Below are 72,089 nucleotides of genomic sequence, written 5' to 3'. Positions count from 1 at the left end.
CGTCTGAGCCACTCAGCCCGGCTAAAAATAAATGGAGGTGCAAAATTCCTTAATTTATTCACTCTAATGAGAACTATGAGACAGAACGTGTTGGCCTGTGATGGATAAATTCTAATGTTCAGCAACCAATGAAAAGAAAGTATACATGAAATGATAATTATAACCTAATTAACGGCCCTGGTGATGCTAAGCTTTCCTTTATCAAAACTCTTAAAATGTATGTATGTTGATATGTGGCGTAACAGCACCTCACACAATGATGGTAAACTTAGTAATGAAACATTTTGGTACTAAGGATATAATAGGTCTTTAATTTACCCTTTGAGGTACAAGAATGCAAAATCTCTATTGACTCTAACCATCAAAATACCTTCAACCTACAAGTGAGAGCTTCTATTTGATGTAGCCTGCTCGATAGCCGTTAAAACCACAACTTGAATCGGAAGATATATTTTTTAAACATTTTTTTCCCGTCGCGCCGACACGGGTAGGTCTTGCGGCGACGATGGGAGAGGAAAGAGTTAGGATCGGGAAGGCTGCGACCGTAGCCTTAATTAAGGTACAGCCCCAGAATTTGCCTTGTGCGAAAATGGGAAACCACGCAAAACCATCTACAGGGCTGCCGACAGTGGGGTTTGAACCCACTCTCCCGAAAGCAAGTTGACAGCTACGTACCGCAAACCACACAGGCACTCGCTCGGTGAATCGGAAGATAAAAAATATGTATGCACACGCCTTCAAAATAATGATGTACATTCCTAATCCTTCTTCTTCTTCCTCTTTATCTGTTTACCCTCCAGCGTCGGTTTTTCCCTTGGACTCAGCGAGGGATCCCACCTTTACCACCTCAAGGGCAGTGTCCTGGAGCTTCACACTCTGGATCGGGGAGTACAACTGGGGACTATGACCAGTACCTCGCCCAGTCAGCCTCACCTGCTATGCTGAACAGGGGCCTTGTTGGGGGATGGGAAGATTGGAAGGGATAGACAAGGTAGAGGGAAGGAAGCGGCCGTGGCCTTAAGTTAGGTACCTTCCCGGCATTCACCTGGAGAAGAAGTGGGAAACCACGGAAAACCACTTCCAGGAAAGCTGAGGTGGGAATCGAATCCACCTCTACTCAGTTGATCTCCCGAGTCTGAGTGGACCCCGCTCCAGCCCTCGTATCACTTTTCAAATTTCGTGGCAGGGCAGGAAATCGAACCCGGGCCTCCGGGGGTGGCAGCTAATCACACCAACCACTACACTAAAAGGCGGACACATTCCTAATTCACTTCTCTCTTAATGATTCATTTCTTAGGAAACATAGAAATAGTTGTATGAGAGGCATTGCCTGAGCTCGACTTAAATCCGCTTCATAACACGATCAATACAAACACATACTCAGATTATTGCATATAATTACAGATCCTAAGTGCTGACTGACTCAGATAAATATACTCGCACATTTATAATCTACAAAGAAACTAATATTTATCATCAACAAACATGAAATTACACAGAATGTATATGCAAATAAGGTGACCTGTGTAAGACATTTGGGTAGGGTGGGTCATGGGAGACCACTGGCAAAAATGAGTGCATTTGGACTAGACAAAATATTGACTGGATGGGTTGCTATACTTCTAGAAAATGGATTTCAGAAAATTAGAGTAGGCGAAGCTTTATCTGCCCCTGTAACACTTAAGAGGGGAATTCCTCAAGGCAGTATTATTGGACCTTTATGTTTCCTTATAGGCTACCGGCATAGATGATATGAGTAAAGAAGTGGAATCAGAGATAAGGCTTTTTGCGGATGACGTTATTCTTTATAGAGTAATAAATAAGTTCCAAGATTGTGAGCAACTGAAAAATGACCTCGATAATGTTGCAAAGTTTGGGCTGGGAGACTTGGGAGAAAGAAGACGAGCTGCTCGGCTAAGTGGTATGTTCCGAGCTGTCAGTGGAGAGATGACGTGGAATGTTATTAGTAGACGAATAAGTTAGAGTGGTGTCTTTAAAAGTAGGAAAAGATCACAATCGGAAGATAAAATTGGAATTCAAGAGGACAAATTGGGACAAATATTCCTTTATAGGGAGGGAGTTAGGGATTGGAATAACTTACCAAGCGAGATGTTCAATAAATTTCCAATTTCTCTGAAATCATTCAAGAAAAGGCTAAATGCAGATTACTAGTGCTCGATTGATTGATTGATTGATTGATTGATTGATTGATTGATTGATTGATTGATTGATTGATTGATTGATTGATTGATTGATTGATTGATTGATTGATTGATTGATTGATTGATTGATTGATTGATTGATTGATTGATTGATTGATTGATTGATTGATTGATTGATTGATTGATTGATTGATTGATTGATTGATTGATTGATTGATTGATTGATTGATTGATTGATTGATTGATTGATTGATTGATTGATTGATTGATTGATTGATTGATTGATTGATTGATTGATTGATTGATTGATTGATTGATTGATTGATTGATTGATTGATTGATTGATTGATTGATTGATTGATTGATTGATTGATTGATTGATTGATTGATTGATTGATTGATTGATTGATTGATTGATTGATTGATTGATTGATTGATTGATTGATTGATTGATTGATTGATTGATTGATTGATTGATTGATTGATTGATTGATTGATTGATTGATTGATTGATTGATTGATTGATTGATTGATTGATTGATTGATTGATTGATTGATTGATTGATTGATTGATTGATTGATTGATTGATTGATTGATTGATTGATTGATTGATTGATTGATTGATTGATTGATTGATTGATTGATTGATTGATTGATTGATACCGAGCTCGATAGCTGCAGTCGCTTAAGTGCGGCCAGTATCCAGTATTCGAGAGATAGTGGGTTCAAACCCCACTGTCGGCAACCCTGAAGAAGGTTTTCCGTGGTTCCCCACCAGGCAAATGCTGGGGCTGCACCCTAATTAAGGCCACGGTCGCTTCCTTCACACTCCTAGCCCTTTTCTGCTCCATCGTCGTCATAACACATATCTGTGTCAATGCGACGTAAAGCAACTTGTAAAATTGATCGATTGATTGATTGATTGATTGATTGATTGATTGATTGATTGATTGATTGATTGATTGATTGATTGATTGATTGATTGATTGATTGATTGATTGATTGATTGATTGATTGATTGATTGATTGATTGATTGAACTCATGGTTCCAACGTGCCCGGCTACGCGATTCGCCATCTTGGTATAATTGAGAGAAATATTAAGGTCTGATTGCATTGTCGGTTTCGTGGATGAAATATAAATTTGACGGTATGCTATTTAAACAAAGGAAGGCAATAGAAGACTTGGTCGAAAGGAGAACCCGGACAAAGGAATGGGACCTAAAGGAAGAGGACATGTCCAGGAGAGAGGGGATGTCTGGCAGCTCTCATTTCACAGGAACTCCACCGTCATAGTTTTGAAGACTGTGTTACTTGTAAAATCTAAATTCGAACCCATAGTCCAAGAGTGCGAGCAACAGTGGCGTATGCTGGGATCAAGCCATGGACTACCACTAGACTTAGGTTACACCTTTTCGATAGTTGGTTTTTGTTTTCTTCTATATCTATAAATGATCAATCATCAATCAATACTGATCTGCATTTAGGGCAGTCGCCCAGGTGGCAGATTCCCTATTTGTTGTTTTCCTAGCCTTTTCCTAAATGATTTCAAAGAAATTGGAAATTTATTGAACATCTCTCTTGGTAAGTTATTCCAATCCCTGACTCCCCTTCCTATAAATGAATATTTGCCCCAGTTTGTCCTCTTGAATTCCAACTTTATCTTCATATTGTGATCTTTCCTACTTTTATAAACGCCATTCGAACTTATTCGTCTACTAATGTCATTCCACGCCATCTCTCCGCTGACAGCCCGGAACATACCACTTAGTCGAGCAGCTCTTCTTCTTTCTCTCAATTCTTCCCAACCCAAACATTGCAACATTTTTGTAACGCTACTCTTTTGTCGGAAATCGCCCAGAACAAATCGAGCTGCTTTTCTTTGGATTTTTTCCAGTTCTTGAATCAGGTAATCCTGGTGAGGGTCCCATACACTGGAACCATACTCTAGTTGGGGTCTTACCAGAGACTTATATGCCCTCTCCTTTACATCCTTACTACAACCCCTGAACACCCTCATAACCATGTGCAGAGATCTGTACCCTTTATTTACAATCCCATTTATGTGATTACCCCAATGAAGATCTTTCCTTATATTAACACCTAGATACTTACAATGATCCCCAAAAGGAACTTTCACCCCATCAATGCAGTAATTAAAACTGAGAGGACTTTTCCTACTTGTAAAACTCACAACCTGACTTTTAACCCCGTTTATCAACATACCATTGCCTGCTGTCCATCTCACAACATTTTCGAGGTCACATTGCAGTTGCTCACAATCTTGCAACTTATTTATCACTCTATAGAGAATAACATCATCCGCAAAAAGCCTTACCTCCGATTCCACTCCTTTACTCATATCATTTATATATATAAGAAAACATAAAGGTCCGATAATACTGCCTTGAGGAATTCCCCTCTTAATTATTACAGGGTCAGATAAAGCTTCACCTACTCTAATTCTCTGAGATCTATTTTCTAGAAATATAGCAACCCATTCAGTCACTCTTTTGTCTAGTCCAATTGCACTCATTTTTGCCAGTAGTCTCCCATGATCCACCCTATCAAATGCTTTAGACAGGTCAATCGCGATACAGTCCATTTGACCTCCTGAATCCAAGATATCTGCTATATCTTGCTGGAATCCTACAAGTTGAGCTTCAGTGGAATAACCTTTCCTAAAACCGAATTGCCTTCTATCGAACCAGTTATTAATTTCACAAACATGTCTAATATAATCAGAAAGAATGCCTTCCCAAAGCTTACATACAATGCATGTCAAACTTACTGGCCTGTAATTTTCAGCTTTATGTCTATCACCCTTTCCTTTATACACAGGGGCAACTATAGCAACTCTCCATTCATCTGGTATAGCTCCTCTGACCAAACAATAATCAAATAAGTACTTCAGATATGGTACTATATCCCAACCCATTGTCTTTAGTATATCCCCAGAAATCTGATCAATTCCAGTCGCTTAAAGGAGTGGAATCGGAGGTAAGGCTTTTTGCGGATGATGTTATTCTCTATAGAGTGATAAATAAGTTACAAGATTGTGAGCAACTGCAACGTGACCTCGAAAATGTTGTGAGATGGGCAGCAGGCAATGGTATGTTGATAAACGGGGTAAAAAGTCAGGTTGTGAGTTTCACAAATAGGAAAAGTCCTGTCAGTTTTAATTACTGCGTTGATGGGGTGAAAGTTCCTTTTGGGGATCATTGTAAGTATCTAGGTGTTAATATATACGGAAAGATCTTCATTGGGGTAATCACATAAATGGGATTGTAAATAAAGGGTACAGATCTCTGCACATGGTTATGAGGGTGTTTAGGGGTTGTAGTAAGGATGTAAAGGAGAGGGCTTATAAGTCTCTGGTAAGATCCCAACTAGAGTATGGTTCCAGTGTATGGGACCCTCACCAGGATTACCTGATTCAAGAACTGGAAAAAATCCAAAGAAAAGCAGCTCGATTTGTTCTGGGTGATTTCCGACAAAAGAGTAGCGTTACAAAAATGTTGCAAAGTTTGGGTTGGGAAGAATTGAGAGAAAGAAGAAGAGCTGCTCGACTAAGATGTATGTTCCGAGCTGTCAGCGGAGAAATTGCGTGGAATGACATTAGTAGACGAATAAGTTTGAGTGGCGTTTATAAAAGTAGGAAAGATCACAATATGAAGATAAAGTTGGAATTCAAGAGGATAAACTGGGGCAAATATTCGTTTATAGGAAGGGGAGTCAGGGATTGGAATAACTTACCAAGGGAGACGTTCAATAAATTTCCATTTTCTTTGAAATCATTTAGGAAAAGGCTAGGAAAGCAACAGATAGGGAATCTGCCACCTGGGCGACTGCCCTAAATACAGATCAATATTTATTTATTTATTTATTTATTTATTTATTTATTGATTGATTGATTGGTAAACATCAAGCCTTAAGCGTGTTGAGCTGCAGCCAATAGCCACAAGAGCAGCCTGGTGTGACTGGTGTGTTGTCAAGGCTGTTTCACAAGCTGTTGCCCTAGCCACTGTTACCGACAATAATCTTTTTTTGCTATTTGCTTTACGTCGCACCGACACAGATAGGTCTTATGGCGACCATGGGAGAGGAAAGGCCTAGGAATGGGAAGGAAGAGGCTGTGGCCTTAATTAAGGTACAGTCCCACATTTGCCTGGTGTGAAAAAGGGAAACCACAGAAAACCATTTTCAGGGCTGTCGACAGTGGGATTCGAACCCGCTATCTCCTGGATACGAGCTCATGCTGCGCGCTCCTAACCGCACGGCCAACTCGCCCGGTACCGACAATAATCAAGACCTGATGATTGGAGATGGTAGCCTAAGGTTTATCAAATTAAAGTCCGACTTTGTGGCGAAATGGATAGAATGCTTGCCTTTGGTCCGATGGCCCCGGTTCAATTCTCAGAATTTTTTCTATTTGTTTTACGTCGCACCGACACAGGTAGGTCTTATGACGACGATGGGACAGGAAAGGCCTAGGAATGGGAAGGAAGTGGCCGTGGCCTTAATTAAGGTACAGCTCCAGCATTTGCCTGGTGTGAAAATGGGAAACCACAGAAAACCATTTTCAGGGCTGTCGACAGTGGGATTCGAACCCACTGTCTCCCGGATGAGAGCTCTGCTGCGCGCTCCTAACCGCACGGCCAACTCGCCCGGTACCGACAATAATCAACACCTGATGACTGGAGATGGTAGCTTAAGGTTTACCAAAAAGTCCGGCTTTGTGGCGAAATGGATAGAATGCTTGCCTTTGGTCCGACGGCCCCGGTTCAATTCTCAGAATCAATCCCCTCGTACTATTAATTCCCCTGGCTTGAGGACTGGTTGTTTATGGCTTCTTCGTCATTCATTCCATCCTTATTAGGTCACCACCAAGCCTATACAGATGTCATGCAGTATCATTATTAATAATTTTGTTAATTTTTTGTTTTACAGAATTACCAGCGATCATGCCCACCGTTGACTGCTTTATTAGCTTCCTCGGTAGATTAGTGGTGGTGTCCAACCCATGATCACGGGTTCGATTCCAACCATCCAAATAGAACATTAGACGTGAAAGATAGCATTTCATTTTAGCAGATCTACTTGTTAAAAGGAAAATTATATTACTCATACAACAGCAGCCCTGCAGTGTCTTCCTACAAGGACGTAGAAGCAAAGGGAAGTGAAATATATTACCGGGATCTGTATAATTAAATCAGAAGTAGGAAGTAAGGAAATATATACAATGAGGAACGCATGTGTGAATTCGGTAACTTCCGAAGAACTTCGAGTCTTTTAGCTATCTCTCCTTCGTTAGCAGTATCAACCTGACGGAGCGAAGCCTATAGTACACCTATGCCCCCCGGTCCCCGCTCCCATCAGGCACTCAACAGCAAGCCAGGCATGCGAGACGTGGGGAGAGGGACGCATCATCTGGCTGCAAGTTCCTTGCACTCAGAAATACGAGCGACGTTTTATATCATTGCGTTTGTAAATGGAACTATGTGTCAGATGCTTACATTATAATGTGCTTTAGATTTCCATAGTACCTACTTTTCTAAAGTTTGGGCTTCACCGATAGTCTTGGTAGCCCTCAGTATACGCCAATGGTGAGCAACTTAGGAAATAAAATTGATACTGAATAGAGTAACTGAAGTAAATATCAAAACGACCAATGCGATAGCGTACCACGTGATAAATTCTCGTGTTGTGTACAGTACCATCAATTCATTGCAAGGCAGTAAGTCATGATAAAGAACTTTTAGTTAAACATAGTGTAAACTTTATAATTCAACATGTATTTCCTGTAAGATGATTTAGTAAGGGAAGTTATTACTCACTGTACCACGTCCAGGTGCTTCAAGTGAGGCTCGAAGGACGAGACGTCCAATACGGCCGAATCCATTGATACCGATTACCGCCATTCGTTCACTAACTTATCACTAAAACAGAGAATACTAGCTGCTTAAGTAATTTCAAAGGTTTCTGATATACTCAAACATAACCTACGAAGTAACATGCGCTTCAGGTTATGTACTTACAGCCAAACTGCGATCGTTAGTTTCGTCCGTACGAACGAGCTTTGGATACTACAGCAAGAGTTGCTTGCTCGTAATAAAGATTTGTTAAGGTCACTTTTGCACTATCAAATTTGTACAAGAATTAGTAGACTGTAAGCACCACTAGACCGGTACCAAGGAACCGACAATATGAAAACTTCTTGTTCTTTGATAAAGGAATGTTATTGTCGAATCTATGGGAACCAGAAACCAAAGACTTTTAAACGGACGCAGAGAAACGTTCATTGAATCAAAGCCTCCTAGATTCTCTTGTATAATGGCAGCGTTTGTATGTTGGTGATGGTAGTGGTGGTTATTGTTTTAAGAGTGGTGGTGGTGGTGGTGGTGGTGGTGGTGGTGGTGGTGATTTTAAGAGGAAGTACAACTGGGTAACCATCTTCTATATAACACTAATCAGAGAGAAATAGAAGGGATTCGGCACTTCGAAAAATGAAGGTATCGGCCAAAGAAAGACAAGGGGTACGAAGAGCGTGAAAATGAAAGACTCCCTAGGCCTGAAGTGCTGTAATGCCGTCGAGGTCGGAAAATAACAAGATTTGACCAATGGAGGTCGGATAGGATAGATGAAAGTGAGGTGCCTGCACAAGCCTGGAAGCAATACCAGGACTTAGTTGAGGGCCCTGAGGTCACCAACCCACGCTCCTAACATAACAACCCCTGAGGCACCTTTTATTCACCACTTACGACAGGCAGGGGATACCGTGTGTGTTATTCTACGACCTTCATCCACAGGGGGAGTATTGTTTTAAGAGGGTTTTACGAGGAACTACAACTAGGAAATCCTCCTCTATTGGGCAAAAAATGGTATTGGTATCAGCCAAAGAAAGACAAGACCCACCAAGGGCTTGAAAATGAAAAGACTCCCTAGTCCTCGAATGCTCTAATAGCGTTGGGGTCGGGAAAGAACAAGAGTTGATCAAGGGAAGTCGGATAGGATAGATTAAAATAAGGAGCCTGCCAACAATGCCAGGACTCAGCTAAGGGCTCTGTGGTCCCCACTCCACGTTCCCAAGTTGAGAGTCCTTGGGACCCCTCTTAGTCATCTCTTATGACAGGCAGGGGATACTCTGGGTGGTATTCTACCGCCCCCACCCACACGGGGAAGTAGTTTCTGCCCATCAGACCCATCTTCAGTTTTATACTAGAGCACTCATGTTGTAGAGAACGATCAAACAATTAAAATGATGGAGAATGGCTTCAGAGGTGGTGGGCAGCCATCCTCTGTTAGCACTAATCAGCAGGAAAATTGCAAGGGGTCCGACAATTCGAAAAATGAAGGTATCGGCCAAAGAAAGGCAAGGGACAGGAAGGGCATGAAAATTAAAGACTCTCTACGATTCGAAAACCGAATACCCTCAGGGTCGGAAAACAACGAGAGTTGATCAAGTAAGTGGAAACAATGCCAGGACTCAGCTCAGGACCCCGTGGAAGAGAGTTCAGGGATTTCAGAATAGACCGTCGAAGTTAAAGTATTTGCAACACTCAGTAATAGTTACTCTTCGTAACTGGTATGATTCAAACGGTTAAAATTATGATGGTGATTATTGTTTTAAGAGAAAATACAACTCGGCAACCATCCTCTATATAACGCTAAAGAGAGAAGAAATGGAAGGTATCCCACACCTCGAAAAATGAAGGTATCGGCTAAAGAAAGACAAGGGTCACGAAGAGCATGAAATTGAAAGATTTCCTAGGCCTCGAGTGCTCTAATATCGTCGGAGTCGGAAAAGAACCAGAGTTGATCAAGGGAGGTTGGATAGGATCTATGAAAGTGAGGAGCCTGGCATAAATAACAATATCAGGACTCAGGTGAGGACCCCGTGTTCGCCAACCCACGCTCCCAGGTTAAGAGCACCTGGGTGAAGACTGGACGTCCCTCCCCTGACTTTAATACCCCACTACCATGGCAACCCAGGACTAAGTATCTGGGTATGATCCTGGACAGGAAGTTGCTGTGGCATGATTACATTGCGCAGGCAATCGCCAGACTGAAGGTCCGTATGTGCGCTTTGCATCCTCTATTGAGAGATAGGCATTTGCCTGTTCGATTAAGCATAAAAATAAGAACAAGGTTTTACTTAGCCTGCATTAGGCCTGTCCTGATGTACGGCTGCGAAGCCTGGGGATATATCCCTAAAACCTATTCGAGAGCGCTACAAGTGGTTCAGAACAGTCATATCCGTAATGGCAAACTCCCCGCGATTCACGAATTTACGAAAACTACACACAACTCTACAGATACCGACGATACGCCGCTACATTAATAAGATAGCTCTAGGTGTGCTAGTTCGTATCCTTTTTCAAATTTCAAAATTGCCCACCAGGCGAAAAACTAGAGGACCGTGGTTACTTTATAAAATACAATCTGATATGTGTTTCTGTAGGTTTTTCCATTCCGATTATGTATATAATATATACACGGATACGAAATTTTCCCCGATGGGTAGAGACTTACCTTAGGTCAGTCCCTCTTTCCTTAAAAAGTCCCTAGCTTTGATACATCTAAAGGGACCAGGTTTAGGTCCTGTGTGCATGTGTTACGCTTCTGCAAGGCTCTGCTCTGACCAAAGAGAAGAAGTGAAAGCCAGTACTTGGGCGGCTCTGAGGGCTGTATAGATTCCCTTGCCTTAAACGAATATTTCTGGTCTAGTTTCTGTATGATCAACCCGTATTCCGTTTCTCTGTTGGATCGGGTATGAAGTGAGTTGAATCTTCGTCGCGAGTTTTACGACCGGATGCCCTTCCTGACGTCACCCTCATTAGAGGAGTTAATTAGATGAAACGATATAGTGATATATGGTAGTAGAAAGGGAGAGGGTGAAAATCGGTGCCGGCACATGGCCTACTCCTGTCAATAGCACCAAGGAGTCTGTTTAAGGCTTTACGTCCCCATCCCCATCAACTGCGTCATATGCCCCCACTTCATATGAGCACTGCGGAGAGGTTCGGAAATTGAATCCGGGCTTTAGGCACGCATTCTAGTGATGATAAATTGTATACCACCAGCTCTCCTACGCTGCAGACCAACATTGTGATGGTGATATTTTTTCGACCAACGGGACTCGAACCGGCTAAGCACGGCGTCAAGACCATAAAAGGTTTCACACCTGAACGATCATGGCCACCAAGTGAACAAACATTTGACTCCGACGTGATTAGGTCACTATAGTTACTAATGATCGTAAATGTATAGTACAGAGCACTAGAACCGGAACGGTCGTAACAGCTTTCGTAACAGTTCCGGAAATAGAACGACTGTTCCTTGATCTAGTTTACTCCTAAGTGAACTCCGTGAAACTGCTCTCACCGGGCGAGTTGGCCGTGCGCGTAGAGGCGCGCGGCTGTGAGCTTGCATCCGGGAGATAGTAGGTTCGAATCCCACTATCGGCAGCCCTGAAAATGGTTTTCCGTGGTTTCCCATTTTCACACCAGGCAAATGCTGGGGCTGTACCTTAATTAAGGCCACGGCCGCTTCCTTCCAACTCCTAGGCCTTACCTATCCCATCGTCGCCATAAGACCTATCTGTGTCGGTGCGACGTAAAGCCCCTAGCAAAAAAAAAAAAAAAAAAAAAAAACTGCTCTCCGCCTCTTTCAGTTCTCACTCAGTACTTCTCTCTCATATTTGTGTACGATTGGTTGGTCTCTTGTTCAAGGTCATTGACCATAAGACGACAAAAACATTTGTATTATCCCTCACACATCAAAATAAGTCGTATCCACTAGATACAATTCCCCTAGCGTATGTCTGTGATATCAATGGGCCGTGAGCTCAAGATTTAGTTACGAATTAGTTTCTTTGGACTGGTCATGATGTCAGTACAAAACATGTGTTTTTTCTTTACAGTGTCACTGTCATTCTGATAATCTTTCAGTGAAATGAACTTTCAGTGAAAATATGAATACAAAAAGACGTATAATGTCACCATCATTTAGAGATATTTAATTTGGAGCTCTGTTTCATGAGAATGTGGGAAGCGTGTATTCAGTTCAATGTACTATACTATAAACATCGTATATAGAAAAGTGGAGACATGAGTAAGGAACCTAAACAAATACCGAAATCAGCCAGATTTTTACTGGGTGGCAGTGCAGGGTAAGTTTATATGAACTGAAATATAACGAGCCTTATTTCGGTTAATATTCTCGAGCAAATTTGTTAATATAGTTTAAATGAAAGGAATTTTGCTTTCATATACAGGTTATGTTATATATTTTGACGCAGAGTAGATAGTTTGCTAGCTTACTTTATTTACTTATTTATAATCTTAAGAAATTGTTCATGGCCACAGTTTTCATTTCTAGATTAGAACAAAAGAACAGTGTCTAATGCGGTGTTCTTTACTGGATAACTTCAGCTGATGCTACTTATAAATTGCAGGTGTAGAAATAATGTAGATAACAGTGTTTGCACAGAACGCAGTTCACTAGTATGAGGAGACGAGCTTTTCAGTCCTATCTTAAGCAAATAAATGAGAACTGGTTGTAAATTAATCAGAAAAATACAGTAATTAACAACAACCAAGAAGTAAGTCAGATGTTGAATTACGCAGAACTGAGCAATTGGGACCAACTGAGGGAGATCAAGACTGCCAGTGAACTCACTCATTTCACACGAAGGCGGTATCATGTGTAGCTGGCTGAAAACTGTGATTGTACAACAGCTCAAAGACAACATAGCTGAAATGGAACTTCCAGAAGACAAGGGAAAACTGGGAATGAACCTTCACACAAAATCAACTGACCCAGATCGAAGAGAGCTTTACAAAAATAACTCCAGAGATATTTTATAACACTTTCAAACAGAATCGCAGTAAATGCACTCCATCAAACCTTCACTTCAGAGACTCACAGGGCAAGCTGGCTTACACCAAGGACAACTGCAACATCTCCTAGCTGAGTACTTGTAGAACCTGCTCAATTGTGATCCACCCAGTGAAGACTGACCATCAGCAATCGACAGCTACCAGGGAATGTCTCTCCTCCCAGCAATATAGAAAGCCCTGTCCAAGATCTAGCTAACATGGGCAGGAAACCAACTAGACAGTCAACTGGGAAAATACGAGGGGAATTTCAGGAAGAGCCGATCTTGTGATTAGTAAGTCCTCAACCTCAGAGGCCGACGACTCTGTCGACAGACAACCCCTGAGTAAAATTTTCGAGAAACTAAGACTGTACACAAAACCGAAGGACTTGTTCTACAATGACTGACACACACAGGCACACTTACTTCAGAGACGAGGTCTCAGAAACCTTCGAGATAAAAACAGTAGTCAGAGAAGATGATGGACTTCTCCCATTCTTCTTCAACCGCGCCTTTGAAAATATTGTGAAAGAATTGTGCAAGGCGCTGGTCACATTGTGTGTGCAGAATGAGACCTATCCTGATCACAAGAGGAAAGGTCTGACTGTACGTAGATTGTCCGTCCTTTGGAGGTGACGGGGCACTGATCGCCGAATCTCCAAAAATAACAGCGGAAGCGGAACTCCCAAGTATCATTGGAGAAAACCGAGTATCTTACCAACATCACAGAGGCTAATAGAGAGATGTCACGAGAACAGAGAAAACCAAGCGAGTGGAGGAATTTCTCGATGACAGGGATGAACCCAACTTGTCAGAGAAAGCAGCCCTCTCCACGAATATTAATTAGCTGGAACTGGTCTATCGACTGACTCAAAACACCTGCTATACAACTGGTGCCTGTTATGCAATCCGAAGCTGAAACACTGCACTACAGTCATCCGCCGGAATTCCTGTATGCCATGTAGTGTCTATCACTAAAATAAGAAGGTTTCATTGTAAAACATGAAATCAGACAGCGTAGGAAGACCCTAGGCCGGGTACTGGAAGATGGGGAATACCGAAAACGTCATAATTCCACCTCTCCTCCCAGATAGGGAGAGGGAGGCTCTCTGACAGTACCAGGAAAATGAGGGCAACTTTCTATGGTCATTTGGCAATATTGTCTCGCAACAGCCTGACCAATGCCTGTTCACATTCTGGCGAGATAGTGGGTTCGAACCCCACTGTCGGCAGCCCTGAAGAAGGTTTACCATGGTTTCCCATTTGCACACGAGGCAAAAGCTGGGGATGTACCTTAAAAGGCTACGGTCGCTTTCTTTGCACTCCTAGCCCTTTGCTATTCCATCATTGCCATAAGACCTACCTGCGTCGGTGTAATGTAAAGCAAATAGTAAAACTACAAAATTAAAAAGCACCCGGTTTTTCTAGCCACTAGCCCAGAGAGTTCACCAACGATGATATAAGCTAATAACTGCCATTCAAAATACGGTATGGGGATAGTAGTGGATAGGGTTTGTGCAGCAACCATTTTGCTTTTAACCTCTCGATTTACTGTGTTGCCCAGTCTCTCAAGCTGTCCGCTCGCATCTGGCTCTGAGCGTACATTGCTGCCACCCAGAGTGTGCAATCGGATTGGTCGCATCTGCACGGCTTGCTGCGAAGACTCGTTTAACTCATTGCACGGAAAACAGTATTACTCTTATGGACCTACAAAGACTGAACCCACCCCCTCTGAGACACCCATAATTCCTCGTGATTAAGGGATATTATACTGTACTTTGTAATTTATTATGAAAGATAGATAAAAAAGGATGAGGCATTTTTGTCTGTAAGTTATTAAAATAACTATATAACATTTTCTTTTCCATAACTACATTTGTAGGGAGGAAGCACAATGGGGCGAACAGTCATCGCTTTGTTGCCTTCCTTCATTTTCCTTCTTCTGTTTTTCTCTGGTATAAGTCTCATGTGTCCGCCTCTGTGGTGTAGTGGTTAGCGTGATTAGCTGCCACCCCCGGAGGCCCGGGTTCGATTCCCGGCTCTGCCACGAAATCTGAAAAGTGGTATGAGGGCTGGAACGGGGTCCACTCAGCCTCGGGAGGTCAGCTGAGTAGAGGTGGGTTCGATTCCCTCCTCAGCCATCCTGGAAGTGGTTTTCCGTGGTTTCCCACTTCTCCTCCAGGTGAATGCCGGGATGGTACCTAACATAACGTCACGGCCGCTTCCTTCCCTCTTCCTTGCCTATCCCTTCCAATCTCCCCATCCCTCCACAAGGCCCCTGTTCAGCATAGCAGGTGCGGCCGTCTGGGCGAGGTACTGGTCGTTCTCCCCAGTTGTATCCTCGACCAAGAGTCTGAAGCTCCAGGACACTGCCCTTGAGGCGGTAGAGGTGGGATCCCTCGCTGTGTCCGAGGGAAAAGCCGACCCTGGAGGGTAAACAGATGATGATGATGATGATGATGATGATGATGATGATAATGATGATGATGATGATGATAATAATGATGATGATGATGATGATGATAAGTCTCATGTAGTCCCTTACTCTGTGAACCGCCGGCAGCTCACTTCTGTAGTAAGTCATCTACAGTATTTATTTGTTGCATGTGTGTTTTTAGGCTTTAAATCAGTGCGTAATTGTCTTGTGGTGAGTGAGAGTTATGCGATAAGCCTAGGAGTGTAATTTCTTTCTTTCAGATTATTAGGCCTACTGTGATCTTTTGTAGTCATCTACAGTATTTATTTGTTGCGTCGGTTTTTCTAGCCTTTATTACCTGGAGAAATTTTTCAAATGAAATTAAGTGCATTCCTCACGCCGCGAGCCCACAAAAATTATTTGTCTATTTTCTCCCCCGATTTGCCTTACACTTTAATGCTGAGGAATTTTATGTGCCGTAGTTTACCTCTGATTCTGTACAAACCAAAAATATCCCCTGTAAACCATCCGTCCCCTTTAGTTCATAAACATAATTTATAGCTTAGTTTTTTCCGCTTTTTGTCTTGAACTTATTTCAGTTTCACAAATTTATGTGCCGCCGTTTTCCCGTGATGGTGTTGAGCAGCGTCGTTCGATATGGCAACCCTGTTGTCATAAGTGCAATACTGTTTTCTTAACATGGAATGAGCTATAACGTACTGTATTACGCCATGATTAATATCCCTCGTCTACCAAGTGCAATTTTGCAATATCAGAAATCTGTACAAAATTGTTAGTGGTGAGGGTACCAATCGACTAAGTACCCTCCACCCTACCAAATAACATTACATTCTAGTAGCATACATTTATAAGATTGATGGTTTGGTGAATTTAGGATTGATTCCTTTGCTTAGAGTATGAACGGCGAGTGAAAGAAGTATGGTACAGTCACCCTCCTCGTGGTGATGACTTTCTTCGACAGTAAAAGTAAAAGAAACAGGATTAACAAACCAGCCAGGTTGAACTGAATAATGGTTTAACTTATTGTATATTTCCTCTTAGAGCTCTGAAACCATTCGTTATAAACAGCTGGAATACACTATACTTCTTATTTATTATTATTATTATTATTATTATTATTATTATTACTATTACTATTACTATTAATATTACTATTACTATTACTATTACTCACAAACAGTCGTATCAGCGCACTATTTTAATCCATAACCGGTTTTCGGAATCTAAGATCCATCATCAGCGTTAACATTATTTACAACATTTAAGTCCACATGAGAGTGTCTTCAAAATGAATTACAGTAAGTTAAAATGGAGCCCTGTTAAGATCAACATTGGAAGGGCTGGCTTGTCCTCGTCTTAAGGCTGTGTAAAGAATGACAGATTAATGAGCACTGACCTCCCGCAGTGCCATCTCCAGTAGTCTGCACGAAGGTAAAGAACCACTTGTGAACCAGTGAATGCCCATACATGTCAGACGGTACAAGTCTAGCTCGAAAATACGTATCATAAATGTCGTTGGTGAAGCTGGTGATTAATTGTTAAAAAAAAAGAAGTACAGTGAAATGCCAAAAGTCATGGGAAAGGGGCCTAGTACTGTGTAGGCGAAATGCAGCAACTCGTCTGGATAGCTTCCCACAACTCCCCGTTATTTGTAGGTGCAGGACCATGGGTGCGATTGGACCTTCTCACCGAGTCCCATAAGTGCCCAACAGGGTTCATATTGAGCGAACTAGGTGCCCACAGCAGTCGTTGAAACTGGCCAGAATGCTGCTCGAGCCAATTCTGGACAACTTGGGCCCGACGATACGGTGCATAATCCTGCTGTAATATTCCATTATTATGGGGATGCATGAAGTCCATGAAGGGCTGCAAGTGGTTATCAGACAGTAAACAACTTCTTCAGACGGGCCATGCCACGTAAACATACCCCACAGCATTATGGAACCGTTGTACGGTGCCTTGTTGACAACCGGGAGTCCGTCACTTCATGGGGTCATCACCATACCCGAAGCCTACTATCAGTTCGAAACCACTGGAACCGTGACATGTCACTTGTAATCCAGATCTAATAATTAACTACGTCACGCACCCAGGTGCGACGCTATGCACCGTGGCGTGGTGTTTGCAAAGGCATTCTGTTGGTTCTTCACCTCCCATATCGCATGGACGCTAAACAACGCTGCACTGACCTACAGGATATGCGTCTGATACATCCTGCATTGAATGAGGATGTGATTTGAGCCAATGTGGAGTTTTACCGAAATGCACTTCCTGGTTGCTTTACTACTGGGTGAGGTGCGGGGGGGGGGGGAGAGTTCGACGTTTTCCTTTCAATAATTCGAGACAGAAAGAGCTCCGAAACAAACTACTTCACGGATGTTATTTCCACTTCAATGCACGCATTATTACTACGGATAAGTTTCATAAAAATCAGAAGCGGTAATGCTAACAGGGTTCCCTTGTTAGTTAGCTAAGTAATGACCTCTGAAAACAATTTAAGAGTCAACTGAAGAAGCTGTTGTTAGGCTGACGAACTTGAAAATCCAGTTTTGACACTCTGTTTTTAAATCTACAGTCCACATCCGTAGTGTAATGCTTAGTACTTTAGGTTGCTGTCCGCAGCGGTGTGGGTAAATTCCTGGTATTGCCAGAGATTTAGGCCCGGTTTCATCAACACATGTTAGTACTTAACAAGGTGTTAAATCATTTTAACATACGATTTAAGAAAATTTGCGTTTCATGAACAAATGTTAACATTAACAAATGTTAAACTGCGTATTAAAGTTAACATCAGCAATTTCCAATGTTAAATGGCTAACATTAGGATTTAGCAACCTGTTCCAAAATGGCTGCTGTGAATCTCGCTTTCGAGGCGGAATTGCTCTATTTAGATCTTTTACAAAACAGTCCTGATCGAAGAAAAGTTCAGCGACGTAATGACTTAGAAAATTTGACGGATCCGAAATTTCTTCATAGATACAGGTTATCGAAAACAGTCGTTGCTAAGGTTGTTGACGAAATTCAAGTGAGGTTAGAATATCCTACGAAGAGAAACTTACCTCTTTCTCCAATGTTGCAGGTACTGATAATATTACGAGTGTTTGCTACTGGTTATTTTCACATAATGGCCGGAGACAATGCTGGAATTTCTAAAGCCACTGTTAATAGAGTTGCTTGTCGTGTGTCTGCAGCCATAGCATCCATGAGAAGGAGGTATATAACATTCCCTTCAGTAGAAGAGCGTCAGTAAATTATCCGCGACTTCTATGAAATAAGCCGTTTTCCTGGTGTTTGTTCTACGTGCAATAGATTGCACACATGTAAGAGTCCAATCACCTGGAGGCAATTGGGCCGAAATATATCGTAATCGAAAGGGATATTTCTCTGTTAATGTTAATGTTCAGGTGATTAGTGAGCCTAACCTCCAAATCAGGGATATATTTGCTAGGTAGTCTGGTTCTGCACACGACAATACAATATTTAATAACTCCCATATCGGAGCACAGTTTGAAGTGGGACAATTAACGAAGTGATTTTGTTAGGTGACAGCGGATACCCGCTAAAAAAAGTATCTGTTTACCCCATTGAAAACCTCGCGGACTTTTCCCCCGCCTCGTCCTTTTCTTTTATCGTCAAGCCATCTGTGCGCTTGCACTCAATAACTTATATATATATATTTACTAACTAATTCAATTAACAACTCTTCTTCGAAGGAGGAAAAATTAGAACTACGATTCCGTTTCACTTCACGCGCCATATTTTACAGCTGTGCTCAAACAAAAGCGCATCGGAGCGCGCTGTAAAACAGCATGTTCGTACCACTGCCTCCTTGATTCGCACCAGTTCGCAATATTGGGAGAGTTAACAGTCGATTAGTTAACATTTCACAAGAAAAGTTTGATGAAACGCAAGAAACCTAACAAGATGTTAAATTTCTAACTCCGTATTAACTAACTACTTGTTAGTATATATTTAACATGTGTTGATGAAACCGGGCCTTAAGATTTGCAAGAGGGCTGGTGTGTGGGTAAAATGATTCAGGCAAGCTCACTTTCACTGGAGACGTGTCTGTAAAGGGCTGCACCACTTCGAGGAATACGAGGACGCAGGGGCAACAGCAACAAGTGACAGTGCGGAAGATATTGAATCTAGAGCTTAACCACGGAGAAAATGAGATCGGAAGCGCATGCCTTTGGATGATAGCTGGAACCATTCACTATAACATCAAGGCGTACACTCAGACTAGAAATGCGAAATTAACTGGATTTCTGGATCACCTCAGGAAAGAACGCTGGAAGTTGACGCGACACAAGTGTCTTCAAGAAGCATTTGGAAAGCAACTGTTTAAATTTTGAAGTGACTTCCTATTATGTGTTTTGTGTGTCATTTATAAATTAACCACTCAAGAGTCAACTGAAGAAGCTGTTGCTAGGCTGATGAACTTCGGCATCCAGCTTTGACATTCTGTTTTCATATTCTACAGTCCATATTTGTAGTGTAATGGTTAGTGCTGTAAGTTGCAGTCCGCAGAGACCAGAGATTTCAGATGTCAGGAGGACTGATGGGTGGTTAGGTTAGGTTCGTGCAAGCTCACCTCCACTGGAGGTATGTCTGTAAAGAGCTGCACCACTTCGAGGAATACGAGGACCAGGAGCAACAACAACAACAACCGAGGGAGATATTGAATCTGGAGTTAAACCATGGAGCGAATAAGGCCGGGAACGAACGACTGTGGATAATAGTTGGAGCTATTCACTACAAAATCAAGATGTACACTCAGTCTACAAATACGACATTAACTGATGGATCACCTCAAGTAAGAACGCTGGAAGATGTTGAGACAGAAGTGTCCTCAAGAAGCATTTGGAAAGCAATTGTTTAAATTTCGAAGTGACTTCCTATTATGTGTTTTGTGTGCCATTTATCAATTTTTATATTAATGTGTCGAGATTTTAGTACCTAGTAAAATTGTGAAGAAATACTGCATTTAGTGATGAATGCAAATGTTGCTGCAGTTCGAGCTATTCCCGTTCGGTCGTTAGTGAGTTTCTCTCATCGGTCGGCCGGCAGCAGCGCCCAGCTTATCTACCTCCCCTTGACTCATCATTCCCCGCTCCGCGGAATAGCAACAATGACAGCACTTCGCTCACTTTGTCTGTACATGACATGAGATAACAATTAAAATTAAGAAAATAAGAAGAATTAAGAAGAGTTAAGAAATTTTAGCAATTAAGAATTAAGAAAATAAGCTCGTACCTTATGACTGGAGATGTTGGAAATGTTCTCATCCTGCATTCATACAATTCTGGCATCGTCTTACGAAACTCCGATTCACACGCCTAAGTTCGTTTCCCGTAAATGAGACCATTTCTTTCCGGATATGTTCTTTCATTTCGTCCAACGTGTGAGGGCTTCTTGTATACACTTTATTTTTTAAGCTCCTCCATAAATAAAAGTTACAAATATATAAATCTGGGGACCGTGACGGTCATAAGTCCGTACTAATAACATGGTCTTCAAATATTTCCTCAATTAATTTTAATGTGTATGCTTGTTGGCCGTGTCTTGCTGAAAATACCTATTTCGACAGTCAGTGTCAGTTAGTTCGTCAAAAAATGGTTTGTGAATATTATCCCTCTATCTTTGTGCATTATGCGCCCTGAAGAAAGATAGATCCTATAGTTCTGAATCCATTCACTGCACACCATACTCCGGATCCGTTCGTCATGTAGAGGAACTTCGTATATGCTATGGAGTTTTTCTGTACTCCAATATCTGTTATTCTGAGTCGAAACATACCCGTGTAAATGGAACCATGCTTCGACAGAGAAAAATATTAAGCGTGTATCAATTATTTCATCATAAATTTCTTTTTACAAGTTGCTTTACGTCGCACTGACACAGTTAGGTCTTATGGCGACGATGGGACAGGAAAGGGCTATCTCCCGAATACTCATAAAAATTTCGCAACATCGAATTAGAGAAACGTACCCACTTATCACGATCACGTTGATGCAGTTCGTGTACTACAGTTACGTTGTGTGGTTTCAGTTTTAATATTTTCGTAGCCCGTCATGCTGAGCTCTTCAAAAGCTCGGCTTCTTGTCCAAGTCGTCTTAGGGATTTTGCAGGCGTCTGTTCTAATCTTTCTGCGATTTCGTTTACCTTTTTCTCGTTAAGTACACGTTTTTTAACACTTTGCCTCTTACCGAGTAAAGAACCAGTTCCTCTCAATTTCCTTACGAGTTTCCGCACGGTCTCTATATACTGAGGGCGTTTACCTGAAAAATGTGTTAGAAATCACCTAACGAATTCTCTGCAAGAATCTGTTTTCACATAAATACCCTTTACCGTGTACACATGTGGAGGCATTATGAGAGTTATACCCCGAAGTAACACTTCACAACTCGAGAACAGTTAGAGCGAGAGATCAACACTAAGCATGGACATGAACAGCGAAGTGCGGGCATTCCCGCACTGTCGCTGCGCTATGTAACGGGAAGTGATGAGTCAACGGGAAGCAGATAAGCTGGGTGCGTCTGCCGGCCAATCGATGAGAGAAACTCACTGTAATAATAATAATAATAATAATAATAATAATAATTGCTGCTAAATATTCACAACAGTGTTTTAGACTCCAACTTATGTTTTAGTATTTCAGCTACCATTATCACCCAGCCACTGGATATGCTTAAGAACCGCATGCAGATGAGTGGGTTGGGGAAAAAAGAGAAACAATACAAAACATCGATACATGCGTTAACAGATATTGTGCAGAAGGAAGGATTCCTGGAGCTCTACAACGGACTTTCGGCTGGAGTTCTTCGTCAAGCTACGTACACCACTTCAAGGATGGGAATCTACTCCTATCTTCTGGAGTCTCTCAAGTGAGTATCTCTGATGTTCATCACCACAACAAACATTTACTCGGTTAAACTCTCGCACAGGAGAGTTCTAAAGTGTCGCCATTTTCATATTCCTTCATAGAACATTTTATTCTTCTGTTTCTCCTGGACGTTGACAAACAGTTCTCGGTCCTCTCGAACACGGTACAGTTATTTATATCAGTCCAGTTTTTTACTCCATTAGGCCGAGAAGTTCTTCTTCTCCTACGTCCTTTTTGCCCTTCTAGTTTGCCCTTAGTTTCAGACTCGGCACTACGTAGACACGATAAAAAACTTCTTTCAAAAGTAAAATTCCGTCACTTCGGCATATTTCCGGGCTGATAATATAAAAGTGCTATATCCGAGAGTTGATTACCACCTGTCCTAGGATTCCAATCATGCAGGGGTAAAACGCGGAACAGACACACCACCATTCTCTCGAAAACTAGCACAACCATGTAGTTGCTACTGGTATATATTTTATAGTCCCCCTCTGTGGTGCAGTGGTTAGTGTGATTAGCTGCCATCCTCCGGAGGTCCGGGTTCGATTATTCCCGGCTCTGCCACAAAATTTGTAACGAGGTGCGACGACTGGAACAGGGTCCACTCAGCTTCAGGATGTCAACTGAGTAGAGGGGCTTCGGTTCCCACCTCAGCCATCATCGAAGTGGTTTTCCGTGGTTTCCCACTTCTCCTCTAGACAAATGTCGAGATGGTGCCTAACTTAAGGCCACGGCCACTTTCTTCCCTCTTCCTTGTCTACTCCTTCCGATCTTCCCATACCCCCACAATGCCCCTGTTCCGCATAGCAGGTGGGGCCAGCTGGGTGAGGTACTGGTCCTCCTTCTCTAGTTGTATCCACGACCCAAAGAAGTCTCACGCTCCAGAACACTGCCCATGAGGCGGTAGAGATGAGATCCCTCGCTGAGTCCGAGCGAAAACCAACCCTTGAGGGTAAATGGATTAAGGAAGAAAGAAAATATATTGTATATATTGTTAAACAATTGAAATAATTGAAACAATATTTAAAGAATTGAAGCCAACGGGGAACGGGAACAATACTTTTGTCGTTCCAATCAATCAATCAATCAATCAATCAATCAATCAATCAATCAATCAATCAATCAATCAATCAATCAATCAATCAATCAATCAATCAATCAATCAATCAATCAATCAATCAATCAATCAATCAATCAATCAATCAATCAATCAATCAATCAATCAATCAATCAATCAGTCAATCAATCAATCACCACTGATCTATATTTAGGGCATTCGTCCAGTTGGCAGTTTGCCTATCAGTTGTTTTCTTGCTTTCTTAAATAATTTCAAAGGAAGGAGGAAATTTATTGAACATTCCTCTTGGTAAATCATTCCAATCGATAACCCCTATGCCTATGAACGAATATTTCCCCAGTTTATCTTCTTGAATTCCAAAGTTTTCTTGGCCGTGTGGTTAGGGCCGCGTAGCTGTGAGCTTGCATCCGGGATAGTGGGTTTGAACCCCACTGTCGGCAGCCCTGAAGATCGTTTTCCGTGGTTTGCCATTTTCACACCAGGCAAATGCTGGTTGTACCTTAATTAAGGCCACGGTCGCTACCTTCCCAATCCTAGGCCTTTCCTTATACTATCGTCGCCATAAGACCTCTGTGTGTCGCTGCGACGTAAGGCCAACTGTAAAAAAATTATATACTACGATATTGTAACAATGTGTGCTAAAACGGTTTATTGATGTATGTTTTTCCAGAAAAAACGACTACAAATTGACCTTCCCTCTGAGAGTTGGTTGTGGACTGGGAGCTGGTGTTGTTGGAGCCTTCATCGGGACACCAGCAGACGTAAGATAAAAACTATTTATGACGTCCGGATATCTGTGGAGAACCTCTATGTGACCTTTCTTCTCCCTTTCCTGTTGCAATCTCCAACCGGGTAGGCTGAACAATGTCTTGCCTATTGAAGATAAATCAATTATTTTAGGTTGTACACTGGCGCGAACTTGCCTTAATAAGGTCCTTAGTCTGGATGACAGCATAGGACCTAATAGATGGGCCGGCGCAAAATTGCACTTGGCAGTTGTAATTCATGTTGGCACCACTAGGCCTACATAAAATAAATGAAGAACATCACCCATCAATCAGAATGACCAATCCACTACTTTTTATATCAGGCACAGTAACGCATTTTTACACACATTAGATTATATGCAATTTTGTATAGTGGTTATAATCTTTTATTTACTTACAAAATATATGTTTTTTTTTAATGTGATGTTTAAGCTAGCCGCAAAATAAAGAACTATTTTCATGTGGCTACGAAGGCTCTTGGTGAAGCCCACACCTCAAATGAGAACGATGGAATTCTAACGCATATTATAATGTACGCATCTGACACATTGTTCCATTTAAAAACTTGAAAACTTTAGAAAAAATGTCGCACATATTTCTAAGAGCAAGGCATCGGGGAGTGATATTGCAGTCCACGCGCTGCGTTCCTGTTCCCTCGCCTCACCTCGCGCCGCTTACTGCTGAAGGTCCGCTTGGTGCTAGGCTTCGCTCCGTCAGATCGCCACTGCCAACGAACAACCATGTGTTACTCGTCGTATATACTTCCTCACCATATACTTCTGTAGATAGCAGAGTGCTGGTATTTCACTGCCGTTTACTTGTACATCCTTGTAGAAAGACGCTGCAGGGCTGCTATTATAGGAGTGATATAGTTTTCTTGTTTTATAGGTAGATTAGCAGAAGTACCCGTTCTTTGTACGGGTTATCAGAAACTGGTTTTAGTTACTCATACTATCAGTGTGAGTGACTTCATTAGATATTTATATCACTGGTGTACTTACTTAAGTACGTAGAAAGTATGTGTCATGTATGAAATTATACTGCCGCTAGATAGTACCACAAATATCAATATTATTGAATGTACTTGTTTGATCCGACATTTCGTAACTATTACAAATGTGTACCAATTTTGGGTGGCAAATCGCGCTGCTTGAGCTAACGTTTCCATTGTTACGGCTGGTCGTTTCTTTATTCGGATTTCTAGAGCAGGGGTAATGTGGTGCCAATATCTCCATAACGGATGGTTTTAGGGCCTTAAAACATGGTTTTCGGGCCCGTAGTTTTGTTCTTTTCGTCAAGGGCCTTAAAATGAGCTTTGTTTCGTCTCTGTACGACAAATTCGATATTTCGCCTGTTATTTTTATATTTCTCCCCCGTCGCTTCCCCCCCCCCTCTAATTGTTTTGAAAGTTTAAAAGGAGCCTAAGTTACTCCTTATACCATCAGCTATCTGTCAGTGAAAGTCCCGTCAAAATCAGTCCAACCGTTTCGGAGATTAGCCAGAACAGACAGACAGACAGACAGACAGACAGACAGACAGACAGACAGACAGACAGACAGACAGACAGACAGACAGACAGACAGACAGACAGACAGACAGACAGACAGACAGACAGACAGACATGGTAAACATTGGTTTTAGTTATAAGTACCGTATATACTGTGATGTATTCACAAAGATTCACACAAAATGCTGTCAGTTGCGCACACTAAATTTATTCACAATATTTACACGTTACACACATCAATAAACCACCATTGTTACCCAACAGCCTATCACGAAGAATCAGAAGACTAAGACTGCCATCTTGAAACAGCTGACTGCTACTTTAGCATGTCGGCATAAATATAACACGTGTTCACAAAAACAACTCCTGTTAAACAAGAACTCAACTGCACCATCAAGACTGCCTCTTATATATATGTTGCCCTGGCCAGGCTTCTAGAAGGATGTTGCACAACACCTTTTCTCGTAAATTCCAGAGTGCCTAATACATAGTTATAATGCAAATAATATTTTACAACCATTTAGTGTCAAAGATACGTTATTCTGGATGTTACAGTGTGTAGCACAATGTTACTGTGGATTATACATCATATACTGTATACAGGTAATAATAAATTATATCCTATTAATTAGAGGTTTTTACATTAACTACACTCAGATATATATACATATATACAGTATATATATACAGCACATGTTTCATGACATAACCTCACAAATAATACGATCGTATCGTCCGTACATATGTACATAATAATAATAATAATAATAATAGTAATAATACACAGTTTAAACACTTCATGGTCATACCTCATAATAATAATAATAATAATAATAATAATAATAATAATAATCATCATCATAATCATAAAAATAATAATTCGAGCTCGATACTTGCATTATTTACCCATGGGTTAAAGAATATTAATAATAATAGTATTGCAACCAAATGGTCATGATATATACACTTAAATACACTTAGATGTACATCACTAATAATGATAATATGCAGTCAATGCTTGCAAAACATGATCAGTTATCTACACAATTGTGTCAAGCTTCCTTTTCTACGGACACATTCGATAGCATGGTATATGTCGCATCGTTGGTCACAGAAGATACATTATGCAACCCGGTCCTGGCTTGTGAAATTCCATGGTTCTGCACACCTTATGGTGGAACCCGTGTACGGTAAACCTGGTCACTGTATGCCTCAGGTCATATCCACCACGCGTCCAGTCCCTGTTTAACATCGCATCACTTGAGTAGAACTCGTCCCATATCATAGCCCTCTTTGCTTGCAGTTCTTGTAGCAGCTCTCTGTAACTCCTTGTCGCTGAGAGTAACAATCTAAGTCTTATGTCTTCAATGAAGTATGTCTCATTTGCCAGAACGTATACTAGCCTTGAATTCAGGCGCGGTTCTGCCTTTAGGTTACATGGTCACGTGCCCCTCCACCGATTAAAACTATTATAAAAATCAGAAAAACATTATGCACAATTACTGTCACGACCACCTTCAGTGAGTTCAAGAGGCTATGATTCACCATGGTTGTTCTTGTTCTAGCAGCCCTGGACTAAACTAGGCAACATAGTAAAGGTCTAATCCTGGATGGGACCGACTCGTTCTTATACCTGAACATTATCCCCTCATTCTGCGAACTGTGAGGGGTGAAGGGGGTAATGGCAAATTCCATTGACCCGGTCCGTTGCCTACGCTATAATAGAAGGCCTGGACAAGCCGACACATTTTTGGGCGAACAAAGTAGTTCAGGAAATGGCCGCTTGGATCGCGTTTATGTTCTGTTGTTCTCATGTTCTGTCTATATCCTTATATTGAAGATTCATACAATAACGTGAAATAATACATTTTATTATCATTATGACCGGTCTGAATCAGATATAAGCAACTTAGACACACTATACTTCATATATTTCTTTCATTTAGCACTTGATTATCACACAAGAATAAAGAATAGGGAAATAGGCCTAAATAGAAGTGCTCACACGATTTCTCCCTATTTCTATAATTTCAACACTTTTCTGCTCAGAGGCTTGCTCTTGAATTTGTTTAATAAATCACAGTCTTTAGTCACTTTCTTTGCATTAGTATCAAGAACAGGCATGAAAAATCACAGTCGCGGCACTGAAACGTCTCTTTTAAACTTTGGAGCTGTAAGGAATATCAGATTTCGGACTAGGTTACATTTTCCGAGATATCCTAACGCCCGCGTTGTAAATATTAATACATTTTTAAGAAGAAGACGAATTTGCGTCGGCACTTTGTCGGGGAGCAGAATTTCTCTCACAGTACTTACACTGTAATCTGATTCAACAAAGTGCAAGCTACATATTCTGGAGTTATCACTAGGAGCCCAAAGAGATCCTTTTCTGCTGCCCTGTCGAGATATAGCAAGCCTCCATTTGTCCCCTAAACTCGGATCTTTAGGAAAAAGATGAAAATTTACATTTGTGTATATTTCTTCGCTGTGTCAGATGTGCAGTTATGCACGCAACAATAAACCACCTTAACCTACAGAATTGAAAGAGAAATTTGACGGCAATTGGACACAGGGGCTCTGAAATTTGGATCGTGGGTTGGCGACCACGGGACCCTTAGCTGAGTCCTAGCATTTCTTCCACTTACTTGTGCCAGGCTCCTCACTTTCATCTATCCTATCCGACCTTCCTTGGTCAACTCATATTTCATGTTAGATAAGGCCTTTCCTTAGAAAACGATGTTTAATATGTAATTTCTTCTCATAAAACATGTTGCAGTAACACACGTAATCATAGAATTCGCGCCAAACAACAGAACATAAACGCGAACCTAGCGGTGGAAAAGAGAAAAACTATTACCCCGCTTTTAATGCAAGAAATTGGCTCTCTGTCCAGGCCTTCTAGTATCTAGTAGGCTTTGCCCGGTCACAGTATTTCTACGACGTGACACTTCAGCGCTGGTTCGTATTTTGAACTTACTTCTCCTACAGACTACTAGATAGCACCCAGCTACACTTTTTTGTCGGCATATTTATTATTAACCCGCGCAAAGGTAGTGTTTGTAGCAAACCTGTGCTTACCTTGTAGGTGGTCCATCGGTGTCGATGTTCATTGTAAGTCTGAAAAGTGTGTGAAGATTAGTGTGATGTATTTGAGTGTATTCCTCTGCGAGCATACGTGTTTTTAAAATGAATCAAGTGAGCTACTTACAAACAACATCTCTTAATTACGAAAACAGATTATTAGCTGAAGAAATGGGCCGACCAAGACCAGAGCTTAGCATAAATCGTTCAAAGATAAAAATAGAACCTACAATCGCATTTTCATATACAAGAAATAAGAAGGTAGATGATAGATAGATATTTATTTCATTAATTAATTACAACGAGCCAAAGGCTCATACAGAGGAATTGTACAATGAATAATATATTCAATGGCGGATTAATTTAAGATTAATTTAATTGATTTAATTGATTCCTAGTGTTCCTAATTCGTTGAATGTGCCCCACCCATTTCTATCACCACGAGCCGCCACTGGCCTTGATAATGTATATTTAGAAACGCATAGAACTCTCTTCAAGAATCTAGCCTTCAAACTTTCCAGCTCTTGCAGTTGTCTTTTTGATAGGTGTTCCCATATTAGCTCTAGACCATATATGGCTGTTGGAACAACTTTCGTATTGAACAGAACCATGGCTGTCTCCAAAGATAGCTGTGGAAGGTGTTTAATATCACTAATGCTTCGTATAGCTGCGATGATTCTCTCCTTTAGGTGTATTGTGAATGTTGTTCCAGTTACCTGTATTGTAATCCCTAGATATTTGTATTGGTTGCTAATTCGTAATTTTTGTCCTTTACACAGGATATAATCGTCTTTAGATAATTTTCCTCCCCTCCTAAAAACAACCAATTCTGTTTTGTTCGCATTAAGGTCCATTTTATTATCTTCTGCCCATTCGACGATTACGTCCATGGCAGTTTGTAGTTCCTGTTTACTCTCAGACGCGATGGCCATGTCGTCCGCATATATGTACGCGTTAACCTTCCGTGTTTGCGTCTTAATTTCTTTTATTGCGTCCTGTGTGAAGATGTTAAACAGCAGAGGACTTAGTGGGTCCCCCTGTAACACCCCGTTTGTCTGCCGGATCCATCTTGATGTGCAGAGATTGTCGCTTATTTGAATATAGTTCTCCGTCAGTATGTTGGTAACTAGTCTGGTGAGCCAGGTACGACCGATGATTTCCTCTAGTTTTCTAACAAGTTTCTGTCTATCTACTGTATCAAAAGGCTTGGAGTAGTCAATAAATATTACGAACATTTTGCCTTGCTTTTCTCTGGTTGTTTCGTGAATATCTTGGAGGAGGCATTCCACTGCCATCAGAGTCGATCTCCCGGCTCTAAATCCGAACTGTTCGTCAGGGAGAAGCGGGTCTGCTATTCTATTTATTCTCTGGGTTATCAGTTTGGTGAGAATCTTAAAAGCTGCTGATTCAAGAGCCACTCCGCGATATGATTCTGGTTTGTTTACTTCTCCTTTCCCTTTGTATAGCATCTTAACGACTGATTTTCTCCAGTCATGTGGAATGTTTCCTGTTTCCAGACACTTGTTCATCAGTTCTAGCCATACTGTTTCTAGGTAAGGGAGAGATGTCTTCAGAAATTCGTTGTAGAGGCCGTCTGAGCCTGCCGCCTTGTTAGATTTTGTTTTCAAGTTATATCAATATATTACACTTGCGTCAACTGTACTATAAACTTAGTCAAATGCCGTTATTTTGACATTACAAACAGACACTTCAATTTTATTGTTTTGTATAGATTTTCGCAGACCACCAAGATGGCTTCTAGGAGTAGGCCAAGATCTGTTACCATAGAAACGCCTTAATGGAAGAATGGAGTCATATATCTAGTTAGCAGTATCTATGGAGACCAAGACAGTTTAGCGAGTGGGTGGTTGTTAGGGCAAGGTTAGCAACCAATATACACTCTTGGTAAGTTATCTATGGAGCAATTGTAGCAAAATCCCATATGAAGGCAATAAAATTAAACCAAAATATGCCCTTAAATCAATTAAAATGAGCTGTAGACTCTTATGAAAACACGTTCACACAACCACCACAGCAAATAAATGCACAAATACTCCCTGATGCCTACTAACACTACACAGAACACTAGAAAAAATGTAAAGATCACGGAGCTCCACTACACATGATCTCTTCCAGTGAGTCTAAACTTTGTTCTTAGCCAAGAGGCTGAGGAGAGTTTACGGTATCATTTTTCCAGATAGTAATTCATATGTGTACCAATTTTGGGTGGCAAATCTGGCTGCTGCAGATTCCTTGAGCTGACGTTGCCATGGTTACGGCTGGTCGTTTCTTTATATCGGATTCCTAGAGCAGGGTGAGTGTGATGCCTAGCCTATATCTCCACAACGGTTGGATTTAGGGCCTTAAAACATGCTTTTCGAACCTACAGGGCTCACCGATTTTTGTTCTTTGTGTAGATGGCGGCGAGTGAGAGTAACTGTGTGTTTTTCCTCTGTGTTCTTTTAGGAGTTTTAGTGTCAAACAAGTAGTGTGCGCAAAAGAATATAGTGATGTTCATCTAGATGATCCAGCCAGTGATTCCATGTGTTGTGAAATGCTCGGAAGTAAGTCTGTTCAATATAAACGGCTTTGTTTTTATTCCACGTGCTACGGCGGCTGCTGGCGTACCCAAGCCTCCCTTGCCGGAAGTATACGACTCGCCGTCTCAAGATTGAATATACCTCAGGTTGGAAACTGGTTGACTGCCGTTCGTCAGTTTCATTTTCCTTCACTGCCGACTGCAAACCTCCCTTGCATTCTTGTAGCACCAGCTTCGATTCCAGCCTCCAGTAAATTATCTCGGTTTTCTACTCGGTCTACTTTAAGTTTGTTGTTGACATTCCTACTGTTAGCTGGTGATGTGGAGATAAACCCGGGACCCGCGGCGGATAGTGCGATCTCAGTTTACCATCAGAATATCTGCTCTCTTAAAAACAAAATTACTGACTGTGAGCTCTACCTACAAGAACTATCTTCTTTCGATATTGTCGCCTTCTCTGAAAGTTGGTTAACTGACGTTGTTTCAGACACGGAAATTCCTCTTTCCAAAGAGTTTTCCATTTTCAGAACGGACCGTGGATCTCGGGGCGGGGGAGTTCTCCTGGCCGTTAAATCCAAATGGCATGCTAACCAACGTACTGATTTAAGTAGTGACTGCGAAGCCATTTGGGTAGAAGTGAAATTTCAACATTCCAAATATCTATTTGCTTGTTTTTACAGGCCACCTCGATCAACCCTCAATTATTCTGAAAATTTTCTCTCTTCTGTAATGAAAGCCATTAATCTGAATCCTAATGTAATTATATTAGGCGACTTTAACCTCTCTATTTCTTGGAATTCCCCTACTCATGGTGTCCCTTCTAATAGCCTTGACAAGTGGTATCTCTACCATTATATTACGGGCCTAGGCCTCCAACAGTACGTCCTTGAGAACACCTGCGGGGATAGTCTTCTTGACTACCTGCTCTGCTCCGTGGAGCCTTCCGTTATTTCTGTGGGACGAAATATTTTTAAATCGAACCACAAGTCTGTAGAGGCAACATACTCTGTTGCCCCTCCCCGCCCCCCGAAATGGCATCGACCCTTTACCAGGAAATGTGTACCCTTGTGGCGGAAGGTTGATTGGCAGGCTGTCAATCACACCCTCTCTCTTCTACCCTGGCACTTGCTGCAAGTGGGTGAAGTGCAAGAAGCAGTGGACCTGTTCTATGACTGGACTCGTGCTGTGATCCGTGACCTTGTTCCCACTCGTAAAACATCCGCCAGATGCCCACCTTGGAAGAAAAGTGACACCAAAATTGCAGAAATTAATAAAACGAAAGCCTGGAAAGACTGGAAAAGGTCACCTTCTGAAGCCAGCTATAAAACTTTTTCTGACCTTCGCAAACACCATAAACAGCTTTTAAAACGGGATTACCAGGACTACATAAACTCTGCCTGCCTAGAAGTGAGAAGTAATAGCAAAAGATTCTGGTCTCTGATAAACAGCAGGAAAAATACAAAGCGTGTGCCAGACACAGTGACTTGGGGGTGATAATTTAGCCAGTGGTAGTAATAGACCGGAAATTTTCAACGATTACTTTGCGTCTAATTTTGTTGCACCTGTTCAGTTCCTTGATTTTCCGTCTATTGAGTCTGTTCCTTCTCATAGTCTCAGTAATCTTTCCACCTCTGAGTCAGAAGTCTATTCGTTACTTTCCTCCCTGCCAGAAAATAAACCTACTGGTCCGGATGGTCTCAGTCCTGTCTTCCTTAAGAATACCGCTACGACTCTTGCCCATCCTATTGCTGTTATATTTAACCGTTGCTTCTTAGCCGGCTACTTTCCTGACGACTGGAAAATCGCTAACATCACTCCGGTTTTTAAAAGTGGAAAGAGGTCTGATGTCAGAAACTATCGTCCGATTTCTATATTACCCACTCTGTCACTCATCTGTGAAAAGATTATCCACCAGCGCCTTCTTTCTTTCACACTTCCTTATATATCGTCCCAGCAGCATGGTTTTCTTCCTGGTAGCTCCTGCCTAACTAATCTGGCTGTTCTTCTCCATCGTGCAACATCTGCTCTTAACGCCGGTTCTCAACTGGACGTGTGCTACATTGATATTGCAAAGGCTTTTGATACCGTAGACCACGCACTTCTTTCCTATAAACTCTCAGAACGTTTTAATATCCATGGTCGCTTGCTAACTCTCCTGCAGAGCTTCCTCAATACCAGAACTCAGCGTGTGGTTCTTGATGGGTTCAGTTCGACTCTTGTTATGGTACATTCTGGCGTCCCACAGGGCAGTGTCCTAGGTCCGCTTCTTTTTGTCTTATTTACTGACGATCTCATTAATTCTATATCCTCCGTTTCTTGTGAAATTCTACTATTTGCAGATGACTGTAAAGTATTCAAACAAATCGATTCTTTATCTGACGTAAACTCCTTACAGAGTGGGCTTAATTCACTCTCTGAATGGTGCTCCACATGGCGTCTTAAGCCTAATCCTGCCAAGTGTTCCTCTATTTCGATCACGCTTCGTAAATCCCCTATTCTCAGTAAATACTCCCTCCTCGGTAACCCGTTCCCAACTCTAACAGAACAAAATGAGTTAGGTGTGATGTTTGACAGTAAATTGTTATTTGTCCCCCATATACAAAAGATAACCGCGCGAGCAATGTCACTTCTCGGTTTGTTGTATAGATTTTCTGACATCACCGATATCCGCGCCCTCCGAGCCTACTATGTATCTTGCATCCTACCGATTATTGAATTCGCGTCTCCCATTTAGTCTACCTCTTCACCCACTAATCTGAATCATATTGACCGCGTGCAGTCATTCTTCTGTGCCATTGTTAGAGCCAGAGTATCTGATTGTCGAAACTTGAGCAGTAATCAGATACTAGACAAGTTAAACCTTCACCCGTTATCTAGTCGCAGGAATGTAGCCGATCTTAGATTCCTATATAACGCTGTTAACGGTTTATTTCGTTCTCCTGAACCTGCATCCTTCTTTTCCTTACATGTTCCAACTCGCAAAACCAGGATTACTCCGCCCCTTCATATTCCGTATTCCCGCCTCTCTCTCGTTCAAAGAAGTTTATTTATCCGCATACCAACCCTCCTTAACTCTTTATCTTCTGACAGGAACTTGGACGTTTTTTCTTCGTATGCCTCCTTTAATCGATTCTTCCTTAACTTAACCTAGTTCATTTTGTTCATATTCCTTTTTTCTCTTCTCATTGCTGTCCTCTCTTTTGTACATAATATAATATTTATTTATTTTTTACTGTACTATACAATTACTTAAGTGTTATATCTGTATTTATCTTACTGTGCCTAGCTATAAGTTCTCTTCGTTTTACGTTCAACAATTTTTCTCGTTGTTTCTTTAGCCTTTATTTTTTGTTTTTATATGTTGTGTCTCTAATTGTGTTAGTTTTTAATTTTTTCCTCTATTTTTATCGTTAGATGTTTTTTCGTCATTATTCTTCCACTTTTCTTTATGCTTGCCTTGTGCTACCCTATTGTAAATATGTATTTCATTGCGGAACTCTGTAATTCGGCTTCTCGCTGTTTTGGTTTCCCAAATAAATAAATAAATAAATAAATAAATAAATAAATAAATAAATAAATAAATAAATAAATAAATAAATAAAAGGGGCTTAAAATGAGCGTTGTCTCGTCCCTGTACGACAAATTCGATATTTCGCCTATTATTTTTATATCTCCCGCCGTAGCTCCCCTCTAATTGTTTTGAAAATTTAAAAGTAGCCTAAGTTACTCCTTATACCATTAGCTATCTGCCAGTGAAAGCCCGTCAGAATCGGTCCGACCGTTTCAGAGATTAGCCCGAACAAACAGATAGACAGACAGCCAGACAGACAAAAATTGTAGAAATTGGTTTTTAGATATAAGTACCGTATATACTTCCATATGCACTTAGTAAAATACTGTTATTTTGACATTAAAAACAGAGACTTCAAGATTATTTATTTGGATAGATCTGCTAAAATGAAATGCAGCCTTTCATGTTTGATGTTCTCTTTTGTTGGTTGGAGTAGAACCCGTGATCATAGGTCGGACACCACCACTGATCTCTCGACGAAGCTAAACACCAGTGAAAGATCGGTACGACGGTTGGAAATGCTGTAAAATTCTAAATTTTAATGTAATAATATTAAGATTTTTACGAGGAACTGTGGAAAATCTTCAAAAGACACTTGTGAAGGGTCCGCACTCCAAAGGTTGTGGGACTCTTACCCACTAAAAATCACACACCCTTTTCCCACGATGTGTATCATTACCCCGTAACCGCTCTCGCATTACTTCAGGGTAATATCGTGTTTACTTTGTCTATCAGACTCCTTCTGTCTTCATTTCTCCTTTACGGACGTTCGTACGCTTCCAAATCCTTCTTCTTCTGACGAAGGACATCCTCCACATACACTGCCACGCGATCCCAGGATTCCTGGTATCGTAGCATCGCACAAATAATATTATCTGCTGTCAGTTCTCCCAGTTCAGTTTCCACACAGCTTCTCTGTACCATCCAATGGTCGCACACAAAGAAGGTGGGAAATACATCATCGATGTCATCATAGTATATGCATGCTGCATCACTCGCTCTGCCCACTCTATGCAGAAATTTCCGAAAATATCCATGTCCTGGTTAGAAGTTGTGTGAGGTCATAGTTGACTTCACCATGAACCCTTTCAACCCAGATATCCAAGCGTGGTATCAGTCACTTGGTCCATTTACCCCGAGGGTCACTTTACCATCTGAGTTGCCATCGCCTCATCCGTTCACTGAAGGCACGCTTCTTTGCACATTTCTTTCCCATCTCTCCTTGGGTACGCCAGATTTCTTGTCGCTCCAATGCAAGTAGATCTATTGAGGCTATTGCTGCCACCGTGAGGATTGCAGGTTCGGAAACCGTGCGGTATGCACATGCAATACGCAAAGCTGCTCTCTGTTGTACGGCAGCTATCCTTCTCCGATACCAAGCAAATCTCAAGGATTCAGCCCAGATTTCAGAGCCATACAGGAGCACTGACTGAACCGTCGACATGAGAAGGCGTCGTTTACTGGATTTTGGACCTGTAATATTTCCCATCAGTCTACCAAGTGCAGTCATGTATTTTACTGCCTTACCTGTCGCTCTCTGAATATGATTCCAGAATGTGAGCATGGAGTCAAGTGTCACTCCTAAATATGCTGTCCTCGTAGACGTTTCAATCACTAACTCTCCAACAGTCATTGGCACAAGAGTCTCGATCCTTTTCCTCGTCAGAAGAACTATCTCCGTTTTGTGTTGTGCTAGTATTAGCCTGAGACTCGTCATCCATTCTTTTATGCGCCGCATTACCTGGTTCAATTTGATTTGAGCCTTCTCAACATTACGAGCCACTATCAAGGCGGCCACATCATCAGCGTAGCCCACAAGCTTCGTGTCCTCTGGCATCTCCAAACGTAACAAGCCATCATACATTATGTTCCAAAGATCTGGGCCAAAGATCGATCCTTGCGCTGCACCAGCCGTCAGTCGTTTTGTCTTTTGTCCACCTTCCGTATCATACAGCAGCGTGCGATCCTTGAAGTAATCTCTCATTATGTGCGTAAGATATTGTGGTAGCTTGAACGTTTCTTCAAGAGCTACTAACATGTCGCTCCACCTTGCCGAATTGAAATCATTCTTCACATCCAGGGTCGCAAGAAGTGCCATTTTACGGGAATGATGATTGCCCGTTCGTGCTCTTTCTGCTTTATTAACCACCTCGCACACTACATCCAACGTCGAGTGCCCTCTCCGAAATCCATGTTGGCGAACAGATAGATCCCCTGCTAGCTGAACTGCTGAGAGGGTCCTGGGCTGCAGAAGTTTCTCCAGGCCTTTTCCAGCTGTGTCCAGCATACATAAATATCTGTAACCACCAAGTTTTCCTTTGCTGATCAAAACCAATTGGGCCATTTTCCATCGGGGACTAAAAACTCCCGCTTGCAGGTAGTGATTGTACATATTCAGCAACAGTTCTAGGCAGAGTTCTGATATTACCTTTAGCGCTTCTCCCGGTATACCATCTGGTCCTGGAGTCTTCTTGTTTCGAAGAAAGCTGATAGTTTTATTCAGCTCTTCTACTGTGAAGAGGGGTATATCATCCAGTTCTTTTTCATCGTCACAGTCAATCCTCTCTGGATGGTCAGGGAGTAGTGTATCCACAATTTGTTTAATGGTTTGAGGATCCATACTCGAGGTTGAAAATGTCCCGAGTTTCTTCATTAATCTTGTAACCTAATCCCCATGGATCATCTTCTACTTCTTTAGCCAATGCCCACCATTTATCGGCTTTACCTTTTCTAATAGCGTTACGGAGTTCATTCTTCGCTGACTTATACTCCGCTGTGACAGGTATTCTCTGGACTGCCTCTCATCCTCTGAGCCCTGCGTCGAAGTCGCAGACAGTTCCTTCTCAATTCAGCAATCTCTTCGGTCCACCAGTACGCTGAGAGCTTGCTATTTCGTGGTCTCCTTCGGTACGTTGAGACATTGCTTGCTTGCTTGCTGGATTAGCTGCACGGTGAATTCAACAAGTACACCAGCTGCTTCTTTCCCTCTGCGACCAAAACATTTTTCTGCTATGTTCTCCATTCAATTCCGTATTACATCAATAAACGTTTCCTTGTCGATGCTGGCTACGTTCCACCGTGCTGGCCTGCGCAAGATGTTTCTTACTTCGGGGGATTCCTGGAGCAGTCGAAAGGTGATATATTGGTGATCACTCCCCGTATAGTTCTCGATCTCTTGCCATTCAGTAAACTTAGGCGCGATATCCTCCGATGAGAAGGTTACATCTGGTAGTGTTCCCTGGCATCCTGGCCGTCGAAATGTTGGCACATTTCCAATGTTGTTGACCACCGAACCCGTTCTGGCTGCCAACTCCATTATACGTCGGCATGCCCCATTCCGACGCTTGAGCATTTAAATCACTAACTCCCACTAGTCTGTTTTCCATTCCGCGTAAGTCAACCTCAAGGCCATCAAGTTTCATCTGAAAGTTGGGAACATATGCATTTGGCGTAAAATAACAGCTTACATTAATGATTCCTCCAGTCTGCACCCAAACAAAACCATCTTCACATCCATGTTCTGTTACTGAAAATTTTCCTAGATCTGGTATCCAAATTGCAGCTGTTCCAAGATTATCCACAAACCACTCTGGATGATCCCTCTCTTGATATGGTTCGCTAATAATAACGATGTCTGCTTCCTTCTCATAAATCAACTGTGTCATAAAGTCGTTAGCTGCTTGACTCCTGTGCATGTTTGCTTGAAGGATTCGCATCATTTGCTGTGTTGCCAATGCTGTTTCACAAGCTGCTGCTCTGGCCTCTGATACTGTCGGTAATCAACACCTGATCAGTGGAGATGGTAGATTAAGTTTTACCAAATTAAAGTCCGGCTTTGTGGTGTCAATGAAGCTAAACGTCATCATGTTCCTGGATCGGGTGCATGCACAATATTTCGTGAAGGTCTTGAAAAGGCCAAAAATCACAGTGGAGCAGGCATCCGATCTATCCCCAAAACAAGAGCTGGAGCTGTTCTTCTTGAATTCAATAAAACAACACAGAGTGAAAACAGGGAGATATTCAGTAAATCTCTGAGAGATGCCCTTGGACGAGATGGCGATGTAAAGGCTTTAATCCCCCGAACTACACTGGAGATTCAAGACATGGATGGCGTCATTACCGCTGCAGATGTGGAGGAAGCTGTAAGACTAGATTCCGGTAATCCACATGGAGAGTTGAAAATATTTGTCACAAACAACTAGGGACAGAAACTTGCAATCTTCAAAACTAAAGATGAGGATGCTCAGAAACCAGTGAAAACAGGAAGAATTAAGATAGGATGGCTATACTGCAGAGTACGTGCTAGAACCATGTTACCTCGCTGCTTTCGATGCCTATCATGTGGACACCTGGCTAGAAACTGCACTGCAATAAGCTCTGTTTTATGTGTGGAGAATTTGGCCATAAGGCAGTAGACTGGAAAAATAATCCGCGATGCATGCTTTGTACAACAGGCTACTCCGTTGGCTATTGGCTGCAGCTCAAAACGCTTAAAGCTTTACGTTCACTAAACTAAGTATCAAAAACGGATAACCTAAGTCTGGTAGTAGCCCACGTCTTGATTCCAGCATACGTCACTGCATTATAACTAGCTTGACTACTGTATTGAAGCATTGCCGTTTTGTTTGTTGTTACCAGCACGTGGCCAGGTGTGTTTCGAGCGTTCATGATTTGCTTTCTTTGTGAGATGACTGTGAAGTTGTTTTGTAAATAGTGCAGTGTGATATCACGGACACGACACCAGTGATGAGTCGCGAAGTGATAATTCTTTGTCTTTTCGCAGATGATGTTATTTTTTCGATAAGCGGAAGAAAGACCTGCATGAAACTTTGGGAACCAGCTTTCTTTATGGGAACATCATCTGATGGTACTATCGTTCCTGTTTTCATTTTCATGACTACCTAACTCGGAAGCATTCACTACCATTACGGAGAAACATATTCAAGAGTACTTGTAGGCCTAAGAACTCGCTCATTCGCTTCGTACGAGAGAGAATGTTTTTGGTCGTTGGATAGAATTATGCTTAAATTCTGGCCATTTACACAAAAGATAGAGAAATATAGCAAACGTACCCCAATCATAAAGTACGTTGTTTGAAGACTTAACATGAACAGTAAATTGATTTTATGTTACTTAATCACAACTGTCCTCTTCTATCATGCATTTCTTCTGTATTTATGCTTTTTGGACTTTCTTTCTACTGAACAAAAACATCACAACTATACTGTAGTGTCTGAGAATGTTGACATGTAAGAATTTTAAACCGTATCAATATCCACACAGTTTTAAAAGTTCTCTATTTACACTGATGAGTGCAGTGGAGGGAGTTCTTTTTTTGCCAAATAGCTGATGTTTCAACATGCTGTGCTCGCTGCAGTGATTCTCTCGCAGACGGTGGGGCAGGTGCTACCTCTAGCGTGTTATTTACAAACTATGGTCTCCGACAAGCGCGCGAAAAGACAAGCCATGCTGCAAGGTGTGCAGTTCATACAGAACTTTATGGGCGACTCTTAGCCACCTATCTGAGAAAGATGTAGATAACTGCGTTCTCTCATGCTTTCAACCTGATGTTCTATCGCTCACAGATCCTAACTAGGTCGCCAGATCACCAGTATCTGAATGGGTATCGATTTTTGGCTCGATAAAAACACTCAGTGTGAAGGGATTGCTGTTTGCTGTGTATCATATCTTTGATTTTGGTGGTTCTGCGGCTCTGCAGATCGTCTTTCGGAGCCGCGCCTGTTCTTAGCACTGTCAACTCGGCACAGTTCACTACCCGGTCTTTTAAATATTAACCCTTAATCGCGATTAGGGTGGGAATTCATCTTTCGTTAACCGTTGATTTCCGTGCTTCCAATCATTGAAGCGAGTTGTTGCACTTTGGGAAGTCCGGCTGAAAGTTTACATGGAGCACGAAAATAGGTTGTTGTCTGCAGGAATAAACTATAGATATTCACTTTTCAAACTGCACTTTCGTCAAAAATCTCCAATTGTATGGATACATCCGCACAGAAATACAGGAACTTTCGTGATTCTGCTTCACACCATCCCCAAATACGGCTGTGCTTGTATAACAAAGCTTCAAGATAGGTTTCTGCTTCAATCAATCAATCAATCAATCAATCAATACTGATCTGAATTTAGGGCAATCGCCCAGGTGGCAGATTCCCTATTTGTTGTTTTCCTAGCCTTTTCCTAAATGATTTCAAAGAAATTGGAAATTTATTGAACATCTCTCTTGGTAAGTTATTCCAATCCCTAACTCCCCTTCCTATAAATGAATATTTGCCTCAGTTTGTCCTCTTGAATTCCAACTTTATCTTCAAATTGTGATCTTTCCTACTTTTATAAACGCCATTCAAACTTATTCGTCTACTAATGTCATTCCACGCCATCTCTCCGCTGACAGCCCGGAACATACCACTTAGTCGAGCAGCTCTTCTTCTTTCTCTCAATTCTTCCCAACCCAAACATTGCAACATTTTTGTAACGCTACTCTTTTGTCGGAAATCGCCCAGAACAAATCGAGCTGCTTTTCTTTGGATTTTTTCCAGTTCTTGAATCAGGTAATCCTGGTGAGGGTCCCACCCTTCCGAAAATGAAAGTGTAATGAGAAGATAAAGAAGTGTAACACATCATAGAATAATAACCATCAAATGGCAGTTGATGAAATAAAAAAAATGGACGAGAAATAATGGCATTGATTAATTAATTGATCTTACATCTTATTAATTTATTGGCTTTGTTCATTTAGGATATCACTTAAAATAGCAACACTGAAACTAATTCTGAAATTATAAAACAAAATGCATTAAAATGTGTGAATCCTAATGGAATAATAATAATAATAATAATAATAATAATAATAATAATAATAATAATGGTGATGGTGGTGGTTATTGTTTTAAGAGGAAGTACAACCATCCTCAAATAATAATAATAATAATAATAATAATAATAATAATAATAATAATAATAATAATAATACGAGGATTGGGACAAAAGTCATCGCAACTATTTTTTTCTTGTAGATATGTGAACGGATCACAAACGTATATTGTGTCGTGTGGAAGTTCTGCAGGCATGGTGGGTATGAAGAACAACAGATGGCTCTGTTATAGCTGGTAGTAGCGCAGCAAGGGCTGTGAAATCAGTCAGTTGGTGAGTGTCGTGCGTGATGGAAGTAACCCGTGTTGAGCAGCGCGCTTGCATCAAAATAGCCGTTCTCCGAGGGAAAAATGCGATGGAATGTCACAGTGAATTAGTGGGAGCCGTTGGAAATAATGCCCTACCATACCGTACAGTAGCACGGTGGGTAGCAAATTTTCAGCAAGGACGTGTGTCAACCAGTGATGAGCAACGTTCGGGACGACCTGTTAGTGTGCGGACCGACGTGGCACGTGCCGTCATCGAGCAGCTCCTGGATAAAGACAGACGATGGACGCTAGTGGAGTTAGAGAGGGCAAGTTGCATCGAGAAACGCACGGTCCACAGGATATTCCGTAATGACCTGCAGCTGCGCAAAATCACATCGAGGTGGGTACCGCATGCACTGACGGAAGTTCAAAGGTGGGTGCGCGATGCAATATGCTCCGACCACCTTGCACGCTGGCAACAGGACGGCGATCAGTTCTTGTCACGAATAATCGACATCGATGAATTTTGCATACGAACCAGAACTGAAATGTCAGTCCGCGGAGTGGTGACATGCTGGATCACCAAGTTGACAGAAGGTCCATCAGAATCCTTCCCCAGTGGTCGTCAGGGGTGTCATTGTTTGCCACTTTGTTCCATATGGCAGAGCAGTAATCGCTCAGTACTAGAGGGACTTCCTGGTGCGACAGGTACGACGTGGCGTTCGGGAGAAACGTCCGGATCTTGTGGGCATTGCAATAATCCTGCACAACAATGCAAAAGCATATAAAGCAGAGTGTGTAGGGCAGCTAATGCGACGTTGGGGATGGGAAGAATTGGAGCACCCACCATACTCTCCCGACATTTCGCCCTGTGACTTTGATCTCATTCGAAAGATTAAGGAACCACTACCTGGTAGGCGGTTTGCAACACAAGAGGTCATTGCTAATGCTGTGCACCAACAGGTGACCCGATTCACATATGGTGCGGCAAATGCTGTGGCAGATGGTATCCAGGGCCTCCCACATCGTTGGCAGCCTGTGGACTCAGCTGAGGGCCCCGTGGTCGCCAACCCACGCTCCAAAGTTCAGAGCCCCTGGGGCCCCTATTAGTCGCCTCTTACGACAGGCAGGGGGTACCGTGGGTGTTATTCTACTGCCCCCATCCACAGGGGGATTTCTAGAAGGAATGGAGGTGTTTCACCTCCTTGCATTTTGTTTATGGCCGGTTATAACCAACCTTTTCTTTTCCCATTAAGGCCAATTAGTATGGGCAAATATGTTTCTGTAAATCTAGATTTGAGTCTGGTGTCAAGTCCCTTGAGGGACAGAAAGTTATAAATTGTTGAGCAATAGACAAGCCCACCTGGGGTCTACCATTTCTATATTCTTTAATCAAGAGCAACCGATAGGTTGGAAATGCGCAATTAGAAACTGATGCCTCTGCGATGATATAGTTAGAGCGCAGACCCCCCTGTTGTGTGAAGGATAGGAGCGAATCGTGCTCTTGTAAATCTTGTACCTGCCAAGAGCAATATTCAGCTCTTTTCTGTGTAATTTACCATTTATTAATTTTCTCAAGTTTTGTACCTTATATTCAGATTTCTAAGTCTACTATGTTGTTGGAGCTGAAGAGCTCGGTATAAGATTGCTAGTGTTTACTCATATCTTCTATTTATCAAATTTTAAATTAAAAAAGGAAAGAAATAACATTTCAAAATTTATTGTGTTAACTTATGCTCTAGTTAATTCCTGGTCCACCTATTCACCCCATGCGCTTCTTATTCTTATGTAAACCATGGGAACCCAGTAATAATAATAATAATAATAATAATAATAATAATAATAATAATAATAATAATAATAATAATAATAATAATAATAATAATAATAATAATAATAAGTGCTTCCCGTTCGGAGATGTCCAATATTCGATGTAACAGTTGCAGATGAGGTGACAATATTCACGTGGTGATGGTAAACGGGGTGAAAAGTCAAGTTGTAAATTTGACCATAAGGGAAAGTCCTCTAATTTTTAATTAGCATGTTGAAGGGATGATAGTACTTCGTGGGTATCACTGTAAGTACTTACATGTTAATATCAGGAATGATCTTCATTGGGGTAATCATACTAACGAGGTTGTAAAGGAAGGGCACAGATCTCTTCACATGGTTATGAGATTATTTAGAGGCTGTAGTAAGGATGTAAAGGAGAGGGCATTTAAATCTCTGGCAAGACCGCAGTTAGAGTATGGTTTCAGTGTATGGGACACTCACCCAGGACTACTTGATACGAGAACTGGAAAAAATTCTAAGGAAAGCAGCAAGATTGTTTCTGGGTAATTTTCGACAGTCTGCCTCTGTGGTGTAGTAGTTAGCGTGATTAGCTGCCACCCCCGGAGGCGCGGGTTCGATTCACGGCTCTGCCACGAAATCTGAAAAGTGGTACGAGGGCTGGAACGGAGTCCACTCAGCCTCGGGAGGTCAACTGAATAGAGGTGGGTTCGATTTCCACCTCAGCCATTCTAGAAGTGATTTTTCGTGGTTTCCCACTTCTCCTCCAGGCAAATGCCGGGATGGTACCTAACTTAAGGCCACGGCCGCTTCCTTCCCTCTGCCTTGTCTATCCCTTCAACTCTCCACATCCCCCAACAAGGCCCCTGTTCAGCATAGCAGGTGAGGCTTCCTAGGCGATGTCCCGGTCCTCATCCCCAGTTGTATTCGCCGACGCACCGTCTCACGCTCCAGGATATTGCCTTTGAGGCGGTGGGTGTGCTTCCTCGCTGAGTCCGAGGGAATAACCGATCCTGGAGGGTAAACAGATTAAGAAAGAAAGAAAGAAAGAAAGAAAGAAAGAGAAAGAAAGAATACATGGATTATTTTTTCCTGAAAATACAAAGGGCACTAGGAATGTTTTGCAATGTGAGTGAACGCCTTAGGCTTTTTCAAAATAATATCCACCACACTCAATACACTTCTCCATACGTCGAAACCAGTCACTGAGCCAACTCTGCCACTTTTCTTCGGTTACATTTTCACACTCTTGATCCCATGCTGGCAGAAGCTCCTCGTCGGGTGTAAAACGCCGCCCTTTCAGCTTCATTTACACTTCTGGGAAGAGTGCGAAGTCAGATGGGGCAAGATCAGGACTGTATAGACGGTGATCAAGCACAGTCAACCCTGATCTGGGAAGGAAATCTATTGTTACATTAGCACGATGTGCTGGAGCATTGTCGTGATGCAAGAGCCAAATGCTGAGCCGTGACCTTGGACGGGCTGCTTGAGAGCCTGGATGACCTGAGGCAGACAAGTCTCACTGCACCACTTCGCAGTAACTGTCCTTTGTGTTTCTAGCACAACCCGAGTCAGGATGCCCTCCTTAGTGAAGAATACTACAATCATCCTTTTCTTCACTGACCTTGACTTTCGCACATCACAGGAGTACCCTCATCTTCAAACAGCCAAAACTTGTTCTGGGATTTTGCTGGGACGTCGTAATAATAAAGCCAAGTTTCGTCACCTGTAACGATGCTATTGACGTTACGCGAAGTCCCATTTTCATACTGTTCTAAGATTTCTCGGCACCATTTCACTCGATGTGCCCTTTGTTCCTCTGAAAATGAATGAGGCACGCAAAGGGAACAAACCTTTCTAACATGGAGATGGTCGTGTAAAATTGAATGGATAGCTGGTGCAGGGATGTGGAGGTTCTCTTCTACCTGCCGATATGTCAACCGCCTCTCTTGCTGCAACATTTTCCTTAAAGCTTCAATGTTTTTCTCAGTCACTGATTCAGATGGTCGCCCAGAACGAGGATCGTCTTCAACCCCAAAACGTCCCCTCTGGAACTCTTTGTACCACGGAAAATTGTTGTCCGATGTGGGCAGTCTTTCCCCAGCACAGGGGTCATTTCCTCCAGGCACTGGTCAACAGTTAATCCACGAGCAAAATTGTAGCATATAATTGCGCGATATTCACCTTTAGACCACACTGACATCTTAACTAGACATCCCACTTCTTGGTAACAACTGGTGTGAAGGTCGTGCCTTGCTGTTTTCTAGACCGGTTTTCATCCCTCTTTTCATCCCTCACCATAACAGAGGTGTGCAGCCAACCGCTTTTGCGTATTGCAAAACTTTCCTAGTGCCCTTTGTAATTACTAATGTATAGTCCATACATACATTATCATTCTCATATTCTATTGGAAAGGTTGCAGTAATAATGAATATCTCGTATTGGTCAACTGAAAACATCATACGCAATGTTCTCGGCAATCGCAAAGTTGCAGCGAAGTGGGGGCTTGTCGACAAAGGACGGGGAGGCTTTAGCGAGAACCAGATTTTTTGGGCCAAAGTCATCATATGTGCTGAGACCTGGTCCCGTCATTACTACCCAGAGACAAAACAGGAAAGTGCTTAATGTAAACATCCTTCAAGTCCAGCACCCAAGAAGACCAAGTTTGAAGTAAGTGCAGGAAGGTTCACACACATCTCGTCCTTCTTGATCAGCAAGGCATCGTATACTATCACGTGGTAAAGTAACAACATATTGGTACTGCTGATTATTATTGTGAAGTTCTGATAGGGCCTCTCAAGAGGATAATTGCTGCTAAACGACCTACACTTGCTCAAACGAATGGCTCCTTCATCAGGACAATGCGCCTTCTCATTGCATCATGTAGACTCCAGAAACAATTACCGCATTGGGCTTTGAAATGATACCACACCCACTTTATTCGCTGGACCTAGCACCGTGTGCTTTCCACCTATTTCCTACAGTCAAAGAGCTTCGGGGTCGTCATAGTCATAGTGATTAGGAGTTGAACAATACAGTTTCGGGCATACTTAACAGACTATCCAAGAAGGGCTTTCGGGAGTGTTTTGAATAGTGGACTGAACGCTGGAACCGTTGCACAGTGCCCGAGGGAGAATACATTGAAGGTCTGTAAATAAATATGAATAAAGGCAGTCAGTATTTGCCAGTAATAACATAATTCAGGTTTTTTTAATACTCATCACACCACCGTCATTTTCGTCTTGTCAAAGTCAATGATGAAACTATGCCAGATCAATGAAAATAACAAATTTGTTCTAGCCCATACCAAAGGACATTGTGTACTGCAAATACTCGCCCGCAAAGGCAAATATATCTGACAGAACAGATTTTCAGATAAGGCAAAATATGTATCAGGTCAGACAAGTTACCAAAGACTGAGACTGACATAGATTCGTTTCATTGCAGGTGGCTATGATTCGAATGACTTCAGATGGTCGACTTCCCCCCAGTGAACGGCGCAATTATCGCCACGTGTTTGACGCCTTAATTCGAATCGTTCGGGAAGAAGGTGTTCTGGCTATGTGGACGGGTGTTTTACCCACAATTGGGCGCGCCATGGTAGTGAACGCTGTCCAGCTCTCCACCTACTCGACGGTCAAAGAACAACTCATCAAGATGAAGGTAGTGGACGACAACATATTATGTCACTTCTTGGCCAGCATGATGTCCGGCTTCCTGTCGACTGTGGCTTCCTTGCCCATAGACATCGCCAAGACCCGGTAAGAGAGGCCTGGCATTGTTTTATCAGCTCGGATATCTGCAGTACATACAGATACCGGCAACTAGTTGGCTGCCCACGTATCTGTGAGCTTGAATTCGGGAGATGATGGGGTTCGAACCCCACCGTTGGCACTCCAGAAGATAGATTTCTGTGGTTTCCCAATTTGCACAAGATGAAATAACATTACATTTTTACGTTCTATTAAGTACATTTTTATGGTTTTTGGAGATGCCAAATGCCGAAATTTTGTCCCGAAGGAGTTCTTTTACGTGTCGGTAAATACACACGAGGCTGTCGTATTTGTTCACCTTCAAATACCACCCGACTGAGCCAGCATCGACCCTGCCAAGTTGGGCTCAGAAGGCCAAGCGTTCTACCGTCTGAGCTACTTAAACCGGCTTTCGATATTTTAATGCGAAGTTGGAAGAACCACTAGCAAAAATGTGATTTCCTCTGGCAATCTTAGCTGTAGAATACAAAACACCTATCAACCATCATTATTACAAACTCTTCGTAAATTTGACTACGGGTCCTCATATGTGGGACAACCACCCGATACTCAAGATTTTTTGAACTCTTTCAGAGTCCTCGTTCACCATTGGTGGTCCTTCCCCCCCCCCCCCTTCCTCCCCCCTCCCCCGCCCCTTACCACTCATTTCCTGATCAATGTTATTTTATTACAAAGCCAATGCTTCTAGCATCATTAGGCCAGACGAGTCGGATTAATACCGGGCTCAGAAAAGCGTAGTTAGGCCAGATTAGAGAAGAGAGGAGAACATGAGATGCTCTAAAGAGAGAAGCATACCAAGACCGTAACAAATGGAGGCACATTGTTCTCAAACATCCTACCCGGCTCACTGGAAGGAATTCATGATGATGATGATGATGATGATGACCAACGCACCACAAGCAAACAGCATTGGGTTCATCTTCTCTTCCCCACTCATTGCTGCTAGCGATTTCATTTAAAATATAACATTTTAATTAGCTATTTCGAACGGAAGTATTCTTCTGAGTTTATGGAATTTAGCCTTATGGGATTTCCCTGCAGGCGACAGCAGTTATTTTCCTTTTAATGTGCGACGTTTTTCAAGGACCTTCCGGGCGTCTGCCTGTTAAAACACTTCTTTTTCCCAATGGAATATTCAAGCAATTCCCACGCTTTCACTAAAACTATAGCTGCTTCTGTGGATCAGTAGTAAAGTGTCGGCCTTCGGATCCCAAGACAGCGAGTTCAAATCCGACAGAGGTAGTCAGATTTTTGAAGGGCGAGAAGGTCTGTTCCACACTCCATGTCGTACGAAGTCGGCATGTAAAAGAGCTCTGATGACACATTTGGTGTTTACCCGACAAAATGATTCAGCCATAGACGCCCAAGAGAGATTCGGTTTATTCTGACATCTAGTAGACCTAGAGTAAAACGGCACGTCGAAATTAACGAGCAGACAACCAGATGTCGTCAAATTGGAATGTATACACACGCTAGCTGAGGCCATACGATTATTATTACGATGAAAATGAAATGGCGTATGGCTTTTAGTGCCGGGATGTGTCCGAGGACTTCGGCTCGCCAGGTGCAGGTCTTTTTATTTGACTCCCGTAGGCGACCTGCGCGTCATGCTGAGGATGAAATGACGATGAAGACGACACATACACCCATTCCCGTGCCAGGGGAATTAACCAGTTGTGGTTAAAATTCCCGACCCTGCCGGGAATCGAACCCGGGATCTCTGTGGCCAATGGCCAGCACGCTAACCACTTAGCCATGGAGGAGGACATTATTACGATTATTATGATTATTAAGATTATTATTATTATTATTATTATCATTATTATTATTATTATTATTATTATTATTATTATTATTATTATTATTAAAACGATAAAAATTCCTAAACCGTCCATACAAATTATGTATACTGTAAAGGGTATTTTATTAACTTAATAAGATTATGGACGTGAATTAACAGTTTATTTTGATCATGATCAGGCGGATTAATCTCAAAACACGGGTTTTCTCATTTTAAGATTATTTTATACCCTATCTAAACTGTAACTTGAAAATATCCATAGAGGGCTACATTTTACAGACAAGTACAATTAAATCTCCATACAACGATTATCCATACAACGATAATCCTCTATAACGATAAAATATTTCCATCGTCATCATCATCATCATTATCATCATCAATCATCATTTCACAGCTCCATTTTCCCGGGTGTGGTGTACAAGCAAACGCCACTTATTCCTGTCAAAGTATAGTTTCAGTTCCTCTATGTCCTCCCACTTGGCATTTCAGTGTGTCTTTCCATCTATTCCTTGGTCACCCAACTGGCCTCTCCCCTTTCACTTCTCTGTCACAGAAACTCCTTGCTGTTCTTGTTCCGTCCATCCTCAAAACATGCCCAAACGATTGTAGTCTGAGTCTTCCTTTTGGTTCATTGTTCGGATGAATTTCATTTTTGTTGACTGGATTTTACTACGAGGGCAGATCAGAAAATAAGTTGCACTTCCCAGTTATGGCCATTTATTACACCACCTGTACAACAGCAATACGACTATAACGACATACACTGTAACGTCACTTTTACATATAGTTTCCAAGAGACTCCAAATATTTCTGCGAACGCACAACCAACTTGTCGATGCCGGATGCATAGAAATTTCCTCCAGCCTTCTGCAACCACTCGGAGACAGCGGCCTTCACCTCCTCATCGACCTGGAAACGTCGACCACCGAGCTCCGTTTTGAGCTTACCGAACAGATGAAAGTCACATGGTGCTAGGTCGGGACTGTAGGGTGGATGTTGCCAGACCTCCCACTTGAAACGCTGCAGCAGTTCTCTCGTTTGGCGGGCCTTGTGAGGTGTTGCATTATCGTGCAACAAAATCACACCGGCGCTCAGTTTCCCCCGGCGCTTCTCTTTAATCGCTTTACGCAGCCGGTGCAACGTTTAACAATACGACGCCGCGTTGATCATCGTTCCTTTCGGCATGAATTCCACGTGCAGCAAACCCTCCATGTCAAAGAACACTGTCGCCATAACCTTACCGGCTGAAGGTTGAACCTTGGCCTTCTTTCGTTGTGGTGATGAGGGGTGTACCCATTCCACTGATGTTCGCTTCGTTTCGGGGGTGAAGTGGTGGACCCACGTTTCGTCGCCTGTGACGATTCGCCGCAGAAACCCGTTGCCGTCTGCGGCATAGCGTTGCAAATTTGCCAGGGAGGATTGGAAACGTTGTCCCTTGTGCTCATCGGTGAGAAGACGTGGGACCCATCTTTGACACAGCTTACGATATCCAAGGTCCTCGTGAACAATGGCGAACACACTGCCAATCGACATGTTCAGCTGCGTCGCGATTTCTCTCAGTTTAATGCCCCGGTTCTGTCTAATGATCGCATTCTCACTGTTGACCTTTGTACGGAGTCGTGTAGTTTCAAAAAACCCTATCTCCAAGAAAATAAATTTTTCAGGAAGGGCAAAAAACTGCCATGACTGCATTTTACACTCCTTTTTAACATTTTCTTTACTTTTGCTTTAATTAGCTCATATTGAACAAAATACACAAAATGTATGCAATTTCATCTCTACATTTTTGTACTAGGGCAATATTTATCTAGAACATAGGGGGTTTTGAAAGTCACAGGTGGACATGGCGGGGTTTGAAAGTAAACATGGATATTGCAAACATACTCTTACTGTCTAATGCTCAAAGAAACTTTGTTTACTTCACTTACTAACATCTATGTAGCACACTGAGATGGAAAACGAATTGAAAACATGAAATACAGTATAAAATGTTTAAATGTTTAAATGTTCATTGAGATGGAATGGTTTTGTCTCTGAAGAATAAAAACATAATCATATTATTGCAATCTAATACAACAAGGATACGGAATCATCTCTTGGTTCACAGTATTCTTCTTCCTCTTACTCTTCTGTCATACTGCAACGATGTTCAGCCTGTCGTGTTTCCAGCGAAACATAAAACTGGAGATCTGCAAGCTCCCTCCATCTAGCCCCATAATGTTTCTCAACCAATCTGCACACATCCTTCACTTTTGCATTGTTTAATGGAACATTGCCTTTTTCGATTAACTGTGGAACCCGTCCAGAAAAGGTTTTGCCTCTCTTTAACACACTCTTTGGCTGGCCAAATGTGCAACGGTAAGCAACTTCCCCTTGTACCAATATATTGCTTTTCTTCCTTTTTAGACAAATTCTTTTCGCAGGACTGAACTGAAAATGCCACGAGCCGACAGGTTTCAAAACATGTCGAACAGCAGTCTTCCAGTCAAATATTGGTACTTCACAACCAGGCTGGAGAAGCTTCCCATGTCCACTGAAAATATTGTTGTATACCTCTGGCTTAAGGATAACTTCTCTTTTTCGAACAACTTTCTCTATACGTGCAAACACCCTGTCGGGTGGTAAAAACGAATGACCAACTACAGGAAAGTAAATTTCAACTTCTTTCATATTCACTGGTGCATATAGAAGCCACTTACTAACCATACCCACAAGAATACTGTTTTTATTTTGTCCGCCGCATCCATCTGCAAATAGGCGTACAGTTTTTTTTTGTGACAGATCAATGCTGTTGAGAGCATGAAACAAACAACTTGCAATTACATTTGCACCTCTACGAAAGTCAGCTTCCTTCCATGAATAGATCATCACATTTTCGTGCGTCAGTGACGTCTTAGAGCTTCCAAACACTACAGTGAAGTTGTACACATTTATTTGCCTGCTGAAGTAAGCACTTTGGTCATTTAGCTTGGGCAATAGCATGTTCTTCTGACAATCAAAGGAAACAGACTGAATAGACTCATATTCTTCTCTTAAATATTCATAGAATACACTGTATTTTAACTTGTGGACTCATTTCTTGGTCTGCAGGGCAACTTTTGCATGTTCTGATGTGCAATTTTTTAGTTCCTCGTCTAGTTGTGAGCAAGTTGAGCAATCATCAGTCTTCGGACTTCCGAAACCAATATTACTGTATAGTTACGATTCAAGATCTTCCTGAAGAAGGCGTGCTTTGCCTGCAATTCAGCTTCAACAGTGGTATTTTATTGTCTCCACATTTCTTTGATATTTAATTCACATGGCAGGTACATACGTGCTGCTGACTTGGTACGGCAGTAGTGCGGCTCTTTAGCACGAAACGATTCAATAAATTTACAGATGGGCTCACGTTTTGGTTTACTGGCATAGCTTCTTCTGTCCCCCCCTCTTCTCTCCACAGGCATTCCCCCAGATTCAAAATGACGCTTTAGTACCCCTTGAATTCTGTCCTTCTTCAATAGGAAAGCTCCCATAAATGCTTCTCGGCAAACTGGTGCCATCGTTCCATTCCGTTTCCGAATAGTGTACTTGAATGTGTGAGCTTTTCCGGACCTGATACTGTTACCCGGCCTGCGTCTAGCCACTGGTATGCAAGGAACATGCTTGATAATGAAACTATCCTGCTGCAGTTTTGATGCTGTAGAGTAGAATACCGAGTGAAACTTCTTCACATCCAACGAAGAAATATCTCCGCACTAGCAGGCCTTGGATTTATGGCCGCACATTGGTGTGACAGGAGGTCCAGCCGACGAGTACCTGTGTAATAAACACCCTTTTCACTTACGAGAATATGTATGTTTACTAAAATATCATAGGTATTTATGAATGGCCTGCATCGAAAATGAAAGGGAAGTTCGCTTCTCAACGTGACCATAGAATGTAATATCAGAAGCTGCACAAAGCCACAATGGTACGGGCTTTCAGGAATCGAACGTGCACTGGCCGAGATTCGAACTGCGGCCATTTTTGTGACAGGAGAACGACCGATCCGGCACAACACCGCGCGCCGACTTCATGCAGCAATACATGTTTTCTAAAGCTTATTCTAAAAGTGCAGTTTCTGATACAGTTCTACAATTATGCTCACAAGAGAGGAACGTAATAACATAATGTTACTATAAGAAAACATACCTTGATATTTTTGCTTCCTTGTATTTCCACTGCTGTTCGTTACGTAATTTCTTCCTACCCTTGCCAGGGCTACACTTCTCAATACATTTATGAGGTAAATCCATTAGTAATAGACAATACACGACACTGTGTCAACACAAATGCTTCCTCAATGTCGCGCCAAGAGCTCCTCACGCGCCTAACACATGGTTACGTATTGCCTTCCTATTGGCCGGCGGAGATGGCGGGTTATGTTATTTATCGCCGAGCGCAAGGCGTTGGAGATGGCGGAATATGAAAATAACCCCGTACTTTGACATTGTATTTCGAACTGTTAGAGCGGGTTTTGATACGTACTAATAGTATACAGCGGTGGACATGCCCACAGCAAAATCAAATCAATCTTTATCTCCATTTTCGTGAAAATTGGAGATAGGGGTTTTTGAAACTACACGATTCGCGGTCCTGGACGTTGCGGGCCTGCCCTCGCGATGGTTGTCCGTGATATCCGTGCGTCCGGCTTCGAATTGCTGACACCACTTTACGATACCTTGCCGGGAAATGGCCCGCTCCCCATACACAGCACTAATTTCACGATGAATGTCCGTGCAATTCTTCCTTTTGGCCCACGCACCTCATATTTGGAGTGAACGTCCAGTTGACGCGCCATTGCATTTGGCCGCTATTCGCGCAATACTATACTGGACTTAACTAAAGTTGGCGTATGACAGGTAAGGTTGGAGGGAGGAGCATTGCACGTGCCATTTCACGATGTTGCCACATTCCAGCATTCTTTTCTACATTCTCTTACCCCTCGCTTCCGGCTCACTTATTCCCTCCTTCATTCTGATCGCTGTGACATGAACTGGTCTTTCTTCACATTCTTGTTTTCCACTGTAATGGGAGTGATCGGAAATGGGACAAATTTTGCTGTGACTGTGACTGACTTAGTCTCATGTTACGTTATTTTTAACAGGAACCGGCCTGATAAGCTCAGACAGTAGAGCGCTGGCCTTCTGATCCCAATTTAGCAGGTTTGATCCTGGCTCAGTCCGGTGGTATTTGAAAGTGCTACAGAACAATAGCAAGATTATACTTTAACAGGGGTGGTACCTATAGCCTGACAAATCCTTCAACATGCCCTTTGTCCTATACTTTGTCTCTGTACACCTTATTGGCGTAAGTACAGGACGTAAAACGAATAAGAAAAAGTGAGTTCAAGGGGGAAAAGGTGCGAGGGGAGGACGGGGGTGTCATAAATCATGTGTATTCTTTTCCACACCACCCAGCGGTAGAGAACCTGGCGCGTTTTATCGTACTCGAATTATAAATTAAAATACAATGATTGTACGTACGTACGTAAATAGTATTTAAAATACAATTAGAAACTTACTATTGGTCACAAAACAAAAATAGAATGCCACTCACACTGAACTGCTTGCGACAATATCTAACTCACAAGTGAAGTGAGAGGTTTGGCAACTTCCAGCAAGACGAGCTGCCCAGAAGTTTTATCTCCATGGCAACCGCAGTCACCCCACCCTCGTTTCCATGGCAACCATACTGCCACTCCCTTTATCCCGCCCCGGCAGGTAGTAAACGGACCTCCTTCTGAGAAATGCCAAACACAACTTCCGTTATTACTAGTATAGACGAGACACCACAGCGACCTGCCTAACAGACGTGTGGGCAGTGTCTGTCCCTTTCTCTGCAACTAACCTTTTGATCCACCTACGTACTTGCCTTGTTATGCAGGGTACAGGTTTCGAGTCCGTATGTGAGAATTGGAATGAAGAAGGTATAAAACATGGTCAGTTTCGTTTTCTGGGGTATTTCATGATCATCCCAGAGTAGAATTTCTCCCTTGAAAATAAAATTGAGAAGCTTTCTGAGTCCTATTTAATTAGCCTATTTCTTGATTTACTGTGTTATCTTTTGAATTGATACTTCCAAGGTATTTGAAGTTAGAAACAGACTGCAATAGAGTTCCCTCCAGGAAATTGTTTGAATCTGTGCCTTTCCTGTTGATAGCCATTTTAAGAGTTTTTGTTTTGCTGATGGTTAGTCCATATTATTTAAACTTGCCATTCCAGACATTTAGTTTCTCCTGTACTTTAGCTTCATTTTCTACCCGGATCAGAACATCAACTGTATATATTAGAATGTTAGGCTTTTTTGCAATGTTCATTGATGAACAGGAGTAGTGACAAGACACTTCCCTGCTGGACTCCTCTTTTGGTTTCAATCAAATCTGATCTTCCACCAATTAGTTGGACACAGCTTAAGTACTTTTGATAGAGTATCTTTACTTTATTGATCAGGAAGTTTGGCACACCTATACCTTGAAGACATTCCCAGATTATCTCTCTAGGCACACTGCCGCAGGGTCCATATAAACCATCACTAAGTTCTTTCCCCATATTCCCAAGTGCTTCTCTGTTAGCATTCTGACGGCAAATATCAGGTCTGTAGAGCTTCGGTTCTTCCTGAAATCGTGTTGCTCCTCCTTCAGTAATAGTTCAACTATATTTCTGATTAACGAGCGTAGGTTTTCGAGGCTCATTGTATTAAAATAAAGACATAAATATGCACACTGGATTAAAGCCACTTACATGTATTTATTTAGCAAAGCCGAGCTCTGCCAAATTGTATTGGCCTTCAGCCTTCATCAGGGCATGTGAAGGTCTGCCTCCGACAGCGAGCAAAGAAATTCTTCGAAGGAACGTACAAGTCACGGCCATACTGTCCACGGCCCCCACTAACTGGACTCAGGGATCGTCGCGCTGTGCTGTGGTGGCTGGGAGGGAAGTTACTGATTCGCCGCCCTCTACCACTATAGAGGATTTTCTGTCGGGATAATCTCCCTTAGCCTTTGTCGGTCCCCTGCCACATCTGAAAGGCAGCAGCGTTTTGCTGAATGAATGAATACTGATCTGCATTTAGGGCAGTCGCCCAGGTGGCAGATTCCCTATATGTTGCTTTCCTAGCCTTTTCCGAAATGATTTCAAAGAAATTGGAAATTTATTGAACGTCTCCCTTGGTAAGTTATTCCATTCCCTAACTCCCCTTCCTATAAATGAATATTTTCCCCAGTTTGTCCTCTTGAATTCCAACTTTATCTTCATATTGTGACCTTTCCTACTTTCATAAACGCCACTCAAACTTATTCGTCTACTAATGTCATTCCACGCCATCTCTCCGCTGACAGCTCGGAACATACCACTTAGTCGCGCAGCTCTTCTTCTTTCTCTCAATTCTTCCCAACCCAAACTTTGCAACATTTTTGTAACGCTACTCTTTTGTCGGAAATCACCCAGAACAAATCGAGCTGCTTTTCTTTGGATTTTTTCCAGTTCTTGAATCAGGTAATCCTGGTGAGGGTCCCATACACTGGAACCATACTCTAGTTGGGGTCTTACCAGAGACTTATGTGCCCTCTCCTTTACATCCTTACTACAACCCCTAAACACCCTCATAACCATGTGCAGAGATATGTACCCTTTATTTACAATCCCATTTATGTGATTACCCCAATGAAGATCTTTCAGTATATTAACACCCAGATACCTACAATGATCCCCAAAAGGAACTTTCACCCCATCAACGCAGTAATTAAAACTGACAGGACTTTTCCTATTTGTGAAACTCACAACCTGACTTTTTACCCTGTTTATCAACATACCACTGCCTGCTCCAGTACCTGGCCCGGGTATTGGTCCTCCTCCCCAGTTGTATCTCCCAACCCGAAGTCTCATGCTCCAGGACACTGCCCGTGATTAAGACGAAATGGAAAGGTTCTGGAAAGAAAATCTCACGAAATGGTTATATATTGTAATCCTACTGGAGTGGGATTTCTAATGAAGCTAGAAATGGAGTTGCTTTCGTTCACCACAAAGATGTTGATGTGCAGGCGGGCATCAGTTATATGAGTGACAGAATCATTAAAATGAAATTGTCCATACCTTTCTCCAACTATATGTCCCACAGGCAGGCTGTCCTGCAGTTGAAAAGGTTCAGTTCCTTGTAGGTCTAGAGGAGCAAAGGAAAGAAGACATCACAATTATGTGAGACTTGAATGTCCAAGTTTGGACAGATAGGCAAGGCTGTGGTAGAAGTGGAATCCCTTGCTGAGTCCGAGGGAAAAACCAACCCTGGAGGGTAAACGGATTAAGAAAGAAAGAACGAAAGAAAGAAAGAAAGAAATTTTAGTGCCAAGTCCATTAACGCAGAACATCGATGGCATTGAAATATTGTTAAATCGTCATGGTAATTCCACAAATACACGCATAACACCACCATGGCACAGCACGACGCAGGTCAGTGTGCATCTGTCCATGAGGTCTACAATTTCTTCGCAAGTGGTTTACCGTGGTTTCCCCGCTTCTCTTCCAAGCAAATGCCGGGATGGTACCTAACTTAAGGCCACGGCCGCTTCCTTCCCTTTTCCTTGTCTATCCCTTCCAATCTTCCTATCCCCCACCCAGGTCCCTGTTCAGCATGGCAGGTGAGGCCGCCTGGGCGAGGTACTGCTCATCCTCCCCAGTTATATCCCCCGACCCAGAGTCTGAAGCTCCAGGACACTGCCCTTGAGGCGGTAGAGGTGGGATCCTTCGCAGAGTCCGAGGGAAAAGCCAACCCCGGAGGGTAAACAGATGATACGATACGAAATTGTGGTTCATTGTGCGTTTCTCTTCCTTTTAAGAATATTATCCCACTGATATTTCAAGAACCGCAACTACTGTTTGCCTTTCCTCCATGTTAAAACGAAATGTAATCGACCCTTGCCAAATCTATTCAAATCTTGTCAAACCTTCAACAGTGTTGAACAATCTTTGACAAGTTTTGAGAACGTTTCTTAAGTGTTGAATTGAAGGGAAAATCATAGGAAATTGTTGTGGCTGTACAACAGGCATTATTATTATTCGTAATGTAATTGTGCGTAAAATACTGTATTTTGGAAGTTATATTTTAAACAACGCACAGCTTTTTTAATATAGCTAATATTGCCGGAGAAATTTTACAAAATATTGGCTGGCCATTTTTGCGTGTTGTTCACAAAAACAACCAGCCAGCCAGACAGCGAACTGAAACTACTTCCAACCTTTATACAGGGTGTCCCAGGAGGAATGGTCAATAATCAGAGATGTGAAAGGAACGATTACTTGAAGCAAAACACTTCGTATGGACATATGCCCTATTTCGAATAGTTACCGAGATATAGTACATTTAATGTACACTTGTTTTTGGGCTAGTGGCGCGCACGTATGTGTCTTACCCACCCAAGCTCTTTGACGTTTTGAAATCGGTACAAGTTTCCCGCATGTAATGTTCGCCATAATTCGTGGGACATTGACACGTGCAGAAAGTCGCCGTGTGCTGGTAGCAGGACTACGCTGCACCATTGCAACAAAGTGTTGCTGTTCATGCACAGGTTGTTGAACTACACATTGAACTGACACTAAGGATACGATGAAGACCCAGTGCAGTGGACTTGGTCAAAACTAGCGAAAAGAAAACTGCCAGGAACTGGACTCGGGCCTCTTACAGATAAAAGAAACATGTAAGAGACACAAAGAAATAAAAACATAACAGTGATAAGGGTAAGAACTTAAATTTATTATGTGAAGAAAATCAAAAGAAAATAGTATAAGTAAAACAAGGGGGCCAAAAATCAAATGGGCAATGTAAATAATATGTGGCCCGTGATTAAAATACACCAGACTCAATGGTAATAATACTTTCACAAACGCTTACCTTCGTAAAGGACGTGAAGCAAAGTTTAGCATAAAGATATGACATCTATATAAATTAGCTGAAGCGTATGAGTTTAGACGGTACAAAACATTTCTTTATAGCACGTCAGGTCAAGGCAGTCATAAGATTAGAGAGTAATAGCCTCACATTATAACGTACTCTCATTCGATTCCACCGACAAGGCATCAAGACTCTCAACAATGAAAGTCACATCCCCCGAGAATACAATAACATTAAGTCAAAAGAGCATAAAAGGGTGCACCGAGCTCTTAAAATTCAACCAGTGAGAAAAAGTAAAAGGGGCGGTTACCATGGTTTCACGCAACACAACAAGAAAATATGGAAAGGCAACCCTCAAGGAATAAAACATATTAAACTAGAAAATAAGTAAAGAAAGCCAATGACGGCGATGAGAAACGAGCAATAAACAGGTAAATTAAGCATAAAAGGTATCACGAATCAAACGTCAGAACCACGCACGCACACACAGAGACCAAGAGGTTAGGTTGTCGCAAATAAAGGGACGTACAAGAGCGTTGACGATACAGCACATAATAAACAACCGCTCTCGAGCTCAGACAGTATGAACCAGAAAGTGGTCCATTAAAAGAGACGGAGTGTCTCCAACACCAACACACACAGAGGCAGGCAAATCGCGTAGTTAGATTGAATTCATACCAGATCTATGAAATGGCCATGAATTATACAGAACACGCGATAAAATAATACGACATGACCTCAAGCGGAATGTTAATGAAGCAACATGGGTAAAAGGTCTCGGTCGCACACAGCAAACAATCTCATACACACACACACATGAATCCGCGTTACCTTCTATCCTCGAAATAAACATAGTAGATCAGTAAAAGAAAATCAAGGTTAACACACGAATAAATCAGAAAAACACGTAATGAGGGAAGCCTTTCTAACCCAACTAAAAGAAGATTGAAGAAAAACAAATACCTCGACTACATAAGCAAATAGCATACACAAAAGGCTGAGATGTGAACACAGACGTCTTGGATTTCTTAAAATATCTTTTATAAGCCATAAAGGCAACTTGAAAATCGGATCCTTCCATCTTCTCAAGTCGAAAGATCTCAAAACATCCATCAGAAAGATAATCCAACAAGACGGGGCAAAAGAAATGCTTTGACCTATCCTATCGTATAAGACGCCATCTGTCGGAATACAGAAGGATTACATAGTGGTAACGACACAATATGATGGGAAAGGGTAATAGTTCATAGATACTAGAGTTCGCTAGGAACGTGAAGATATCAGAAAAAGTAAACGTACCATAAAATGATATGGTGCGGTAGAACATTCAGTCCGACTCGTTGGCTGAATGGCCAGCGTACTGGCCTTCGGTTCAGAGGGTCCCGGGTTCGATTCCCGGCCAGGTCGGGGATTTTAACCTTCATTGGTTATTTCCAGTGGCTCGGGGCTGGGTGTTTGTGCTGTCCCCAACATCCCTGCAACTAAAACACCACACATAACACTATCCTCCACCACAATAACACGCAGTTACCTACACATGGCAGATGCCGCCCACCCTCATCGGAGGATCTGCCTTACAAGGGCTGCACCCGGCTAGACATAGCCACACGAAATTATTATACCACACATTCAGAAGAAAAATGGGAACTTGGAAGAATACCTGTTTCACGCAATGTGCTGAAAACTCTGGTAAACATTCTACGATCAAGAATTCGACGTGTCGGAAAGTGCCAACGGTATTCCTCGTCAGTAGCAGCAACAGAAGCACTACCGTCACTGAAGTCGTAAACACACACCATATCTGCATATTCTTAATTAGTGTAGATGTGTTGAATTTTAGCCAGCGCGTGTACAAACACAGTTAACCGATGCTTCTCTCTGATGCATTCTCAATCCCTCATACTACTTCACTCACAACCACGCGTTCAAGGAACTGGTTTAATGGCAGAAAGGCATCCCGAGCAAAGAGGTTGAAAGCAACGCAGTAGGTTGGGCTAAAATATAACGTCAAAGAAGTTCGGTGGGCAAGACACATACGTGCGCGCCACTCGGCCAAAAACAAATGTACATTAAATATGTTCTATCTCGAAAAACCATTCGGAATAGGGCGTATATCCATATGAAGCTTTTTGCTTCAAGTAATCGTCCCTTTCACATCTCTGAATATTGACCATTCCTCCTGGGACACACTGTATTCCTCATCCGAGATAAAGACGAAATGTCAGGCAAAAGTTTGAAATATAATGAGAAAACTGTAAATAGTTTTATTTATACAAATAGATACTACTGTATTTTAATGTTGGTTTTCAGACCCGTGTTTGACATTAAACAAATTGTTGTACTTGGGTCCACGAGAGTTGGAGTCTAACATTTGAGCGGCGAAAGCAGTAACTAAAAGGTGGGCTTCATTGCCGTAGTTGCCTGCACGGTACCATCCTTTATCATCCTGAGTGTTTAATAAAACTTGAACGTTAGGTATAATGAAATTCAACAAACTTTGACCCATTCCTAAGCTCGTGCTAATAAATTCATCATTTAAAACAGATCACGTCATTGCCGATAAATATGGCATATCATAATCAAAATCATCCGCAGCTGATCATTACATCAACATTATGTTTAACATATAACAAGTTATACCCATCAGCCAGTCATAAGGAAGTTATGTCATAATAGATAATAGAAGGCGCACTCACATTGGTATTTGTATTATTTAACGCTGCTTGTTAACGGTACATTTCAAGAATAAAACTAGGAAAATTGTAAATTATCTACTCCTAAACTAACGAAAAACAAAATTAATATTCAGAAAACAAGCACATTAAGCAATCAAACGAGCGATTTCAAACGAACTTGGTCACTTGTGACTTATTATCAGGAGACAAACTGCGTGGAGGTATGACAACCTTGCACACCTACGAGGGTGTCGAAATAATCGAAAATAGTGTCGAATCCATTCTTTTCGGGGTCACTGAGATGAATAGTAACTCTCCATGTTCTTTTAGAAGTCCAGTTTCTGCCTCCTTTCGCATAGCGGTGAGAATAAGTGAAAAACAAAATTTCGAAAATGGCCGAGATAATTTACGTTTATGTGCATATTGGACCTACGCCCTGAAAAAAAATACCTTAGGGGTAAGAGACTCCTAGCCTCTAAAGTAGGGGCGAAATGTAAAAATTAACCGAGAACGACCGATATTTGTGTCTAATTCATAGTTTTCGGGCTCGCTGAGATGAACTGTGACACTCTGGATGCCGTTTAAGATAAAGTTCAGTCCTAATCGGCAGGCAGGTGAGAACTGGCAAAGAAAAGAAAATGTCCAAAGGGACAGAGTTAAGTACGTATGTGCGTATGTTCTAGCATACCTCTCAATCAAACTTGGTATACACATGACTTACTATATAGAAAACATTACTGTGGGGGTCGGATACACCTAGCCCCCGCTGGTGTTGGGAAATGAGAGGGGCTGACGTGCAAAAATGAGGAAAATAACCGATATTAATGTCGAAATCCATTGTTTATGTGTCGCTGATACGAACTGTGACACTCTGGATACCGTTTAAGTCCGCGTTCAGCGTCAATTGAGGCAGGAGCTGAGAAGGGCTTAAAAGTAGCCCAAATAGTATAAAATGACCGAGATTAGTGTTTACTCTATAATTAAACAGAAATCATATACATCTAAATAACTCTACAACTACATAATAGGCCGTAAAAACAATATCTCAAAAAGAATTCTATAATCATTCACTTCACACTTAACTGGTAATACAAATATTAAAGGTAAACATTCAAAAACTATCCGGGTAACGCCGGGTACTACAGCTAGTTGACATCATAAAAGTGACTGAGAGCAACCCAATCCACGTGGAGATATCATCAATGGGATCGTTGCCATGGAAACAGATCATTTTCGAGCAGCGTTAGTCAAGATTTATTCGCTGCTAGCGCTAAACGTGAGATTTCAGCTCTCATAGGCCCTAGTGTAGTTCAGTACAGTGCTCAAAAATGAAGTATTGCACTAATCAGATTGTTCTTTTCAGAATGCAGAACATGAAAATAGTGGATGGTCGGTCCGAGTATAGTGGTATGGTGGACGTCATAGGTAAAGTGGTTGCCCAGGAGGGAGTCCTGGCTCTGTGGAAGGGTTTCACTCCATACTACGCCCGGCTGGGCCCTCACACTGTTCTGACATTCATCTTCATGGAGGAGTACACCAGACTATATCGCGTCTACGTAATGAAAGACACCAGTGGAGAAGGAAGTGGTTTCTAATGGTGTAACAACTTTTGAAATAAAGCACTGTGTTGGCGCGTGAACACGCTTCATCTCTCATGTACAGTATATCCCACTGTGGGTAGTGGCTTAGAATACACCATTGTCTTTTGTAAAAGGCGCCTAAAAGAGGCGAATTCCCAAGGTGCCTTACCTTATCCACGTAGGTTGACGAACACGGAATCCAAAGCTGAGTCTGGCATTGATTCCACTTACGTGTCGAAAATGCACTGGGTATGTTCTTGCAGAATTTTTTTTAGATTCTAGTAAGCAAGACATCGAGAGATTAGCGATATCATGAGAAAGAAGGGTGGATGTGACATATAAGCATTACTTAGTTATAAGGTAAGCCTAGATGTCTACCCCCTGCGGGTGGGGGCGATAGAATAACACCCACGGTATCCCCTGCCTGTCGTAAGAGGCGACTAAAGGGGGCTGCATGGCTCTTAACTTGGGAGCGTGGGTTGGCGACCATTGTGGCCTCAGGTGAGTCCAGGCATTGCTTCCACTTACTAGTGCCAGGCTTCTCACTTTCATCTATCCTATCCAAACTCCCTTGGCCAACTCTTATTCTTTTTGGACCCCACGGTATTAGGTATCAGGCCTAGGGTGTCTTTTATTTTCACGCCCTTCGTGGCCCTTGTCTTTCTTTGGCCGATATCTTCATTGTTCGAAGTGTCGGATTCCTCTGATTAGTGTTGTATAGAGGTTGATTGCCTAGTTGTACTTCTTCTCAAAACAATCACCACCACCACCACCACCGCCACCTAGATGTGTCCCGACATGATTAACTTTTTACTTGCATGTGTAAATACATATTTAGTTGTGATTAAGATTTTTCATTCTCTTTTCTACAAGAACATAGCCAGTGTATTTAAACCCTCACTTATCACTGCATTTTCCTGGAATGCCTTTATTCTATTTTATGCAGAGAAACACCTTTCTATTTCCGCAGTGGCTATTGGTATGATCATAATTAATTTCAACAATGACACATTCTGAAATACAAGTCAGTGGACTGTGTATTTTTTTTCCAGAGTAGGGGCCGATGACCTAGATGTTAGGCCCCTTTAAACAACAAGCATCATCATCATTTTTTCCAGAGAACTACGTATCAGCCACCCTTCTCGGCCACAGTTTGGTTGTGAGCAGACCTCTCTTATTACAGCAAACTTCTCCAATAAACATAGCTAACGGCAAAGTTTGGAGACCATGTACTTTAGACGTCTGTACTACGGTCACATGAGTGCGGTGACTGGTAGCTGATATATTTACCATCTATCCTGAAGCTAGATTTCACACTTAAGAAGTAGCTGCTAGTGACACTCCGTATGAACTTACAACCTGTGTATAATGTATCAAGAAATAAAAATAAAATGTTTATTTTGATAAGGAGGGCACGTGACCCTGTGACCTTATGGACAGGCTGCCACTGTGTGGGTGGCTCCTATAGAACCTCAACTCTGTTCTTCTTTTTGGGTGTGCAAAGGCATAGGGATTCTCATTTCCACGCCTGCCCATTCTTTTGACGATACCTTCATTATTTGAAACGTTGTACCTTTTCCTTTTTCACAACTGAATAGAGTTAGTGCCTAGTCGCACTTCACGTTAAAACAACACATTAATATGCAAGGCAAAGAGCAATTCGCATTTATTTTGGTGAAAATGTTGTATTTAATCGTGAATCGATTCCCGTATTGACGTAATAATTCCGCTCCTATAGAACTGTTTGCATATTTGAAACTATGGATTATACATTACTGTGCATTGACACGTGTAGCGGTGGTAGTCTTAAGGGAAGACTGTGGTTCCTATGTTGACAATATTAAATATGGTACATTTATGGTCTCTTTTCTCAGGAACTGTTTGCAAAACGTTCGTAAATTTGTTGGCATTTAAAAGAAGTCTTTGTATATATTTTGACATTTTTTAGTATGCAAGATGCTACATAGTATTAGATACGAATTCTTCAGTGATATCTATATACCATATATAAAATAAGAGTTTTGTCTGTACATTGCTCAGAATTTGAAAAGAATGATATTACTGTATCGATCATGTTCCCAGTAACAAGAAAATGCACTTTTTACTTTTCCGTAATTTCTGTCTGTCTGTCTGTCTGTCTGTATGTATGTATGTATGTATGTACACGCATCACGAGAAAACGGCTGAAGAGAATTTAATGAAAATCGGAATGTAAAGTTGGGTGATGAACCGCTACAATCTAGGCTATAAATTATTTTAATCACGCTGAGTGAAATGGTATTTTATTGGAAGGCCTGAAATTTAATTCTCAAATATTTATGTTATTAGTGGTCGTGTCTTAATGAAAATCGCTAGACAAAGGTGGGTAAATAATTCGCAACAATATAGGCTATACACGGTGAGAAAAATGGTAGTTTAGGGGAAGGCCTAAAATGTAATGGTCAAATATTTATTTTATTAGTGGTCGTATCTTCTCGAAAATTGGTATGCAAAGTCGGGGAATAGGTCGCTATAATCTAGGCTATCAATAATGTTATTCGCACTGAGTGCAATGGTAGTTTAAGGGAAGGCCGGAAATGTAATTCTCAAATAAGTTATTTATGTTCTTAGTGGTCGTATCGATAAATACTACATAACTAACATAAGTTTAGTTATGTCGTAAGTTAGTAGTAGTTATGTAAGAAGTTATTAAATTTCCGATCACTTATGTCTTACACATTGTTACCGTACCGCATATAATCAGAGATATTCATGAATTTGGATTTTTGTTACTAAGTCCATATCAGCGCCGAGTCACGAGAAAATGGGTAAACAGAATTTAGTGAAAATCGGTATGTAAAGTCTGAGAATAAGGAACTATAGTCTACGATATAAATAATTTTGTAGGACACCCTAATATCACAGAGTCGAAAGAAAACTAATGTGAAGGCCTGCAATATAGAAATCTCATAAACTTTATCAACAATAACATTACATTGACCATTGTTTGTTGTGATGTGCTTTTTGTCTTCTGTTTCCTCTCATCCCCGATAGATAGGATTACTGCAGCGTACCGAGGGTTTTTTTAATTTGCTTGACGTCGCACCGACACAGGTAGGTCTTATGGCGACGATGGGATAGGAAATGAATAGTGGTGTGAAGGAAGCGGCCTTGGCTTTAAGGTACAGCCTGCTGTGACTGGTGTGAAAATGGGAAACCACGGAATACCATCTTCAGGGTTGCCGGCAGTGGGGTTCGAATCCACTATCTCCCGGATGAAAGCTCACAGCTGCGCGCCCCTAACCACACGGGCAACTCGCCTGGTCTTACCGACTGTAACAGCCTTCCTGTATATTGGCGGGAAGTAGCTGGGGAGTAAGATAACTTTCTTCTTTAGCATGCCATTCCTCTGGTTCATACATTTCCTGATATATCTGGTACGTAACACACTGGTTTATCATAGTATTCGAGCTATTCAATCCCTACACTGAGGCACTGATTGGAATGAGTAGTGTGCATATTTAACGGAATAATGACAGAGGAGTGTTCACGGCAGTCTGCGACCTGGTTATTCCAGCTCTGGAACTTTAGACTCTTAGATCGGCACCGTAGTACTGTTTGTTGAAAGTGAGAAAGTGTGCGGTTTTTCATTTGATCGAGTATTTTATATGATAACATTGCTTTCAGTCGCTACATTCCTACTATCGTTTTTGTAATGACCTATGTTGAATTCAGTTAGGAAAACCACCAAGTCAGTCTTTTTGAGAATCCCGTAGCGAAGCACGGGTACATCAGCTAGTTGTAAATAATTTAACATTTTTACATGCTTCGAGATTCACAAATTCAGTTGAATACAAAATGTCTACAGCTGGACTTATAATTATTTAATATGCTGTGAAAAGCCCAAGATCTAACTGCAACTGCTCAGGAGAAAAAAGTATGCATTCCTCAAAAGTGTTGTTTTTGAGAAAATGGCTTAAGTTTTACGTACGGTATAGCCTTTGAACATTCCTGTTCCATATATTGGGGCGGCCTCATCATCTGCATCTTCCTTTTTCAATTGCCTGGCATTTTGTCTTGATTTCTTCAATAATTCCAGCTCATGTTCAGCCCTTTGTACCCGAGTGTTGTCCAGTTCTCTGGAACGCTAAATCCTCTTTCAGTACCCTGCCTCCTAAATACCATCAGTAGGTGTTGAAGTGTCCACCTCTGTGGTGTAGTGGTTAGTGTGATTAACTGCCAGCCCCGGAGGCCCGGGTTCGATTCCCGGCTCTGCCACGGAATTTGAAAAATGGTATGAGGGCTGGAATGGGGTCTACTCAGCCTCGGGAGGTCAACTGAGTAGAGGGAGGGGGTCCGATTCCCTCCTTAGCCATCCTCGAAGTGGTTTTCTGTGGTTTTCCACTTCTCCTCCAGGTAAATGCCGGGATGGTACCTAACTTAAGGCCACGGCTGCTTCCTTCCCTCTTCCTTGCCTATCCCACAAGGACCCTGTTCAGCATAGCAGGTGAGGCCATCTGGGCGAGGTACTGGTACAGTTGTATCCCCCCGATCCAAAGTCTCATGCTCCAAGACACTACCCTTGAGGTGGTAGAGGTGGGATCCCTCGCTGAGTTTGAGGGAAAACCAAATATGGAGGGTAAACGGATTAAGAAAGAAGAAAGAAGGTCTTGAAGTGATAGTGTCACATAACCTAACATTATTTACATTAGCTTCATATTCGTTATTTACAAAGTTTTGTGATATAATATTCTCCCTTGCGTTTCTTCGATAATTTTTGCGGTCGAGCCATTACAAATAAATATTGTGGCCATGTGCAAATAACAAGTATGGAGAAAACATAAAATCCCGAAAATGTTGCATTAAACCGAAAAAGGCGGGCATGGAACAGTGTGCAATGGGACAAAATACAGTATTTAGTACTTAGAGATGCGTTTGAAGAAAAATAAAGGTATATATTTATAAAGGAGAGTCTAAACATACAAAAGCACAGACACATACATAATAATTCGGTATCCTTGGCCATAGCCGACCACAGTCTTCCCTTAATGGAAAAATAACGGTATTTCCCGTCCTTCGAAGAATGAAGGTAGGAGCTGAAGAAGAGATGTGAAAATAGTTTTTCCTTAACCTTGTGATGTAAAAGAACAAGAGCATCCCCAGATTCAGACAGAGCCCTACTGAACGTTCAATGATCGGGTAAGTACAGTTTTATTGGTCCCAGATATGTCTTTCTGCTCGTGCGCTCAGTTTGTTGAATTTATGAATGAATCAGTCGATTGTGTCCGGCCTGTTAGCTACACCCATGTCTCGCTTGACAAGTTACCCTCAGATGTCTTCTCAGCAGCGCACGGACTTTTCCCCTCTAATCTTATTTTTAAAAGGAATTTCCTCAGAGGTTATCGGTATGACCTAGACGGCCCCCCTCTGCTAAGACATCTATTTCCCCTTCGAATCTCATATAGTTAGGTTACACGTTCTTATACCAATATAATAATTTTAAGGAATTTAGCCATTGCTGTTCATAAATATTCTATTATTATTGAAAACGCGCACATGCCGTGCAGAATACCATTACATTACATTTACATTACATACACATTACTTTTCTTTGCTATAAGGTACGATGGATTTCTGTCTATTCCTGCATTTTACAATATGGTATCTATCACAGAATTCCAAGCACAACTCACACACACATTCGTCATTTGGTTCGTGAAATAATTTGTTAGAGCACACCTTGTGGTGGAAACCATGGATCGCCAGTCTCGTCGTCACGTGTCGCATATTACGATTATCTTCCATCCAGGTCCTGTCTTGCATAGCAGATGTTGCACAGAAGTCCTCCGGTATGTTGTTTTTCTTCTCATGCAGATCTTGTATAAGCTGTTTGAAGCTGGTACTAGCTGGAAGTATGAGCTCGCATCTCAGATTCTCTATTAACAAGGTCTCCCTGGTAAGCTCGTACACTAGCCTCGATCTTGCATTCTGCGGGACTCCTAAAATTCTTTTCAGGTATCTAGCCTGTACTCGCTCCAATTCTTCTAGCTGTTTGTACGTGAGGTATTCTCCCACTAATTCTAGGCCATACGTCAGAACAGGTAGTATCTCTAACCTAAACAGGTTCATAAATATTCGAACATTGTGAACGAGCTATATTAAGAATTTAAGGACATCTGAACGAGGAAAGCCATAAAACGTTAACAGATTTTTTTTCTAGGGGCTTTAAGTCGCACCGACACACATAGGTTTTACGGCGACGATGGGATAGGAAAGGGCCAGGAGTTGGAAGAAAGCGGCCGTGGCCTTAATTAAGGTACACCCCCAGCATTTGCCTAGTGTGAAAATGGGAAACCGCGGAAAACCATCTTCAGGGCTGCCGACAGTGGAATTCGAATCCACTATCTCCCGCATGCAAGATCACAGCCGCGTGCCTCTACCCGCACGGCCAACTCACCCGGTCGTTAATTGTTTTGTTTGTCGCTTCTTCGAATATAAGTTTTTCTGAACACATATATGCAAGTTCCTACAACAAATGTGCGTTTTAAGTGGCTATTACCGAGCGAGTTGGCCGTTCGATTAGGGGCGCGCAACTATGAGATTGCATCCGGGAGATAGTTTGAACCCCACTGTCGGCAGCCCTGAAGATTGTTTTCTGTGGTTTCCCATCTTCACATCAGGCAAATGCTGGGGCTGTACCTTAATTAAGACCACGGTCGCTTCCTTCCCACTTCTAACCCTTTCCTATCCCATCGTCGCCATAAGACCTATCCGTGTCGGTGCGATGTAAAAACAAATTCTAAGTGGCTATTGAAAGACGGTGGCACCTCTTCCAATTTCCTCGCCTGTCCGCTATCGTGACGTTTCATATTTTGGCATTTTGAAAAAGACTTGAAAAATGTATATTTTCCCCTAAAGCCTTAAATATAAAAGGGGAAGAAATTTTTTGTTATTGCTCATCTGGAGTAAACGTTTTCGTAGTAATGAAGTATTTATTTATTGTGTATTAATACGTAATTTGGCATATTGTATAATCCACCTACAATCAAACTTGGGTCCACTCTATGGCTACATGGTTAGCGTGCTGGCCTTTGGTCACCGGGGTCCCGGGTTCGATTCCCGGCAAGGTCGGGAATTTTAACCATCCTGGCAAGGGGCTAGGCGTAGAATATATGTCGTCTTCATCATCATTTCATCCTCATCACGACGCGCAGGTCGCCTACGGGTGTCAAATCAAAAGACCTGCACCTGGCGAGCCGAACATGTCTTCGGACACTCCCGGCACTAAAAACCAAACGCCATTTCAATCAAACTTGGAGAAAAATCCTAGATTTCTTTTGCCGTTGCTGTCTTATTCTTCGTCTACTACCGCTCTCCCCACACCTGTGTGGTCGCGGATGTGAACTGTGTCGCACATGTGTATTTTTTTTTTCTATTTGCTTTACGTCGCACCGACACAGATAGGTCTTATGGCGACGATGGGACAGGGAATGGCTAGGAGTGGGAAGGAAGCGACCGTGGCCTTAATTAAGGTACAGCCCCAGCATTTGCCTGGTGTGAAAATGGGAAACCACGGAAAACCATCTTCAGGGCTGCCGACAGTGGGGTTCGAACCTACTATCTCCCGAATACTGGATACTGGCCGCACTTAAGCGACTGCAGCTATCGAGCTCGGTCATGTGTATTTGAACATGTTTTACGGCCGAATGGCCTTCCTAACACAACCCTATATTGAACCCATAATTCTACGATGAGAAAAATATTTTTTCATTTTTCTCAATATTTATTTGAAATAATAAGCTACTTTTATTTTTGAGAGCAGCCATGTTGCGTTTCCAGAGCTTCGCTGTCGTGTGGGAACGATCTCACCCGCGGTAAGCTCGTGAAATACCGTGACACCTCGGCACATAATAATTCTTCAAATTCACGGAATTCTGCGTAACGAGAGATTTTGGCAACACAGTAAATAAAGAAATAAATAATTTAAATTATTCTTAAACCCTACGTGAAGACAGAACCCCCAGGGTAAAACATAAATGCAGTTAAGCCTAAGTACAAATCAGCGTCAGATCCGAGGACTAGCTCCACGTGCCAAAGTCAATGGATGAAGAAAACCCGCGAAACGCCCGGGCAGAAATAATTCATTTCACCTGTTGCGAGTGTGGTAAAATTATGAGATTAACATCCAAATAAATCACAAGTCTGTCCGGAATTCTGGAACAAGTCTCATGAAAATCGGCCTATTGGACGCGAAATTAGCAGATTACGCAATCAAGCTTAGTAGTGTGTGTGGCGTCACTCGTAAGACTATAAAAGGACCCCCCCCCCCCCACTGCATATTTTTCAGTGTCGATCTGGTTTTTGAAGCAGCGAAAGCTTACGCCCGTCGTCAGCAGAAAATTGTACGAGATTGATCTACAAATAACTTAGTAATTGTTCGTGGCTGAGGTCCACGTCTTCTGTTAGAAAGGGAAGGTGATATAAATTTTTCTGAACGTTTTGCCGACAAACTGTGAAAGCATAGGCGTCTGTTAAAGTACA

General features: G+C 42.0%; 2 protein-coding genes across 2 annotated transcripts in view; one reads left to right on the top strand and one right to left on the bottom strand.

Moving 5' to 3' along the window:
* Positions 1 to 8,083, bottom strand: part of LOC136863782 (glyceraldehyde-3-phosphate dehydrogenase 2) — a 95,694-nt gene extending 87,611 nt beyond the window's left edge. Inside the window, exon 1 of the mRNA XM_067140137.2 lies at positions 8,000 to 8,083. Within this exon, the coding sequence (XP_066996238.2) occupies positions 8,000 to 8,083 (84 nt within the window). The remainder of the gene's footprint in view (positions 1 to 7,999) is intronic.
* A 4,188-nt stretch (positions 8,084 to 12,271) lies between these two features.
* LOC137498780 (mitochondrial 2-oxoglutarate/malate carrier protein-like) lies at positions 12,272 to 63,584 on the top strand. Its single transcript, XM_068226524.1, has 5 exons — positions 12,272 to 12,333; positions 22,132 to 22,365; positions 24,113 to 24,203; positions 47,282 to 47,595; positions 63,353 to 63,584. Exons 1-5 carry the CDS (start codon positions 12,272 to 12,274, stop codon positions 63,582 to 63,584), a joined length of 933 nt encoding a protein of 310 aa, XP_068082625.1.
* The last annotated feature ends 8,505 nt before the right edge of the window (positions 63,585 to 72,089 follow it).

Source organism: Anabrus simplex, chromosome 1 (genome assembly GCF_040414725.1).
Source record: "Anabrus simplex isolate iqAnaSimp1 chromosome 1, ASM4041472v1, whole genome shotgun sequence".
Lineage (NCBI taxonomy): Eukaryota > Metazoa > Arthropoda > Insecta > Orthoptera > Tettigoniidae > Anabrus > Anabrus simplex.
This window is presented reverse-complemented; position numbering and strand designations above follow the sequence as displayed.

Bases quoted from the DNA above. Each gene is read 5' to 3' on its own strand.
- LOC137498780 (XM_068226524.1), top strand. From the start codon at position 12,272: ATGAGTAAGGAACCTAAACAAATACCGAAATCAGCCAGATTTTTACTG. The intron at 22,366-24,112 runs GTGAGTATCTCT...ATGTTTTTCCAG, and splicing joins TATCTTCTGGAGTCTCTCAA to AAAAAACGACTACAAATTGA. The intron at 47,596-63,352 runs GTAAGAGAGGCC...TGTTCTTTTCAG, and splicing joins ATAGACATCGCCAAGACCCG to AATGCAGAACATGAAAATAG.